The 72089-nt window shown below is 41.6% G+C and overlaps 1 protein-coding gene across 1 annotated transcript; it reads right to left on the bottom strand.

Moving 5' to 3' along the window:
• Positions 1-13502: 13502 nt before the first annotated feature.
• Positions 13503-21295, bottom strand: LOC139657890 (L-amino-acid oxidase-like). The gene is made up of 7 exons (XM_071535910.1): positions 20535-21295; positions 18977-19140; positions 18246-18358; positions 17218-17419; positions 16957-17028; positions 14440-14576; positions 13503-14265 (listed from the first exon to the last, which is right to left on the bottom strand). Exons 1-7 carry the CDS (start codon positions 20572-20574, stop codon positions 13503-13505), a joined length of 1491 nt encoding a protein of 496 aa, XP_071392011.1. The 5' UTR covers positions 20575-21295.
• Between the last annotated feature and the right edge of the window lie 50794 nt (positions 21296-72089).

Below are 72089 nucleotides of genomic sequence, written 5' to 3'. Positions count from 1 at the left end.
CTCTTTTCCTTTTCTCTTTATCAGCTTCTCTCTTTCTCCCTCTGTCTTCGTAAATCTCCCTCTCCCTTTTCTCTCTCTCTCTCTCTTTCTCTCTTTAACTCTCAGTCAATACCTCTCTCCCTCTCTATCTCCCTTTCATTCAGTTTCTTTCCAGTTCATCCCCCTCTCTTCCTTTTCCTCTTTTCCTTTTCTCTTTATCAGCTTCTCTCGCTTTCTCCCTCTGTCTTTGTAAATCTCCCTCTCCCTTTCTCCCTCTCTTTCTCTCTCTTTCTCTCTTTAACTCTCAGTCAATACCGCTCTCTCCCTCTCTATCTCCCTTTTTTCAGTTTCTTTCCAGTTTATCAGCTTATCAGCTTTTCAGCTTATCTCTCTTCCTTTTCCTCTTTTCCCTTTCTCTTTATCAGTTTCTTTCTCTTTCTCCCTCTGTCTTCGTAAATCTCCCTCTCCCCTCTCTCTCTCTCTCTCTCTCTTTCTCTCTTTAACTGTCAGTCAATACCTCTCAATGCCTCTCTCCCTCTCTATCTCCCTTTATTCACTTTCTTTCCAGTTTATCCCCCTCTTTTCCTTTCCCTCTTTTCCTTTTCTCTTTATCAGCTTCTCTCTCTTTCTCCCTCTGTCTTCGTAAATCTCCCTCTCCCTTTTCTCTCTCTCTCTCTCTCTCTCTCTCTCTCTCTCTCTCTCTCTCTTTAACTCTCAGTCAATACCTCTCTCTCCCTCTCTATCTCCCTTTATTCAGTTTCTTTCCAGTTTATCCCCCTCTCTTCCTTTCCCTCTTTTCCTTTTCTCTTTATCAGCTTCTCTCTCTTTCTCCCTCTGTCTTCGTAAATCTCCCTCTCCCTTTTCTCTCTCTCTCTCTTTCTCTCTCTCTCTCTCTCTCTGTCTTTCTCTCTTTAACTCTGTCAATACCTCTCTCTCCCTCTCTATCTCCCTTTATTCAGTTTCTTTCCAGTTTATCCCCCTCTCTTCCTTTTCTCTTTATCAGCATCTCTCTCTTTCTGCCTCTGTCTTCATAAATCTCCCTCTCCCTTTTCTCTCTCTCTCTCTCTCTCTCACTCTCTCCCTCTCTCTCTCTCACACACGCTCTGCCTATTTTCTCTCAGTGACAGCTGAGCTTTGACAGCTTTTTACATTTCATTTTTCTCCGCCACAGCGAGAGAACGGCCGGGCGTCGGGAGCTTGTTCAAACAAACAGGGGGCCGTGTGGTTCGCCGAGGGTGGCGACACGCCATAACAAACCCGCGGCTCCGGGCCGTCGCCAAACACACAGTATAGGGCCCCCGCTACGGCGAGCGAGGGCCAAAACGGGGACCCGCCGCGCCGGTTGCCGCGGCGACCAGACAGCAACATCGGCGCGGTGAGGTGCGGAGTGACGGCAGATGGGAAGCGACGGTACGGAACCACCTGGTCGGACGGTCTGACGTGTCGGAGATGGAATCACAACAGCCGAAAACGGGAAGGGGAATGTCTATTTTGGTCCGAGCTCGGCGAAAAATAACACGGAGGGGAGGAGGGAACGAAAGGAGGAAGGAGACAAAGGATGAAGAGATGGTGTCATGATAGGCTGCAGGGAGGAGGAGGGGGTGGAGGGGGTGGGGGGGTGGGGGGTTGTGCTCTTGAACGCCCTGCAGTGACGGTGTGAGTCAGGATGTGTCACGGCTGAGTCAAACACACCTATGAAGGGATTATAACATCCAGGTCGGTCACAAAGTGTTTTATAGGAAACAGCAGACACAAATCCAGATGAAAATGATACTAAAACAAGGAAAACATTACTCCAAGAGACTTTATGTGTGTGATTTTTAATATTACTGGCACCAGAGGTGGGGACTCAAGTCAGACTCGAGTCACAGTTTTAACTGCTTGAGACTTGACTTGATGCATGAAGAGAAGACTTGAGACTTGACTTGACTTGGGTTCTGGTGACTTGGGACTCGACTCTGACTTGTACTCTGATGACTTGAAAAGGTTTCTAAAGTCTTGACTTGAGATCTTGTGTTTGTGTAAATGACTCAGATTGAAAGTGATGAGATTTGTTCCAGCAGACGACTGAATTTAAATGCTGTTTTATGAATTTGTATGGAATGATTGAATTTATTGAAGTTGAAAGTGATTATAGAAATCAAACTCATGATGCTCTTACCAAGTTTTTATCCTATTAAAACCATATTGCATTGAAAAGTCCTAGATATTTAGTTTTCTTTAAGATATTAAATTGATACTGGACTCTTGATTTGTTCTGACTTGACTTGCTGTTCTACATGTAGACTTGAGACTTGACATTAATGACATGGACTTGACTTAGTAATCTATATTTAGACTTGAGACATGACTTGAGAATTGTGCCTCAAGACTTGAGACTGACTTGGGACTCGAGCAAAGTTGACTTGGTCACACCTCTGACTGGCACTGCCACCTTTCTCCAGACCAGATGAAATACTAATTTACTACCAGTACGAATTCTAATTTAATCAAAATGATTTAGCTGATTCAAGCACCAGTGCCCAGATGTCCCAATATGGAAGCTGAAATGTAGCTTCATATACTGTGATATTAACCGGAAATATATTCCTATGTTCATCTTGGTAGTCTGTATGTCAAGAGCTTCATGGAAAAAACAAACAGCAAGAGGGAGTTTTCCTTCTTTTAAGTCTTACCAGAAACTCAAGAAACTAGTCTGATTTTCTACAACTGGAGAATCTAGTCCACAGTGGTGCCATTTCCTTGTTTTCCACCGACAATTTGGCTGCAGTTGAAATTTCAGACGAATACATGCAATAATGCTTATGACCGAAACACCACTGGCTGTACAGTGAGAAATCAGTCAGTTCAAATCGGCCAGCGGACATTATGTAGCAAAGTAGTTGATGCGGTTTGGATGCACAGTAAAAGTGGTAATATGCAACATCCTTGCTTTTTTATTTTGTTTGCATCTTTGTTGCTTGTTTCTTGCTCAGCCTCATCACTGTGGTGTTTCTGCTCTGCACTTCCCACAGATCACCTGCCAATCAAACAGTGTGGGCGGAGCTTGGATTTTCTGTTGCTGCAGTTTGAGTTTCTCTCTTCTTTGTCTGTTCAGCCATGGTGTCTATCACTGCTCATGCTAACTACCCGGTTCTTCTTCTTCTGTTGATTCCAAACAAACCGGAAACATAAAGCGCATCACTTCCTGTGCGGCAGAGGATTTTTATCCCAGAAAAGAGCGACCAGACGCCAGCTGTTTAGAACAGACAGTGGGAAAGCTTCCATGAATTGGACACAGATTGAATCACTATTGTGTAATATCAATTGGTGATAAAGTGTGTCATACATCTTGCCTCTTGCATGTTGGACTTTGCAACAGCTCTGAAAGGTGTGACGCGTCTACAGAGTTCACCTTCTCTCTCTCTAACCCACTTGTCCTTTTCCTCGTTCACAAACTCTTTCTCTCTTCACATTTAGTTTGTTTCCACACTGATGAAACTTGAATAAAATCACAGTAATACGATACAACTATTAAAGAAAAGCATAGAAGAAAACACGTCTTCGTTTTTGAGCAATGGATCTTCCACCCTCCAAAGTGTTCGCTAATTCCCCCCAAAGCCAAACACTTGATGCAACTGTGTTTCTAAAAGACTGCAGAACCTCATAAATCCATGATCATTTCGCCAACCGCCCTCATTTTTCAGAATGAGAATGAAATAATAAAAAATAATTCACTCCTTCCACCAAAAGACTCACTCCGTTTCTGTTGGCCGCACGTTTGAGAGCCGTTATTTGACTAATTTAACCTTACCGGGAAGAAGGAGAGGAGGGATTCCTGACCTCTTCCGCTCACATTAATAACTCTGAATTATTTCTCCTCTCCAGCTCGAGTTTTTGGGTTTTTGTTTTTCTTCTCGGAGACATGAATGAAAATGTCTGCAGGGACTTCTTCTGGGAGCTGAGAGTGAGAGAGGGAGAGAGAGAGAGAGAGAGAGAGAGAGAGAGAGAGAGAGAGAAAGTAAAGATAGGAGAGAGAAAGTAAAGATAGGAGAAAGAGAGGGAGAAAGTAAAAATAGGAGAGAGAAAGTAAAGATAGAAGAGAGGCAAAGTAAAGATAGAAAAGAGAGAGACAAAGTAAAGATAGAAGAGAGCAAGAAAAAGAGGGGAGAGGTAAAGATAATCAGAAACAGGGGAAAGAATAGAAATTGAGAAAATCCAAGACAGTAAAAATAGAGTAGCTATTAATAATTATGTACTATTGTATAGTGCATGTTTTCAAGCTGAATAATCATCTCAGCGTGATTTGAATGTATAAATTTAGTTTTTGAAACTTTACACTGCATACTACTTTGGCAATATTGCATCTGCTAAACCAGTGATTCTCAACCTTTTTCATATCAAGGACCCCTAATTTAGTCCACATTAGAGCCTTAGAGCCATGGACCCCCATTTGATGAGATTTTGTCTCTTGGACCCAAATCTGAGAATATTTTTATTGTTAGATATGATTTTGTCTAGAATTCCATGACTGTCTGTATTGTAGATAGAGAGAACATAATCATTCTTATACATTGTCTAATTGTGTTAACTTGTAAATGAACTGTAAATGACTGTTTGACTGCTGGAACATTTTATCATTTGTTGTTGTTGTCAGGTCTTTCGATCTCAATTTCTCTACCAAATTATATAAAGGGTAAAGGAAAAAAATGAAATAAAAACAAAGGTGAGAGGCCAGCTTTCTCTCATTTGGAATGACGACTTAAGACAAGATTTCAGTAAAATAGAGTAAGTACAGTTTTTGAAGTGAATATTGTTGTCAGGGAATTTAATAGATTTTCTGGGAAAGTCATGGAATAGCTGTTTTTTTTTTTTGTTTGTTTTTTTTACAACTTCACATGGATATACCAGAATGCATTTCATAACTTGTTCCACACATTCATCGCAATAGATTGGAGGTTTAAAGCCCAACTAGAGCCAAACCCAGGCTGGTTAGTCCTTCAAACCTTTTCTGAGCTGAAACATTGACAAAGCAGGAAGAGAGAAACTTTTTGGTCATGGAAGCACTTTGATTTAGTTATGGAAAGTCATTGAATTGATGGGAACCCCGAGTGAGAGAAGAGAAAGAGAGACTGAGGGCTGCAGAGGGAGAGAGAGAGAGAGAGAGAGAGAGAGAGAGAGATTTCTAAACAGTCCAAACAGTTTATCCTTTGCATCTTGATAAGATCTCCCTGCCACAAATAAAAAACACATTAGCAGTTTGTTTCCACAAACCTCCCTCGAACCTGCTACTCCCAGCATGCACTTAGCATAGACTCTCCATACAAGTGGCCAGATCTGCACAAAGATTACTCTAATGAGCGAAGCCTTTCTCTCCGTCTGCTGAACCACCTCTACCCCCCGTCCCATGTGCATCCACCTCCGGACCGAACAGCACCTAATGACCTCCCAAGTGTTGTTTTCCTCCTCTCTCCTCCATTCTTCTTCTCATCCATTCAGATTGTTATGGCCTATATTTCTGTCAGCTACAGAAGTTCTCCCTCTCTATATATATATACCTCTACTTCTCTCTTTACTTGCACTTTTCTCTCTCTTTCTGCTCGTCTCTCTTTACTTCCTGTCTCTGAATCAGATTGGATTTATTAGCATGACAAAAGCACCCATGGATATTCATAAGAATCAATATAAAATATATGCAAGTTAATACATACTTGCAATATTTGCAGATATACTGCAACAGACCCCACAATAATTTTCAGTGATTGCAAGAAGTTAAGGATCTTTGTTTTAGCTTGACTGTCAATATTCATCTTTGTTACTCAAATTGGGGCATGAATATACAAAATTTGCCACGATATCAATTGTACGGTGCTCCTCACCAAATGCAACTTTTATTTTTCCTTTATCCGTTAATACCTTTCTCTCTCCCTCTCTCTTTTTACTTTTTTCCTCTATCTTTTTACATTCGGTCTGTGTGTCCTTTGGCCTCAATCTCAGTTGTAAACACAGCGTTAACCCTTACACCACAAACCCCGGACTTTAGGTTGCGCCCGCTCTTTCGTGTATAACCTGGTTTTGCCCGGGTGGAGCGGCGAGCGGTGGAACAGGAAGCCAGAGAGAACCAGGGCAGGCAGAGATGGAGAAGTCAGATTACGCACATCTCTAAATTGATTACTGAAATCGAATCAAACGGTCACTTGAGACCGCAACCCTCGAGCCTTTAAAATGGAACGAGCTGTACTTCTTACTGCTTCGTTAAATAGAACAGTTTATGTTTATTTACCTATTTATTTTGGCCAAAAGCTTTTGGAGATTCCTACTTGCTGCTTATGATTTTTTTTTTTTTTAGCTTTTATTTATCCAGGGAAAGTTGACTGAGCATGCGGGCTTGTTTTCAGCGACACTGTGCTATATATTCACACAGTTCCACACATTCACAGCAGAACCTGCCCAGTGCAGCCACAGCCTGCTGCTGCTGGCCACAGAGCAGCTGCAGTGGAACGACTGGGGGTGAAGTGCCTTGCTCAAAGGCAGCTTGACAGTAGCTGTTGAGGCAGCACTGCAAAAACTGACGGACTTGTTAAGTTATTTTATCTTGTATCCAGACTAAATACAGACTTATACAGACAAAAAAGCAAGCTTACAGAGACTTCAAGTAGCTTATAATGATGCCGTGAGAATATTCCTTAAAAGACCTAGATGGTGTAGTGCAAGTGAAATGTTTGTGGCTGCAGGAGTCAATACTTTCCAAGCTGTTTTAAGAAATCTCATGTATAAATTTATTTTCTGCCGGCTTAATGACTCTGTAAATGAAATCATCTTGTTTTATCAAACATAAGGTTTAGTACTATATGCTACCAATCCCAGCTGTGGAGACATTGGTACAGTTGTCTCTTTGTAAGACATTAATATATATTTTAAACCATGATCTTTTATTGATCCTTTGTATGTAATTCATTGTATGTTATGCCCTGTTTTTTTTATCTGGACCCTGAGTCTGAAATAAAGTTTGAATTGAATTGAATTATACAATTTATAGGATTTCTTTTGTGAAATCATCTTACTGCCCTGGCAGATAATTGTACCGGTTTCAACAAATTGTACTGTTTTTTTCAGGATGATGTAACTTGATGTGATGATTTCTTGAAAGAAGTCATATACTGTATGTATCAAGTTAAATTTATTGAAACCAGTAAGATTATGTGCCAGTGCAGTGAGATAATTTGACAAAAAATATAACAAAATAAGCTTGATAGGTCTGGAAACAAGTTGAAATCACTGCACAGCTTGTCATTTTTTGCAGTGAGGGGAAAGCGTTTCTCATCCACTTATCGGACTCAGTTTTTTCACATCCTTCTCCAGAGCGTGCCGATTCATCTTCTGCGGCAACTTTGGTGTTTGCCGCCGGCTTGTTTAGTTGAAGAAATCTGCAAGAGATCGTAGTAGCGTGTTTTGTTTTTTTAATTCCCACCCTTAGTGAGCGCTGCTCAGTCGGACACCACTGATTGCACCCCAAGGCCCAGTGAACATTGGCGGCGTTGTATGGCGAGGGAGACTCTAAGTCTGATAGATTAACATTAATATGGACTGGGGGAGAAGGCTGGGCGTATTAAAGGTCATTTCCCCTTCACGGCTATCGAGGGAAAATGCAACGGGCCATTGACTGTAGGGCCACACACGCATGAACGAATGCACTCGCTTGCATAGACACAAGCAGACAGAGACACACACACACACACACACACACACACACACACACAGATATAAAGACACACATGGAGGCATAAAGAAACACAAGAATAGACATAAAGGCAAACACACATGCATTAAAAAGACACACATGAGCACATAAGGACACACCAATACACACATAAAGACTCTCATACACAAAATGTGGGGCTCCACATGAGATGGCATTATATACATGTAGCGCGCTGGTAAACTGTGCTGTGCCGACAGCCTATTAAAAAGCCAGTGAATTTATAACTCCCTGTTTGGTGATTAGGGATTGTGAATTTGGTTGCTCCTAGCTTCAGGTTCTTGTCACACCGGGCCTGTTTTCTGTCTATAAATCTAACGGCCAAGATTTTTTTTTTTTCTCTCTCCCCCCTTTTTATGGAGGTGATTGCTCCAGCCAATATAGGATTAAGACCGTTTAATGTAGATTTTTCACTATACCTCTGGCTAATTATTTGAAAGCCGGGTCTCCCAGGTAACGGCTGTACATTTCCATTTCTCTTTGGTTTACTTGGAGAAATATCCCTTGAATTTGTTTTCCTTTCCTAAAACAACAGAACGACAATATAATCGGTCAAAAACTCCATTTACCCCTAAAGACATGGCAGTAGTAGATATCTGCTCCTACTTTATTTGAATCTAAGCACAACTCATGTCACTTTCTCTCTCTGTTTTGTTTTCTCTTTCGCTTTCATGGCTCCATGGTCTTCAAGAGCCAAAGTAAGCCAGGGAATCCAAAGGCAAGACACTCCTGTATACCTGGGCACAAGGAAACTTTGTCTTGATGTGGTAAAAAATCATCTGTTGTTTATTGAGCAGTATAATGAAGTAAAAGTTGATTGTTACAATTTAATTTTGGCTGTAAATCTTTACACCTTACCTCACTGGCGGGGGAGCGTATCTATGTTCCCAGGGTCCTATGTTCCCCAGTTCAATACTCTGTTAACACACATTAACCCTCCTATTGTGTTTGGGTCAAATTTGACCCGTTTCAAGTTAAAATATTTCATAAATATTTTTTTAATATTATTTTTTATTGGAACAAGGCTTCAAAACAGCTATATAAATACAACAAAACCAAAGGTTATCATTTTATTTGTTTTTTAAGTTCTCTAACCCTAACCCTAGAACTTTTTAAGTAAAATATCTGCTCTGTCTGTATTTGGATTGCTACAACCCCTGTCCAAGCCAAGTGGTATATTCCAACCGGCTCTAAAAACAGCCTGAACTACACACACCACAGACGATGGGACGATGCGATCATGAGTGGAGTGACAGCAGCATAATTGAACCATGAAACACCAGCTAACATTGTACAATTTATGGGCAAAGAAAAGGGGAAAAAAACAGCACAGGTGTGTTTCTCTGACAACCTTAACAAAAAGTTGTGTAAGCTAACGTTTAGCTAGCTAGCTAACAACTGTTGTTTAATTAAAGTAGGCCATAGAGATATAACAGTTATAAGTGTTAAAATGTATGTCAAATGTAAAACTGTAAAATACCCTTGATTTAAATTTTCAGCGTTGCATAGCCTTAAATCTATCAAAACACCCGTGGTAACTGGATAAACACATACATTTGAAATGTAAAGTTGCATTTTAACTTGCTATCAATTTATGCTAACTAACGTTGCTAGATATAATTGACCTAACATTAGCTGTAGCATGGGGAACAGCATTTTATGTGGGGCAAAGAAAATCTCGCGGGTGTCCATGTTTCTTTCCTGGTTTTCCCTGAGCTGGATCACTGAAGGCACAGAGGTAAATAAGACCTAACAGGAATGTCTGATTTCTGACTTTATGGAACGCAGCATTAGGCTAATTCTGGGTTCTTCGTTTATTAGTTTGCATGGACTAATGGGAAGTAGTCATATACAGTATATAGTGATAAACATGCCTACATCTTTCTATTATTGTAAGACAGAACATACTGTAGCACTTTACAGTAATAATAAGGCACATTGTTGTATAAGCAGTCTTTCTTTGTCTGTAATAGGCTATAAGCTATGTTTGCTAACAGTTCAGTTGCTAACATTAGCTAGCAAGCCAGTTAGCCAGATGTTACTGTGTTCTCTGTAGAAGAAATGAAGGCAGCTGATCAACTAGGGAGCCAGAGAGCTGAGATCACATTCAAATTGTTGACTGATAATTAATCAGGTCATTATGTCATTGCCACAGATATGTTGTGCGACTGTACAGAATCTGTCTTGTTGTGAGATGTCATGTTTCGAGCATCAAGTCAAAATCTGTCTGTATCACTCTGTCTGTTTTCCTCTCTCCTATATTCATGTTGAATTTGTGGTTTTTGGGAAATTGGACGCCGGCACCGAGAGGGTTTTGGTTTCCATGGAGACTGTTAAACTTCTTATCTGCCTCTCGAACTCGCGCTGGAAGGTAAACAAGCAGCTCATTCACCTCTGTTTAGCTTTCCACTCGCCGCTCACTTCAAGAGCAGAAGCAATAAATACAGGGACATATAAAATGTATAAGTTTAGAATAATGTCAATACATACAGTAACTGTAAATGCTCTATTACATACACATGTGTTCCTGGCGTGTGTTTTTCTGGACTTGTGGTTTTTGTCGTGTGATGTTTAGGGCGGACGAGTGGCACACAAAGCACATGTGGATTCACAAATCACACAACGCTCGGGAGGTGGTGGAGGGTAAACCCACCTAAAACTTAGTTTACCCACTTTTTTATTTGCGAAATAGAGTTTGCCCACCTTTTTAGGGCTGACATAAATCTTTATGTAAATTCATAGTATACGTCCTATTAAATATCATTAAACTGATGTAAGTTTCATGAAGATAGGGTATTTTAAGGAAAAAAAAGCTTAAATTAATGCTTTTCTGAAAACATAATTGATTTTTTGTTTATATTGGTGGTTGTTTGCCTTATGATGACAGTTTACCCACTTTTTTTATTTAACACTACATTACTGCAGAAGGCTATGGTGAACACATTACCACATTAAACCAGATGCAATGATTGCGCTTCATATTTAGATGCAAATATTGCAAACACACAGAAGCCACTGGCGTAATTGAGAACATTTTGTTTGAGCTGGACATCAGCATGGAGGGAAGTACCCAGCCCACTGGCCAGGTAACAACATAGCATCAAACACACACACACACACACACACACATACACACACAGAGCGGTTGTTTGTGTTTTGCATGTCTGCCCGGAGCGATCAGATTTAGCCAGCTTTCATTGCAGGATATTAAAAGCGCCAGTAGGACGCAGGTTCAGGTTCCATGCCTCCGTGCGGTACGGCCTGTTTGTGTACCTTGGACAGACGCTGGCCTCTCCCAGAGAGAGGAAAGAAAATCAACAAAACAAATGAGGAAGGGCTGAAGAGTTCTTATTGATTGGGATTAATTGCTAATGGCGTCACGGGCAGAAATAATAAACAGGTTAGTAAAGAGTTTATTATATGTTGAGATGGATTCGCGCTAATCAGCAGCGGGTTTGAGTTGTAGCTTTAGTCAGGAGTAGGGTGCATTTGCATTTGAGTGAGGGTGTGTACAGTGTAAGTGTCTTAAAGTGTGAGTGTGTGTGTGTGTGTGTGTATGCGTGCATGATGGCAGCAGGTCGTAGGTGAAGTGCAGATGAACGCCAATTGTTGTTTTTATAACCTAAACAACCACACCCATTGAAATTACCATCGTTAATGTAATAGGTGCAAATTAAGATGCATTGGCAACTTCTGTGGACTATGTGCCTGATCGCGACAACATAAGTAAATTGTTAAAATGTGTGTGTGTGTGCGTGTGTGTGTGTGTGTGAGTGAACAAAAATGTCCTACATACCTGTGTCCAGAATGGTCAAATATGTGCGTTTTGTGTTTTTTTGTTTTTTTTTTTTGTTTATGTGCATGTATTTATGTATATGTGTCATATTTGTGCATGTATGTGAGTGTGCGTGAGTGTATGTGAGTGTGTGTGTGTGTGTGTTTGTGTGTGTGTATCCTACATATGTTCAATCCTTAATCAAACCTGTACAAAACCTCACACACCACACATTTGCTTTATTCCTGGCTTGGCAGAAATTGTCAGGCTCAAAAGCTACAGACATTTTAAAAGTCCTTCATTTAGCATTTTTAAAAATCAAATAATAATGGCAATTTTGATAAATTTTTTTGTGTCCTCACTTCCCCCTTAAAAGCCATTTCTGACGATTACCACACGTCATGTTTTTTAGTTGACCCTCTTTTTCCTTCCTTTGCATTCTTTTCAATATTCAGGACAACTCTTGCTGTCCATTTTCTACTTCTTTAGTTCTGTGTACCTGGAGATCTACAATTTTGTCCAGTTCTCTCTCTCTTTCTCTCCACCACTGCATTAACCAATTCACAGTCTTGGCATTTAGATATATAGTGTTTTCTTTGGTTCCGCTCCCATCTAAGTCTAGCTTAGTTAAAAGCTGCACGGCCCCATACATTAACTACGAGGGGAAAGGTTGCACTGTGGGTCTTAACATTATATCACCCAGGGATCGGGGTTCTGCTCCTGCACTTAAAAGCCCCCTGATGACGGACAAAGACATAATCAAACGAACACAGAGGAAACAGACACGTACCTCACTCGGTGCACGTGCTGCTTAGTGCAAACATATACACACTACAGCGCACGGTAGACTATACATGGATATAAACACAGATGGAAACTGCAAGGCCTCAATTTTGAGCACGAGTTGTAAGTTGAGGCTGTTTTAGTTTCCAAATTTAAATCTTTGGTTTTTGCTCAGACATTCATCTTCCTCAGAGAGGGAAGGCAATGAGAATCTCTTCACCTCGGCCATGGAGGAGAGATTAATGACCCCATGAAATGGCATCTTTACTTTCTTGATTTGATGTATTTCATAACACAGTGAGGGGGTCATTCAAAAGTGTAAACCAATGGGACATCAGCGAGCAAGAGAAAGGCAGTTTTATTTGACGGGAAGGGTGGAGAGGCAGGATTGTTCAAAAATCTGTGAATTATATTGGTTGGAATTTATATTTACGTCTACTAGTGCAGCATTAGGTCACAATTAAAAATACTCTGTTTTCCAGGAAGCAAAAGAAATGGGAGTTCATTACATGGGGACTTTAAAGCTACAGAAAGCAACTTTGCATGTTGGCGGCCTCAAATGGCAGTGAGAGGTAACTGTGTGACGACAGTAAACTGTGACCTAAATGTCTTCTTCTTTGGTGGGGGTGGAGGGGGTGAGTCCAGCTTTCTCTAGACAAATCGCTCACTCTCTGCTGTTTTGGATTTTGCTTGATTCATCACCTTATGTGTGCTAAGAAGATTTCTTGCCAGTGACCAGAATTTTATTTAGGCAACTGAGTGAATCTACAGGACCTCAATAAGTGGGGATGAGATGGTCTTCTCTGTTGCAGCCCTGCTTTGTGATTTATGCTGATATAAGACAGGTGTATTTTTACATACAAATCTTGCCTAGTGCAGCTTTAAGAGAAGGAGGCGGAGAAGAAAAGGGAGGCCGTTGTAAAAGGTGGAGTCAAAAAAAACACATTGAGTTGTTTTATTTCTTGGTCCAGGTTTACAAAGTCAGAATAATTTCCTTCATTGTGCTGTTTCAGACAGTTATCCAGCTCTTACCTCTTTTAGTCAGGACCAGTTCAATATTTACTGCTTCCTTTTTCTATTATCAGAGCAAATAAACAATCTAATCTTTCACAAATTATCATCATCATATCATCTCTAACACAAAAACTCAAAAGTATTATATACAGATATCTGATTTTTATTGTGCTGTGTATGTTTTTTTTCTTCACTGATAAATTAAACCCACTTTTAATCTATATCATTGATATTTTTGGCCGCTCTGATGGCAGATTTCATGGCAGTCTCAATCCAGGCGTGTGGAGTGGCCGTGTGCTCCCCGGCAAAGTGCACCCTCCCCTCATGTTCAAACAGCTCATGGTTGTAGTCCAGCTGCTGATAAGGTGTGAAGACAGTGTATGGTGCAAGGGCGTACGGATCAGCCGTCCACTTCTTCACCACTCCCCCTGTGCAGAGAGCCTTTATCTCCTCGCCGTGGATCTTCGCCAGGTCCTTCAGAATCAGTGCCATCAGCTCCTCGTCGTCCACCGCTTGGAAAAATGAAGAGTCGTCCTCGGAGGTGTAGGAAGCCAGCAGGGCCCCTCTTTCTGTGTTATTGAATTTGTGGCTTGGGTAGTAGATGAACCTCGCAGGCTGGTCTGTGATGCTCCTCCCCCCCACGATCCCTTCCTTCTCCCAGAAACGTTCTCGGAAGCTGAGGATGACCTTGGTGGCGCTGCCGTAGTGGACAGAGCGCAAAGCCTCCAGCTTGAAGTTGGAGAGGGGGGGTTGGAAGTCGATGAGGAGGGTGGCTTTGGCTGTAGATGTCACCAGGACGTAGTCCGCGGTCAGGCTGGTCAGGGTGGCGGAGTTTCGCCAGCCCTGGTATGAAACAGTCACCTGGTCATCCGTTTGGCTGATGACTTTAACCCTTGAGTTGAGAAGGACCTGGGCTTTCAGAGAATTGTAAAAGGCCTGCGGGAGGTGGTCAAAGCCCCCCGTGATTTCATAGTACCTGAAAAGAAAAACAAGAAATCAATGAAATCAAGGATAAACTAATGCTGTTGCAGCTCTTTTCTGGTATTTAACAAAATAAAAGCAACTCCCATCTCATTCTGTCACAATAGTAAAGGCCTTGTATTCAGCTGATCCAGCTGTTTGCAACAAGTGTATTAAATTTCATGCTTACTTAGTAAGGTCATTTATGCTTCTTTGCGTGTACAGCGTTTCCACTAGTGATGTATAAAAGAGGCTGTTCACGTTAAGGATGTCACCAATCATAGCCACAGCACCACGACTCACGTTGGCCACCTTCACTAGATATTCCTGTTCAAACAGACAAACAGATGTAGGTCAAGAAGATTTTTCTACTGCTTGCTTGCTAAAATATTGTTACAGTCTTTGCTCCATCCCCCAAAATGGTTAAAACAAATAAAGTTTTGTTCATCAGAATGGTCTGGTAACTTAGTGGTTGAGAGACATTATTATTGTGTTACAATATACTAATTTGGCTCTACTGTATAACATTCAATAAAGAATTGTCGGCTACCACAATTGAACTTTTTACAAAATCTTATGGTGTTACATAACATCAACAAAGGCCGCAATGCTTTCCTCCCTGAGACCTAGCAATCACATCAGATGCATCAGATGTAGGCAATGAAAACAAAAGAACTTGAAGGCACGCAGAGAGCACAACGCTGAACAATTATCCAAATTATCCAACACTTAAAAGTTAAAGGAACAACCAGTAATATTTTACTGGCTTGTTGCACAAAATGACCATAATATATCAGCAGGGGTTCACAAGTGTTTTTGATCAATGACAGTCTCTCCACTGTTACCTCAATGGCTGCTGAGAATTCAAGCTTTCTGAACAAGCAATCTGCTTTGGTGGAAATTCTCCACCCCCCAGGCATTTCAATACATGCCCAAGCGCCGCCTCCTGAACTACCCCCCTTGCGCTCTGAACTTCTTTCAGTTTCATTTGTGCAAGCATGCAAGAACATACAGACACCAAATGATCAACTTTGCATGATAACTCTGCAACAAAGCCTAAAGAGCCTTGTTCTAAAGCCAAAAAGGCCAACAACAAAGCCTGCTAGAAAACCTGAGTGAACACTGACCAATGGAGCTTAGGACTTAGGAAGACTATAATGAGACATGTCAACCTATGATGTAGCTAAGGTTAGCCACACAAGCTAGCTAGCTAATGTTTCTTGCTAATGCAACATACCAAAAGTTAGCTTGCCACAGCTTTGTTGCACATAAATGAATATAGCAATATGCTCACAACCTGTTGCTAGTAACTGGCTAAAGGGTATTATAATTTTTCTGTGACTCTGTGGGCTCTAAACATTTATAACAGTTTGCAATGGGACATGTTACATTTTTGCTTGGCATTTCTGAACTGTAGTACTACATGACTAGGTGGTGCCAGAGCCTACACCGGTATTTTTGCTTACTGTGATGTCATTTTTCTGAGTATCTTCAAATGTTTCATATCCCTAAAATCTGCACAACCCAAGCTAAAAGGCTATGTAAATCAATAAACCATAGTAACTGGAAAAAAATATTGAAATTGTGTCATATATTAAAAAGTGGACAAAATTGGACGTTTTTTTTTACCAAAATTTGATAAATTCACTCACTAAACATATTTAGTTTTGGCCCTCCCACCCCGGCGAAGAGGGTAACCGATGTCTGGAAGACACCTGCCCGGTCTCTGTTGCCTCTCTGCCCGAGAGAGACACATTAGCATTTAGCTAGCCAATATTAGCTGTTGGCCAGCCAATATTAGCAGCTGGCTAGCCAATATTAGCAGTTGGCTAGTCAACTGCTAATGCTAGGCTTCCTCCTCGGTCAAACACCCGGAACATCAGCGCCCTAAACAGCCGGGTGTGCCGGACCTTTTCACCAGCAGACATGGGCGTGGTACAACGTGATGATGTCATCAATGACATATACGGAAATGGATGCAACATTAGATCTCTAGAACATACCTAATCCACAACTCAATAGCTTTTACCTCTGGTAACTTGACATACAACATGCATGGGCTTGCAGTGAAGACAGAAGTCTTCGATTTTAGAGCCATCTAAACAGCATGATGCAAATGAGGCCGTGGGCGGCCGATCAGAGTTTAAAGGGTTAAATTGATTTCTTAACTGTTGACTGATTCTCTGCAAACATGTCCTTAGGATTTGGAATCTTTGGAGTTTCTATCTCTCTATCTCTGTTAGTGTCATAGTTAAAGCAAAAAAAACAATAATTGTATAATGGCAGAAATCCCAGATCTGGATCCCCACCTAAATCTAATCAATTGTTCCTTAACCAAATGCCTATCAACCAAATATCTTTGAGATCTATTCATACCTTTTTGAGATATCCTGCTGACCGACAGACACACTAATGGGGGCAAAAACATAACCACTTTGGCAGAGGTAATAAAGGATGCATCCTATCTTATAGACTGAAATGTGCCCTTCCCTACGTGGTGATACAAAATCACTTAGCCTAATCAGAACGTGACTCATCCCCAGTTCCTAGCATAAGAATGTGCAGCAGACATAGGTGAATGTGAATTTGATATAAGAAAGTAATTCAGAACCAGGTAAACTGCACCAAGGCAGAGGTAATGACCCCATTCGCATCTCTGTTGTCCTGCTGTGAAAATGGCGCTGGGTGCTGCTTTTTATCTCCTTACCTTCACAGAATAAGAGTCGTACTTCTTCAACATGGCCCTTGTGCAGCCATGTTTCTTCAAATCCTCCCTCACCTGCAAATACATAATTTTTAAGCATGTTGAATTTGAAGAAATTTGCACGAATAATACATGTAATACAAGATGGATATGACCATATTAAGTAGGTATACTAAGGTGGCATAAGGGGATACCATTCCCCCCTTAGCATGAAGGAGAACTTCTAATATGACTTCCACTGTATGTGATTATTTGTTTGTTTACCGTGTCAAGGGCTTCATCAAAGAGCTCTCCAGCTGATTTTCCTTTCTCGTCTTCTCGTACAGGGTAGTCCAATATGTCAGGGTTATTATCTACAACTGAGGATTTTCTTAGTACCCCATTCAAGTAGTAGTAAGTGTTAGTGTTATTTTCAATGAATTCGTTCTTTTGGATGTCCATCTGGCACATGTAACACAGCAGGATTCTGTTGAAGGAACACCTTTCACATTAGTATGCTTGAAATGCCTTAAATGAGAATAACAATGTCATATACATTTATAGGATTTCACCCACGTCTGTGTGTTTGTCCGTCTGTCCGTCTGTTAACTTTTCATGTCATTGGCCAAAATAGACATGGCGGAAGTCTGTGCTCTACTGAGCACACAGTTTACTTCTGTCTTTGTCTAGTTTATATTTCCCACAGTCATTTTGTAATGGGTGCTATATGTTTTTGGATTTTTACGGCATCAAACCTAGCTTGAAATTAACTATTGTCAGATGCCCTAAATAAAACAAACATGGATGTGACAGTGAAGTTTGTAAGGCGGCATGTTTTTGAGGGATTATTTCCTGGAGGAGAAAATAAGGATTCACCTTCCAAATTAAGAATTCATGTTTACTCTGATGGATTATCTAGTTTGGCCAACTTTCAATTCTGTGGAAATTGTTTTTCATACAATGAATGGCAGCAAATGGCTTCTTCTGTAAGGAGGAAAACAAGCCCTGATATCTCCACTTATGCTGACTGTGCAGACAAACCGGGAAGAATGGAAAGGAACCTGGACCCTTGGCAGAAACTTAAAGAAACACCGGAATTATTTTATGTGGAAAATGCAGAGGAGAGTCAACAATCAGGTAGGGCAATTTATTTTATTTCTTTTGCTGATAGTTTGCTGATTCATCCTTAATGAGTACTTCACATCTCAAGAAAATCCCTGATTAGTTATTCCTATTGATTTTTCTCATAAAGCACATTACCTAGTCCTTGCAGAGCGACACAGGCCTCAGATCACTTAATCACTGATACTCACTTATTGAAGTCAGGAATTCTCATAGCCCCCAGTTCTGCAAACCAGCCCTCCCTCTTATTTCTGAACGTCTGAATCCGTCCTCCAACACGGTCACTTGCTTCTATTATGGTTACCTGTTTGGGGCAGAGTACACCAGCAGTTTAGTGACAGTGTTCTACATGACAAAGTTAAGTGAGTTGTTGTGAAGAACTGATGTTTAGAATTTTATTTAAGATACAGCAGACATTAGTAATGGCTCAGAACGTTAGTAGCAAAGGACCCCATCTCAAAACACAATATTGTGGTCCAAAAGCAACAACACAACAGACAGATAAATAAACTATAAAACTGCATCAGCAAGATATTTTTCTTGACCTTTATTAACCCAGGGATGTTCTGCTGAACATGAAGACTCATTTTCAGCAATTCCCTTCTTCCTACTCCACCAGTTACAGACACTCATACCTCTAAGTTGCTCAGTACTACACTTTTGCATAGTTTGCTAATGTTGAGAAGATCCACTGAAGCAGTTCAGGGGTTTTAAGTGCCTTGCTCAAGGACATCTATAGTTGAGGGAAAGCAGAACGTGCCCTGTTCACTTGCCCCACCCAAATACTTACCAACTGGGATTTTGGCGGATTGGCCTGTTGTTTAACTAGCTGGTAACTTGACCTACAGGCCAATCTTTCAAAAACGTTACGTATTCCTTAAAGGTTCCATATACAGTCTGCTAAAAAATCTATTCTACCTACCCTATGGCCAGCATCCTCCAGAAGCTTGGCTGCGGTCAGCCCAGATATGCCAGCTCCAACGATAGCCACATGGCGAGGTTTCTTAGCCAGACAAAGACCATGCCGCACTATGTGTAGGAGTTGTTCATAGTCTTCATCCTGCAGGCAATAAGACAGAGGGTCCTCTGTAAGGTTGGAAGAGATGTCGTCCCAGCAGTCAGGTGTACAATTGGCTCTGTGAACGGTTTGGGCCTAGAAAGAAAAATAAAAAACATTGTTAACAGAATTCAAATGCTGATCCTGCAGTACACTGTCTGAGATTATGTAGGAGTTCATTATAGTCTTCATCAGGTAGGCGTACACAGAGAGGGTCCTGTGTTGGGTGGGGGGGGGCGTCGTCAGAGGGGTCAGGCGTAGGGTCGGCACTGTGAACGGTTTGGTCCTAGAAAGACAAAGAAAGAACATTGCTAACAGAATGCAAACGCTGATCCTGCAGTACACTGTCTGGGAGGTTATAGGAGTTTGTTATAGTCTTCATCGTGCAGGCGTACAGAGAGAGGGTCCTCTGTAGGGTGGGGGAAGACGTCGTCAGAGGAGTCAGGCATAGGCATGTGAAAGGTTTGGGCCTGGAGAGACAAAGAGAGAAGACAGAGGTTTTGCAATGAGGGCCCCCAAGTTATGGAACAGCCTGCCTGAGAATATTAGATGGGCCCAGTCTGTCACTGCCTTTAAATCACAATTAAAAACTTTTTTAAACTCGCTTTTTCTAATTGTTTTATCCTCCTAGTGTATTTTAATGCTATTTCCTGTATTTAATTTATGTCATCGTTTTAATCTTTTGGTGTTCAGCACTTTGTAACTTTGTTAAGAAAAGTGCTATAAATAAAATTATTATTATTAGTATTATTATTATCCTGCATGCGTACAGAGAGAGCGTCCTCTGTAGGGTGGGGGGAGACGTCGTCAGAGGAGTCAGGTGTAGGGTCGACACTGTGAACGGTTTGGACCTGGAGAGACAAGGAGAGAATGCAATCTGATCCTGAAGTACGTTGTCTGGGGAAGTTTTCTTGCACTGCAGGTGCGTCAAAGCATCAAAGTTTATCTTAGAAATTATCTTTGTTTTCATTTCATTTCATTTCATTTCAAACCTTTATTTAAACTCGAATAACCATTGAGGTTGCCCTCATTTACAATGATGTCGAGTTACAAACAAGTTCAAAGTATTAAATAAATAGGACAAGACATAGATGACAATAAAGAAAATCAATTAAAACAGTTACACATTGAGGCAGGGAGGTTTGTGATCATGGTTTTAAATTGTCCATAGGTTAGTAGAGTATTGGTTTTTAGTGTATGTTGAAGATCATTCCAGGAATTAGGAGCACTAAAATAAAAGGCTGATTGTCCAAATTTAGACCGTGCTTGGGGGACCTTAAGCATAAGCAAGTCATTTGAGCGAGTTTGATAGGGTCCAAGGTTCCAGTCCAACAACATTGAAATGTAGGGTGGTAGCTTTCCAACGAGGGCTTTATATATAAACAAATACCAATGTTTATTACGCCTCTCTGCCAGAGAAGACCAACCCACCTTATTATAGAGAATACAATGGTGAGTACCATAGCTATCACCAGTAATAAATCTGAGGGCAGAATGATAAACCGTGTCTAGGGGTTTAAGGGTGGAAAGAGCAGCATTTCTGTAAATTACATCCCCATAATCCAACACTGATAGGAAGACTGCCTCAACAATCCTCTTTCTGCTATTCATAGGGAAGCCGGTTCTGTTTCTGTAAAAGAAGCCAATTTTTTGACGCAGTTTGCTGACAAGATTGTCTATATGGTATTTAAAAGTAAATTTCTCATCAAGCCAGATGCCAAGATATTTATATTCAGTAACTCTCGCAATGTTAGATCCATTCGCAGTGGATATATGCATACAATTGTGATCAATATTTCTGGCTCTAGTAAACAGCATGAATTTTGTTTTATTTGCATTAAGTACCAGTTTAAGATTGATAAGAGCATCTTGCAGAGCATTAAAGGAAAGCTGCAGGTTCTCAATGGCTAGTTGTACAGAATCAGCAATACAATATACAATGGTGTCATCAGCATAAAGATGGACCTGACAGCCACTCAATGAAGAGACAATATCATTTATATAAATGGTGAAGAGGACAGGACCCAAAATTGAACCTTGTGGAACACCTTTTGTTACTGGCAAGAACTCAGACTGGACACTTCCCGACTTTACACACTGAAGTCTCTCAAACAAATAACTCTGAAACCAATCACAAGCCTTTCCATCAAAGCCAATACTGCATAACCTTTGCAAGAGCAAAGGATGATCAACTGTATCAAATGCTTTTGACAGATCTATAAAAAGGGCAGCACAGTGTTTCTTATTGTCTAGAGCGGAAACTATATTATTTGTAACTAATGTAATAGCTGAAATAGTGCTGTGGTTAGCTCTAAATCCAGATTGGTGCGTACTTAATACAGAGTGACTTGAAAGAAATGCCTTGAGTTGGTTATTTACCAAAGATTCCAGGATTTTTGCTAGACAAGATAATTTGGAGATTGGTCTGTAATTATCTAGATCATTTCTATCACCTCCTTTATGTAATGGAGTTACACGGGCTGATTTCCAAACACTAGGAAATATTCCTGTTGTGATAGAAAGATTAAATATATGTGTTAATTGCTCAGTAATAAGTGGAGCGGACACTCTTAGAAAAAAAGGATCCAATTTATCTTCTCCTGTTGAACTCCTGGTATCAATGGCTTGTAATGCTTCAAATACATCACTAGCAGAGAACGGCTGAAAGTTAAACTGAGAGACATGGTTCATGCTACATGCACAATCGTTATTAATATTAATGAGAGGGGGCCCTGTGTAATCCTTCTCAAATAAATGCCCAGCATCTGCAAAGTGCCTATTTAGAGCTTGGCAGACCTCTTTCTGTTCTGAAATCACAGAGTCGCCACATTTAATATGTGCAGGTAGGGAAATAGTGGTTTTATTTCTGTTTGAGTTTACTGCTCTCCAAAATTTTGCAGGGTTTGAATAGGAGCTAGTAATTAAGTCTAAGTAATAATTAGATTTGGCATTTCTCACAGATGATGTGCATTTATTTCTAAGCTGTCTAAATGATGACCAATGGGATGGATCCCCAGAGTGTCTGGCAAGTGACCAGGCTCTGTTCCTTTCCTTAAATAAAGCTGATAATTCGGGTGAAAACCAAGGGGTTAATCTGTCTTTTATTCTAAGCTTTTTGAATGGTGCATGTTTGTTAATGACTGAAATAAGGGTTTTTGTGAAAAAATCCAGTGCCATTTCAACATCTGGGATTTCAGATGTATAATGTATGTCGCTATGGAAAACATCAGTTAAAAAGGCTTGGTCACTAAAATGTCTTAGATTTCTCTTTGTAACCGTGTGAGATTTTGTTTTCTTTAGCCGAGTATTTCTAATACATGCTATAGGGCAATGATCACTAATTCCTAGCTCAAAGACACCACAGGCAATAATTTTATCAATCCTATTGGAAAAGATGAGATCAATTAGGGTAGACCTAGAGTCATCTTTCAAATTTGGCCTAGTGGGTTCTGTAATTAGCTGGGATAGGTTGAGGTTACTACTAACCTCCTTGAGATAATCAGATGTATTATTCAGCCAGTTCAGATTAAAATCACCCACAACAATGAATTCGACACCGGAATACTGAGAGAGTAGATCTGCTATTTTGTCAATGGAGTTTGTATCAGCAGATACAAACTGAGCTCTAAATTCTGTAAAACATCCGTAAATATGCATTGCTGACCGTACTGGTTTCTTTAGATTTCCAAGAGGAACTGTTTGGAAAAAACTAGTTTTGCCCTATTTTGCCCCTAGTTTTTTGAAAAATATTAGAGTTTTGTGGTACAATATACTAATTTGTTTCATCATCAACATTCAAGAACAACAGCAGCATGGATTCGCTCTGATCTTGATAGTCATGATGCCAAATCGTGGCAGCCCTAAATCAGCCCTAAAAGTATTTGGAGATGGCAAAGACAGGACAGTTTGTCCACTCGTACAGCTGATATGGCACAGGGGCGGCTGTTCAAAACGATCAAAAGTGTTAAATTTACTCTCATGGGCGCAGGCTTAAATAAACACTGGTATAGTATGACATGTCTACCACTGTACATCCTTTCCTCAGTCTAGACACAACTGGTGAATGACATGGAGTAACGCAGCATTCTGGTGTATGTATAAAGAGTAGGCTACATTTGGCTTACCCATGGCAAGGTGAGGAGAACAAGACAGAGGTGAACAGCTGAGTGGAGGCCCATGTTGTTTCTCTCTCATTCTTTGATGTTCAGAGTGGGATGCTGCTTCTCCTCCCAAACGCCCCCCTTTATATAGACAGGCTTATTGTTCACAGCTGTATTTGCTCTACAGATGATGCAACGATGAATCAAAACAAACATACAGAGAAACAAAGTACACACACAGAGCATGTAGGTGCACCCACTCAAATTTCAAAGTTCAAAATGTAGGGGCGTGTAGGTATTCATTAACCACACAGAGGGGTTGAATAACAACTGTTTACAGTTGGTGGCACAAAAAACAAAGTGACAGAAAGATTTCATGAAATTAATTTAATTTAAAAAGAATGAAAATGGGTCTTAAATATCTTCAAAACTTTTTTATACAGTGTTTCAGTTCATACCATCATGTAGTTGGTAGTATGGAAGAGGAATATGCTTTTATATTACTTTTTTTTTTGTAACTCGTTTTTTTTTTATTTTCAGTTTTAAGTTCACACAATCGAGTATACATTGTCATGTCATGGAACATCGGTTTAACAGAAGCAGGAGTGAAACCATACAGATATTACTCCATCCCACCCCTCCTTGCCCCCCTGACCCCTAACACCCCCCGCCCCCACTGTCCCACTCACACAAATACACCCCCCCCCCCTCACGCTACCTCCCTCCCTCCCTCCCTCCAACCCCCGCACCTGCACACTCAAGCCCGCACATCCCCACTCCCACAACCTTGTGGCATTCAATTTAAGTAACCTACTTAATGAATCACCAAAATACAAACAAAACAGAACAAAAAAAATAAATAAAATAAGAATAATAATTAAAAAAAAAAGGTATGGCACAGATAGACAATATTTACCTGATTTCAGACATTAATATTCTCATTACAGGACTCCATTTTTTAACAAAATTGTGTTTCTGTAGACGTAGAGAGTGAGTAATCTCTTCCATTTCATACAACTCCCAGATTTTTTGTAGCCATATCCCATGTGTAGGGGCTTCTGGTTTTAACCACCGAATGGTGATACATTTGATGGCTGCAGCCAACAGTATCTGAAGAAGGTAAGTATGTGATCGCCCTACAACACCTCTAGGAGTCACTCGCTGCATGGGGTCCCTGGGTATTTTAATTCTAAAAACATCCTTCAGCGTTACATACACGTCATCCCAATAGGGCTTAAGCTTTGGACATATCCAGAAGGTATGGACATAATTGGCTGTCTCCCCACAGATCCTCCATCATGCACCTGAAGTAGATGCATTCATTTTTTGTGTTATGTGTGGTGTTCTGAAAAAGCGTACAACAAGTTTCCACCTAAACTCTCTCCATGTATTTGAACTAATGACCATGTGGGCCTCAGATTTCATTCCAGGTCTCTGTGGAAATTGGTTCGTGTAATTGTAATTCATTTTCCCATTTTGTTTTAATATAATGGGAATTGGTCTGTTCCATTATTAAATACATTCTGTACATACTGAATATGGGTTTGTCCATTGAGTTACTAATTTGGAGATTAATCAAAAACCTTTCAATTGCGCTAGGGGTTTTGATCTTATTAAAAGCTTAGTGTCTGTGTAAGAAGTGTCTTAGTTAAAAATCTATAGAAATCTGTCTGTGGGAGATTGAATTCTTCTTTTAATTGCTCACAAGACTTCAAATTTGGCCTCAATTGATCAAAGAGATGGTGTAGGTAAATTAGCCCATGTCCTGACCATATATTACTTTTTCATGCTGGCACCTACCTAAGCTTCATAGCAAGCTCAGTCACCTCAGTGACTGCTTGCTACAGTCATTGAGTTTGCTTTATTTGGTGGTATGTGGGGCCTTGTCCGTGGTGCTGAAGTTGCATTAGATGTCTGTAATAATTTTTCTTTTTTTTTTCCTTTGAATTTTATAATTTTTTAAGTCAGGCTCTGTAATGGTTTGACATTTAGTCTTCATTCAGGCCTTTGAAAATGTATGATTTTTTTTTATGAAACAATGACATCATGTTAAAACATGATGTCTTTGATGTGAGTTGCATTCAAATTTGATACAGTATAGCTCTGTGTGTAAAGCCTAAAATGGCATTTGTAGTCAATCTATGGTGTAAAGTTATTTGTTGGTTAGTACATTGTCTTATATTTGTCTGTAGTATGTGTGTTGAGCCTGTATAGTTTAAGTTAATGTAAATTTATGATCTTTATTGCCATAGTAAATTTAATTTTTTTGCATGTAAAGTGGAAGGAGGGGGGCACTTCAAGTGAGGTCACCCTAGGGCACCACACTGTGTTAATCCGGGCATGCTCGGAGGTGTAGGAAGCCAGCAGGGCCCCTTTTTCTTTGTTATTGAATTTGTGGCTTGGGTAGTAGATGAACCTCGCAGGCCGGTCTGTGATGCTCCTCCCCCCCACGATCCCTTCCTTCTCCCAGAAACGTTCTCGGAAGCTGAGGAAGACTTTGGTGGCGCTGCCGTAGTGGACAGAGCGCAAAGCCTCCAGCTTGAAGTTGGAGAGGGGGGGTTGGAAGTCGATGAGGAGGGTGGCTTTGGCTGAAGATGTCACCAGGACGTAGTCCACGGTCAGGTTGGTCAGGGTTGGTCCTGGTATGAAACAGTCACCTGGTCATCCGTTTGGCTGATGACTTTAACCCTTGAGTTGAGAAGGACCTGGGCTTTCAGAGAATTGTAAAAGGCCTGCGGGAGGTGGTCAAAACCCCCTGTGATTTCATAGTACCTGGAAAGAAAAACAAGAAATCAATTAAATCAAGGATAAACTAATGCTGTTGCAGCTCTTTTCTGATATTTAACTAAATAAAAGCAACTCCCATCCCATCCCCACGATAGTAAAGGCCTTGAATTCAGATGATGCAGTGTTTTGAAACAAGTGTATTCAGTTTCATGCTGACGTAGTATGGTCATTGATGCTTCTTTGTGCGTGCAGAGTTTCCACTAGTGATGTGTGAAAGAGGCTGTTCTCCTTTAGGATGTCACCAATCATAGGGATGCTGCTTCTCCTCCCAAACGCCCCCCTTTATATAGACAGGCTTATTGTTCACAGCGGTATTTGCTGTACAGATGATGCAACGATGACTCAAAACAAACCTGCAGAGAAACGTACACAAAAGCCCACACACAGAGCATGTAGGTGCACTCAAATTTCAAAGTTCAAAATGGATTCATTAACCACACAGAGGGGTTGAACCCGAATTAATGTTTACAGTTGGTGGCACAAAAAATAAAGTGACAGAAAGATTTCATGATTTAATTTAAAAAGAATGAAAATGGGTCTTAAATATCTTCAATACTTTTTTATACAGTCTTTCAGTTCATACCATCATGTAGTTGGTAGTATGGAAGAGGAATATGCTTTTATATTACTTTTTCACGCTGGCACCTACCTAAGCTTCATAGCAAGCTGCCCTACCTAGTTGATCCCACCACTTTCAGGAGCACTGACAATATATAAAGAAAACTAGTTATCCTGCTGACATGTTTTTAAATGAATCGCTTTCTTTATGTTATTAAACCAACAAGTGTAACCGAAAAAAGGTCGGAAGAATTTTGGTGTTACACTTGTACAAACTGAAAGGTTTAATATGATAAAGAGACTGACTCACTTAAAAACATTTTAGCAGAAGTACTAGTTTTTTTTATATATTGTTAGAACCTGCTTTGTTTGCACTCGTATATGTGCTAAAAGTGTGATTTTCAGACCAGTTTCACCATATAATGGCAGTGAACAAATCTTAAACTACTTTTAACTGGTGGAAGTTACAAGGAATGGCCTGGTAATTACTGGTGACCAGACCAGTCCTCAACTGATTGATAATATTCCAAGAAAAAGCTGTCTGCATTACTCTAGCAGGATTGATTCAGGATAAATGCATGAAAGGGACTTCTGTAATAGCTATACCATTGTACAAGTCTCTGGCAAAGTTAACAAGAATTTATCAAGTGACACTTGTTGGAGTGTTTGACTGTTTCATTGACGATGAATAAGATATCGTTCTCCTGCAGTGTGGGTACATGTTCTGATCCAGAAGGTCACCAATGCTGTTAAAAATTCAGCTCAAATTCAGGGTGGAAAAAACCTCAAATACTGAGTCTGCAGAGAGGGTGATCACTACTGCTCGGGCAACAACAACGAGAAGGAGGGCTCATTTAGAGCTTCAACACCCATAACTTTATACTCCCACTCTGTTACTCTGTTTTGCTCTTGTTTGACATGTGTCACTGGAGCCAAGGCCTTTTTATCTGATCATGCCAAAGTCACTGTTACCAACAGCAGCTGCACTCCTGCCAGGGTTGCTTGGCAGGAGGGCACACACACACACACACACACACACACACACACACACACACACACACACACACACACACATAGCACATGCACCTACACACACTCTGCATGTGCACCCCGAGCGCCTGTGCTGTAACAACAACCTCTCTCTGTCAGCGCAACATTAAGAAAACAAATTAGTCCAGTGATTTATGGATGGGAATTAGAGCCAGCAGATTATCCTGCTGTGAGGATGGGACACCCAATGTGGAACAGCATGTGGCATTCAATCACACACACACACACACACACACACACACACACACACACAAAACCTAAGCCCTAACAGATAATAGCCCCTTATAGAAGTGAGATCCGCCAAAATGTCACTTTGGAGGATTTTCCACATCTCATGAAATCTATCACACACAAAAATACATATTCATGCAAGTACAGGTATCTGCCTTAAAGAGCTGCTAACCCTAAAAAAAATGTCATCAGTCCGGGTTTCAGTGGAGAGTTTTAGTGTCCCATAGCTAGTCTGACCAATGAGTTTCAATCTAAATTCTGTTTCAGAAGCTTTTCCACCCTGAGAAGAAGAAAACTCTGGGGGAAAACACGGAATACTTGTAATTTATTTGGCAGGAATATGGAAAAAATTATAGATACTGAATATCAGCACAAAATATCAGCTATTGGCAGCTTCAGTACAAAAGTATCAGTGTCAGCCTTCAAAAACCCATATCAGTCGACCCTACTGTCATATCATTGCATCTGTAATTCCTTAGCCGCACAAGGCTCCATGGATTACAAAATGAGCTGAAATGTTTTCAGAGAGAATCAAATGTCAATTTCCCAATACCACAGATTAGCAAAACCTACGCGGGAAATGGGACGTGAGACAGATCGGATAGAACGGCTAATTAGATTAGAATTATTTATCATTAATGTCATTAGTATGGTGGATTAATAGGGAAAGTACACAGTGGTGGCTGGCAGAAGAGGTGAATAATGTTTTCAGTGTGGTCTCTGCTAGGAGCTGGCAGCGTTGGCTACCATGAGCAGTCAAAGCAAAGAGATATCCTTTTCAGAAAATTAGCCGCTGGAAGCGATCATCACCGGAGCAAATATTGACCACCATTTTGGATAAGTGACGGAGGTAAAAAAATAAACACATTGTGAACTTTTACACTATTCACCGATACTCTCCATCCTCTTTATGTGTTGGAGTAAGCCGGTCTGACCGGCCTCGGTTTCCCCTTCAACATTTATTCTGGAGCGATATGCCAATTATTTTTAATGGAGCTGAAAAAAGAATGGCGCGCGGAGCTAGTGAACAGCGGAAGGCATAAATCGCCCGCGGCTGGGAGGCGGCAGCGCGGTGATGACCTCATACAGGAAGCTGCGGCCTTCTTCTTCCCCCCCCTGAGTGTCTGGAAGTGATGGGTGATGGGACATGAGGCGGGCTGAAGGGGGCGGGGGGGGGGGGGGGGGGAGGCATCGGTACGTCTACCTGAGCACTTTGACTGACCCGCAGTGCCGCAGATTGACAGGCGCCCGGGCTGCCAAGGAGCCGCCTCACCAAACAGATGTCAAGAGGCGTATCGCTAACAGGCTGGACGGTGATGGATGGAAGAAGGGAGAGAGTGATGGATGGATGGATGGATGAATGAATGGAGTGAGGGAGGAAAAAAAAGGGCTACGAAGGAGAAGTTAAAAGAGGCTGGAGAGAAGGGATTTGAAGAGTAGCAGAGGCAAGAGGGGAACGGGGGAAACACGAGGAGATCTACGCGAGAAAACGACAAGGGAAAAGGAGAGAGAGGGAAGGAGAGTGAAGGATGTCGGGTGAGAGGCCTCGGTCCCTCTGGTAGCCAGTGTGGATGTAACCTAACCAGCAAGAGCAGTTAATGACATTTTATATAACTATTAAGCAATTATTGAATACACAAAGCCTTTTTATAACATCCGAGCACCGTGTGCATCGGGGACTTAAACAGCAGAGCGCAGCAGAGGGGATTAAAAAAAAAAAAAAAACGTAATAATAAAAATCATTCGAAGGCCCGGGCCAAAATCTACATTTTCATTTGGCAACGCCGTCAGGCTTGTGCATAATCCGCGGCGTGCCTCGGGTTTCATATGTGACTGGGGTTTGTCCGCAGAGGCCCCCGCCACTCTCTTTAACAGGTAGGCGGCTCGCTGAATGAGTCCGTATAGCAGACCACCGCTGTGGCCGCCCGCCCCCCCCCCCCCCAGGCTCCCAGCAGAGCCCAGACACTGCAGACGGTCTCAGGTACGCAGCTGATGGATTCAAGCTGCCAACAGGCTCCCGGGGTCTGAGGTGAGATACTGAAGCGTGGCGATCCCCAAAGTCCCTCTGCTGCACGAGTGAGCCCACATGTGCACTGCAAGAGACTGACCAGCTTAAGTTATTTCATCTTGTATCACAGACTCATCAAGCTTATTTTAGGATTTTTTTTTTTTTTTTGTGAAATCATCTCACTGGTTTCAACACATTTGGCTTTCTTTCAGGATGATGTAACTTGTCTCAGGACATTTAAACTGTCTTGGAGAAAGTTTTGTGTTTCAAGATTTTCTTAATTGTTACCTAGGAGGTTATGTTTTCGGTGCTGTTTGTTTGTTTGTTTGTTTGTTTGTCTATTTGTTTGTCTGTTAGCAGGATTACGGAGAAACTACTGGCCCGATTTTCATGAAACTTGGTGGAAGGGTGTAGCATGGGCCAAGGAAGAACCCATTACATTTTGGAGCGGATCCGGATCCGACTCACGAACAAGCAATAATAGCACGAACCTTGGCGGAGGTCTGCGCTCTCCGAGTGCCCTTCTAGTTTTATGATGATTTCTTGAAAGAAGTAATATTCATGTATCAAGTGAAATTTATTAAAAATCAGCTCAAGATTATCTGCCAGTGCAGTGAGATAATTTGACTAAAAATATAACAAAATAAGCTTGATAGGTCTGGAAACAAGATAAAATTACTTGACAGCTTGCTATTTTTTGCAGTGTGTCTTACACACACACACACACACACACACACACGCACACGCACACGCACACACACACACACACACACTGGAACTAGATGTCCCTCAGTAGAGCACGTACCTCCACCCACGCTATGCAATTGTCAGTAAATGCCAGTTCCAAGTGTCAGATTTTCACCAGAAGTTAATAATGTCTTCCATGCCACATTATCAGTTTGTTTCACATTTTCATGACTGGACCTGAAATGGGACATGAGATCTGCCTGTTCACATTCAAGCCACTTTTATTCATTTTAGCTTATTGTCTCAACACCACATGGCCAATCAGAAAGAAATGAAATTGTATTTAGTCTGCATGCACTGTAAGACCAAAGGTTGAAATCCCTGACTTTACTGGGACAGTCTTGGTTGGGGAAGTGAATGAATTAACACTTTCCCCTCCGTTAAGAACTGCCTGCCCTTGCCCTTGAGCAAGGCGCTGAACCAACAGCTGCTCCAGTGGAACTGAACAGCAGAACACTTCCTGATGTGAACTTGTGTAACTTTGTGAGTTTGAAGCAGGCTGTTGCTGAAAAAAAAAAGAGCGTACATGCTCAGTCAACCTTTCCTGGATGAATAAAGGTGAAAAAAAAAATTGGATCAAAACACAAAGGGGTGAAAGGTCAAACAACAAGGAGGGTAGGGGGTGAAGGGGAGAGAGAGGAGGTTAGCGAAGAGGAGGTGTGTGGGGGGGGGAGCATCTGAGTAAAGGAGAAGAAAAGGGGAGAGGGGTCAAGTGAGAGAGAGAAAAGGGGAAGAGAAGGTGAAAAAAAGGGAAGGGGCGAGAGAGCTTGGTAGTGTTGGTAACTATTGTAAAGCCATAATAGTTTTGTGGATGTTATTTACTGCGATTATGGGAACTTGTGCCTTGGGTTGTGGACATGATATAACCCTGAAATCGAGGAAGCTTAAGCTTATGGAATGAAAAAAATAGTACGTCTATCAATAATTGTAAATAGGCCAAAAAAAACTGAGAGACTATTTTTTTATATGTTGGCAGAATCTGCTTTGTCAAAGCCCTGTCTCTCACCTTTTTTCGCCTATTTAGTTATTGGTAAACGTTTTATTTTCTTCGTTCCATCGGTATAAGTTTCCTTCGACCGGATTTCAGTGTTCCACTTGTTCAGACTGAAAGGTTTAATAAACATAAAGAAAGAGATTCACTTAAACACAGTTCAGCAGCATGACTAGTTTTTTTTATATATATTTATATTGTCAGAATCTTCTTTGCTTGTGTTTGTTTATGTGCTAGAAGTGATTTTCAGACTGTTCCTCAATACAATGGCAGTGAATGGAGAGAGAGAAAGAAAACACAATTCTCTAGTCTCCTCTACCGGAGCAACAGATCACAGAATCACTGATTTTGGGGTTTGATCATGGAGGAAGAGACACAACCCAAGAGACTAGCAAAGTTCAACATCACTTAAGGTGCTGCCACATCAGAGTTGTACCCATTGTACCCACAGTAAGAAACTCCCTCTTGGGTGTTATCGCTGTGTTAAACAACACTTTCAGATCTCTAAGTCTAATTCTAGCTCTAACTCTCACTGCAGCTCTAAATCATTTTATTTAGATAAATACGGCGTATTTGCTCTTGGACCATTTCCGAATGTTTACGTGTTCCTGAATTAGTAAGCGAGCATTGCGATGGTATTAATCATCAGCTCTCCTTGCCAACGGAGCGAAGTTGTCAGTAAAAAAAAAGCTGGGAGCCCAGCCAGCACTCTGCAGATCTCAGTTATATTTACTCTCTCTACAGTAGCACCCTGGGACCGGCTGTGAAAGCAACCTCTGTCTAATCAGGAGAGAATATTCTGGATGAGTTAGCTTTAATATTTCATGTGCCAGCAGGCCGGTGAGAGGGGATGTTTTGGTCCGACCTGCTGTCTCAGAGGAATCCCCTCATGACTCATGATGTTTCCTTGCAGATATTAAAGCCTGGGTCATTAATTAGGAAATTCAGATTTCAATAATTGCTGCAGTTTGTTTAGGAGTCAAGTATGGAATTTCAGATTAAAGTTCATTGATCATGTCAATGTTCTTTTAACGAGTTCACAATATATTGGCCCAATAGTTCGACCTGTTAATAACAATAAGAAACACAGTGGGATATAAGTGGGTGTAAAACACCAGATGATCATCATTCTTCTAAGCTAAACTTTATATAATGTCAGTTCTGTATATTGTTACTGACTAAATGACTGTATATTTTATGCTTTCAGCGCAGGTTTTACAACTTATTCCTGATTGTGGCTTTTCAAATGTTCCCCATGTGCATGAATGTGTGCTTTCTGCGTGTTTAAACATTTTGCAAAATGATTTGGGTACAAAACTTAATTGCCTCCTAAGTCCAGGTCATGTACTGTATATTGTCCTGACTGCCTCGTGTGTTCCATTTAAAAAAGGCCACATTCATCAGAGCAAAATAACATTTAATTCAAGTCACTTTTTCAGTATTTACATATAAGAAATCAGAGTTATTCTGTGGAACAAGGTGCACCATACATGTCAAAAAAACAAACCAGGAAAAGGCAACTAAAAATAACTGCAAAACCATATGATAATATTTTCACAGGGCACTGTACTTGCACGTAAGCGTGACTGGCTGACAGAAGGAAAATAGACGAAGAAGATTTTTAGAAGTATTTTCTTTAGACCTCACTCCATTTCCCGTGAAAATATTGTATCGAGTCGATGGAGGCAAGTTACATGAGGCGGGAAGGAGGGAGCGGGGGGGGGGTGGAGAAGAGGAGAAGAGAGGAGAAAATACCCAATAAGATGTTGGAGATAATATGTGGGAGAAGAGATGCAGTGGAGTGTTCAAGACAGAAGAAAACATGGTCAAGAAGAAGTGTGGATTCATTAAAGCATTGTTATAAGACTACAAGCATATACTTACTGACACTGACACTTCCACAAACTACTGATAATGCTCTTACTAACTACTGATGATTGTTGATGTATTTACACTAACTATTTTAGTTGAACTGATCTTTTTTTATCTATTACTTGTCTATTGTTATACAGTTTATGTAACTTTATTCTATTAACTAATGTATGTCAATCTAATGTCTAATGTCCAATGCCTGTTCTTTATACTACCTGCCCAGGGACTATGGATGAAAACTAGCCTTCTTGGCTAATTCTGCCATATTTTTTAATGTGCACTGTCCTTGTCAAATAAACTAATAATGAATTGAAAAATGGATTTTACAAGTCAGTAAATAACCATTTTTTATGGCTAAATGAGTCCAAATGAGCAAAGTTTGAAAGGGGCAATAAGTAATCTATCATCTTTATCGATCTCTATGGTGGCCTGTAGATGACGCAAGTCACATTTTCACAACAGAGAGGCGTAAGCTAGTCTCGTCTAGTAATGAGGTAAAATATCACCATGCTAAATACTGGAATAATAAAACTGCTTATAAGCAAATAAATTAGCTTTTTGGCTTCAGAACGAGGTTTTTTTTTTTGTCTTTGTTGCTAAAATGTCTTGAAACTCCGGTTGGACGCTCCTAGCGGCGTCCTTCATTGCGCAGTTGAAAATCTCAGCATCTGGCAAAGAAATCGAGTCATAAGTATTGATCAACAACCCTATCAACCCCCCCAGTGATATATTATGATCATTTAGCGCTACGGGGCAGTACAAACTTTACCTTTAAGTCTTTAAGTCTTTGCGAGGGCCCACACACCAGACCCAATCTATCAGCCGTGTTTATGAAACAGCACGTACCTGGGCATGTACCTTTCCCCTGACAGCTCGGCCCCGACCAGACTGATGGAGTGCCGACAGCGGGGATGGATGGACGGGCGGGGGGGGGAGGAAGGAAGGAAAGAAAGACGAAAGGTGCACAGACTGGCAGAGAGAGGAGAGAGAGAGAGAGAGAGACGGGTGGAGGACAGGAGAGGAGAAAGGTGTGTAAACTGGCAGCGGGCGGACAGATGGAAAGAGCGAGGTGGGGTTTGGGTAAGGTGTGCGGGGTCGGGAGGAGGAGAGCATAATGGGGTGCGGGGTGACGGGGATGGTCGACTCGCGCGCCGCCGGGCCTCCCCCGCTCCAATGATAACTTGCGGTTGTCGAAGTGTTCGTCAGAGCCACAAAGAGGCCTAAGAAACAGGCCGACGGACCGTTCCATCACAAACAGGGACCGGGACCCTCACTCTCGAAGAAGGAAATGTCTCTAAACCATATACCACCCGGTTTACTCTGGCACCGCTCCGGAAACCAAGACTTTTATATGCACGGCTTTTACATCGGCTTTTGGAAACGGAGCGGATGATGGACGAGGGCGGAAAGCTACCTGCTAGTAAAAGGAACACCGGGCTTGTAAAGGGCGTGCATTAGCATTCGTTTGTGACTTGTTACACCAATTAAAGGATTTGGGAATCGAAAATTGGGGGGGGGGGAGCTGAGTTGTGTGTTAGTTCTCTTTTAGCCGCTCTCCGGTTCTGTTTTGATCCCGGCGAGGCTTTAACTCGGGTCTCTGGTTTGCACTTAAAACAGTCCAGAACACGACCTGCAAACCACAGATCACAAATACCAGTGTGTGAGGAGACAAAATGGGCCTGTGTGGGTCCAGTTTCAGCCGGTCAAAACCGAGGTGGAAGGTAATATAGAGCTCCGGCCCGGTAATTCTTCTGGGTCCTGTTTACAATGCCGTTCACCACATGATGCCATTTTTGGACTCTGCTGTTAAGTTCTGCTGTAAGTTCACCCAGAGTGCTTTTTTGTTTGCAGGAGCTGTATCTCTGACATTCAACGTCTGGCACGCAATTATGAAGCGTTTTAGTCTGTGATACCCATCAGGTTTGTGGTTGTGACCCGTCATTATGTGCTTAAAAGTTTTCAAGCCCACTCTGTTTGACTTTTGGCAGCTTCAAAAATCTTTCCTTTTTCTCTGTGTCACTTCCTCTAAGACAGTGATTCTCAACCTTTTTCATATCAAGGAGCCCTAATTTAATACACATTAGGGCCACAGACCCCCATTTGATGAGATTTTCTCTCTCGGACCCAAATCTGAGGATATTTTTATTGTTAGATATGATTTTGTCCAGAATTCCATGACTATCTGTGTTGTAGGTAGAGAGATAACAGAGCAGTCATTCTTCTACATTCTCTACCTGTGTTAACTTCTTGTAAATGAAATAATGCTGAAATCTTACAATTCATCAATTTGCTGGGGACCCCTTGGAACCCCCTCAAGGACCCCTGGTGGTCCCCGGACCCCATGTTGAGAACCACTGCTCTAAGACAGTGGTTCTCTCTCTTTTTGGCTTGTGACCCCTTAAAACGAAGTGATGCCTCTTCGCGCCCTCCATCAAAGACAGTCCAACCAGAGAATGATTTTCCCTTTTCAGGTTGTTTCATCTGAGCTCAGAGAAAGCCTAGAGGCTGAAAACTATTCAGTATTTCACCAGAACAAAAGCAAAAATTAGCGGAAAATAACCCCCATAAAAAATAAACATGATCATGAAATTGTACGATAGAAATATGTTTATTTCTAAATCATCTCATGACCCCCCAAAATTATCTCGCGACCCCCGGGGGGGGGGGTCCCAACCCTCAGGTTGAGAACCACTGCTTTAAGACATACACACATTTTTTTTGATTTGTAACTGTGGTGATTGTTCAGAACAGAAGACAAAAGGATTGTTTTGCAACTGTTTGCTGATTGATCTTCATAAAAGATACACATCTCTTCTGACATAAGGGAACATTTACAAACTAAAATTTATAATCTTTGACTTGGTATGTATGTTCCCTCTTTCCTGAAATTGTTTATGACCTCACTGACATAGAGATATTTTGCAATAGCTCAGATAATTTCAAGCAACCAAAGAACCAAAGAGCTGTGGGAAAAAAAGGTGTTAAACATCTAAACATCAACTCTATCCTCTTCATCTAACACCTTCACCTTCCTCACTCTGTTATCACACTCCTCATCCCCCCTGTCGTTCAGTATCTCCACCATCTCCTCCTCCGTTTCCTCCCTCCCTCCCTCCTCCCTTCCCCTCCTCCTCCACCTCCTGCATGTTCGGACCTAATCCGTCCTAAGTGTTTACAGACCGCTCCGTTCCTCCAAGGCAGTCAGCTGGTCTTTCTCAAACAAACCCAGCTGCCATCCCCCGACATGTGGCAGTATAAACTCTTTGTTTGTTGCATGCTTAGCGTCACTGTAGGCCACTTTCTGTTCTTCCTGCTTTCCTCCATTGTTGTTGTTGCGGTGACTCTTGTTGCTCTGTGGCCACTAGCCTCACCTTGACAGCCACAACCAGCTCACCAGGGAATGGTGATGTTGTTAATACTGTGAATAACTTGCTGAGTGTATTGTATTATTGTTTTGATTAATGTTTTGTGTCATTCTTTTCATGTCAGATCTGTCGTCGTCCCCAAAGGGACCACAGTGGAAATAAGCCTCTGGGGCTTTATTGTGTTATCCTGACTTTTTCCTTTTATGCACTCAATGCCTTGGCAGAGCCGGTGTTTTTAAAATGAAACTGTCAAATAAAATCAATCAATCAATCAATAAACGCTCCAAAACATCCCGAACATCACTGAAAAGCCAATTTAGGGCAGGCAAACGATATTGGATGACATACATATATGATCACAGACAGACACAGACTGATAATATACAATACTAGGGATGGGACGATATACTTATCTCACGATGCAATTTGATACAAGATACGGGGTTCACGATTCGATAAAACTAAGATACGATGTAATAAATGAAAGTTCAATTCAAGTTCAATGTCAACAAAGCATGACTGTGCAGAATTCTGTTTATTTCTGAGCCACAGATCTTTCTAGCGATGGCATTGGCTCGCTAGAATGTAAACAACAATTTAAAAATGTCTTTACAAAGTACAAATAATATAATTTGGATGGAGAGCGTGTGAAACTGTGATGGTCAAGAATCTCATTTGTGATTACAGCAGAATAAAATCGAGCTAATATCACGTTAAATTTTTCTGCCCCACAATACATATTGTCACATTTTTGTATTGCAATATATTGAACTTTTATATATCATCCCATCCCTATACAATACATCCTATTTATAATTAAATTGTGGAAAAAATTGCATATTGCAGATTTAACAACTTTGTGAGTTTGAAGCATGCAATTGCTGCAACAAAAGAGTGTAAATTCTCACTCAACCTTGCTTGGAGAAACAATAATAAAGGTAAAAAACATTTGGGACACAACACAAGGGGGTCAAAGGTCAAACTACAGGGAGGGGAAAGGGTTAAAGGGAGGGGAAAAAAGCAGAGAGGGGTCAAATGAGGGAGAGAGAGGGAAGAGGGAAGAGAAGGTCAGAGAGAGGAGAGAGGAGCGGGTGAGAAAAAGGGAAGGGGAGGTTGTGTGTGTGTGTGTGTGTGTGTGTGTGTGTGTGTGTGTGGCTTGTGGATCAGCGCTGTATGTTTTTCTGTCTGAGCTGTGGATCAGCGGCAGGACAGCAGGCAGGGAGGAAGCAGGATTGTCAGCGGGATGAGACGGGATTAAAGGGACAAGAGTGGAATCTGGAGGTCCGGGCTCAGATTTGGGTCTTTACCCCTTGAACGTAGATCATAGGAATAGCTTTCGATCTGTGGGGGCTGTGTGTGTGTGTGTGTGTGTGTGTGTGTGTGTGTGTGTGTGTGTGAGAGTGTGTGTGTGAGCGAGAGATATGGGAAGTGTTGTGGGAAGCAAAGTCCAGCACTACCCAGATGCTTCATGCCTTGCCTAGGTACACAAACTTTGCTTGATTGCCTCTCATTTGAACCGAAACCTCTGACACGCACATGCACACACACACACACACACACACACATACACACACATGACCACAGATACATATGAACTCATAAAACACACACACACACTTTCTCTTTCTCAAAAATTCTTCTTATACAGACAAAAGCTCCCACACATGAACTCTAGACTCTCTCTTTCCACTCTCTCTTTTACTCCTCAAATTCTTCTCATTAAGACGAAAGTTGACACATATGAACACATGAAACATGCGCACACACACACACACACACACACACACACACACACGCACACACACACTTTCAAATTCTTACAAAGCCCAGAGCTCCATCTCTGTCACAGTGTTTGTTTTGAGAGCATGAGAATTACTTTGGGAAGCCCTACATTCAATCTTTCTGGATCTGAGGAAAACGTCTCCTCCTCCTCCTGTCTCTCCTTATCTTGTCTCTCTCTCTCTCTCTCTCTCTCTCAGTAATGTGTCAGATAAGACTCTCACCCTGTCTCTCACTCTTCCTCTTCACCTCTCCATCCCTTTCCTCCTCCATCCTTTGATCTCTGCGTTGAGGTTGTTTTTTTTTTTAGTCCTGACGCTCTGCTTAGCTGCTGTAAATCAAAGTGTCTTCCTCAGTCTGGCTCACAGGCCTGCATGCACCTATGTATGGATGTTTAGACCTGCACACACACACACACACACACACACACACCAGCAGCAGGTTAACTCTTGCCTGCCGGCCTCAGCAGTGTAATTTATGAGTTGTAATTACAGAGGTGTCAAAGGAACAGAAACAGTCCTGCTGCATAAATGAGCGACATGCTGCCGTAGGTTACTTCCTGTTTTTTGCCCTGTTCACCTCATTGGCTGAACTCTTTCTCTTCATTACAGGCCACAATGTATGGGAATGTCACCAAATATCAACAATGATATCTACCATTTGAAAAATGATACACCTACTCCTCGCCTAATCCTTGGTAGAGTAAGACAAAATTTAAACAAATCTGGTGTTTTTTGTTTTTTTTTAAAGGATGGTGTGTAACTTAAGTCCTTTGTTGACAAAATGATAACACTTTTACAGACTGGAGCCTATTTTTTTTTAGAAATATTGAATGATTGACTTCAGGTAATCATTTTCTGTCTCACACACTGTCTACACTTGCATGAGAATTTAATACAACGCAAACAAAGGTTTTCTTAACCGAAGCGTTGCATTAAAGTATCATACAAGTGTAGACAGTGTGCGGGACTATAGTTCTTTCTCAGTATTTACCTTCTTGGTTTTTGTCCCATGCACCTGTCACTCAAATACCTTTAGGTGTGCAAAAATGTATTTTTCTTTAATTATTTTCTGTCCAAAATGAATATATAGTGACTTGGAAATGGACTCTTTGTATATGAAACCGTGAGGAAATGCCAAAGGTTGAACATATCTGACAGAAATGAAATGAAATGAAATGGTATGAAAGAAATGGATTTCATGGCAGTAAATGACATTGTATTGCAAGAATCTAAAGTAATTCTCATATCATCAACAGAGTTATGCGTTTCCGTCTGTCTTGGTGTTAATGCTGACAGAGTTAGGGCCTCGTTTGCCTCCCACTGGGGTCATGTATCCCGAAAATGTGCACTCTTGGTTCTGTGAGGCACTTTGGATGAAAAGGTCCACTAAGCCAGTGATTCTCAACCCTTTTCCTATCAAGGGCCCCCATTTGTCTCTTGGACCCAAATCTGAGAATATATTTATTGTTAGATATGATTTTGTCCAGAATTCTATGACTATCTGCTTTGGACGCAAAGATAACAGTGAAACTTCTTGTAAATGAAATAATGCTGAAGTTTAACAATTCATCAATTTGCTGGGGACCCCCTGGAACCCCCTCAAGGACCCCTGGTGGTCCCCGGACCCCACGTTGAGAACCACTGCACTAAGCGACACACGTGATGTTTTGATCTTCAGGCATCCTGTCGGTGTCTCTGATGTTGAAAATGACTTCAAAACCAAAACCTCTCCACTGTCCATCTCACCATTCGTCCATCTCACTTCTATCACTCTTCTTTCTTGCTTCCTCTTTCCCCATGTTTCTCTCTCTCTCTCTCTCTCTCTCTCTCTCTCTCTCTCTCTCTCTCTCCCTCTCTCTTTTTGTTCTCTGTCTGAACTGTGTTTCTCAGTTCTGCTTTCTGAACGCAGCCCAATGAGACGGAACACAGTGAACCCTCCCGGGGTCGTCGTCATGGAGATCGGGGAACACCGACTCGACTGGAGGCCTCCCATTGGAGCGTCGGCCACTGACACAGCCAATTAGAAACCAGACCATTGTAACTATCATACCATACATGCTGATTTGATAATTTATGCCAAAAAAATTACCCCAAAATGTTTTTTCTTGTATTTTTGTGTCAAAATCTCTCAGAAAATCTTTAGTGGTGACATCATCGTGTACCAGGAGACGTAAATAAAAATTCCAACCAATAAAAACATCACAGATTTTTCCCATCAAATAAAACTGCCTTTGCTCTCTCTCTAACTGATCTCCCATTGGTTTACACGTTAACACTTTAACACTGTTTACACGTTAACACTGCACTTGTTCACACTCAGGAGAAATTACTTGGAAAAATCTAGTTTTCTCAGCTGTTGGAAGTTACAAGGAATGGTCTAGTAACTGGTTGGTAGAGTTTTGGTTTACAATATACTAATTTAGCTGTGCTGTATAAAAAATAATAGATGCATGAAGTGTTTACCCCTGTGTTGTCTACCTGTCAAGACCTAAAGAATGGTTTTCTGGTCCAAACCTTCACATGGATCATCATCTGCCATTTCATTGTTTTTCCTCCTGTCTGTGCGGAGGCCACATGTTGCGTTGGGGAGGAGAGAGCCTCATCACTGTTTACCTTCTCCATGCTTGGACCACAGTAACGCTGTGTGTGTGTGTGTGTGTGTGTGTGTGTGTGTGTGTGTGTGTGTGGGCCAGACCCCCGTCGAGCAGCATCGCCTCCCGCTGTGTGGACAGGTTATGCATGCCTGGAAGACTGGCTCACCAAAATAGCTTGTGTGTGAGCCGTGAAACACCACAATGTTTTTCCGTTTGGTAGATACCTTTCTTCCTTTCTCAATTCTTTACTGGTTGGTATTTATGTATGCCTCCTGGTACAAGATGAAGTCTCCACTAAAGATTTTGTGTTTTCCAGGAAGAAAAAGTGATGAGATTTTGATATAAACCGACCACTGTACACGATGTTGTCCTCTCTATGAGCACAGACTGATAATTATACCGATAATACTAATGTGAAGTTTGTTAAACTCATGAATGCTGTTTTAAATGCTGCCCACTGCTTCATTTTCCTCATTTTCAAAGATATCTTATAGTGTATAATATAGGATGCATCCTTTCTTCTTTGAGCTTTCATTGGCTAACAGAGCCAAGCTTGCTCCTTTCTGATCAACAATAAGGATAAGAATAAGGATAAGGATAAGGATAAGGATAAGGATGTTTGATTGTCATTCCAGAACATGTAATACATGAAAGGGAACGAAATGAGCTACTCAGGTCCCGGTTCAGGTAATAGGAATAATAAAATCAAGAAGAAAGCACACAGTAAAAACACCATTATAAAAATAAGTAAATAGATATATAAATATAAGTATAAATATAAAGTGAGCAAAGTGTGAGGATAGGAATAAGACTGTAAAAATCTGAAAAATAAACAAGGTGCCAAGTGGGCCCAAACTGCAAATTGCAACATGCCCTGATATGAAACAATAGTAGTGAGAAGCAGCAATTGTTCAGTGTGATTTGCAAGATTTTCAGTCTTAAAGTGCAGAATTTCTCAGTCTCAAATTGCAGCAATGCCCTGATATAGAGTAATAGTAACAATAGCCGCAATTATTCAGTGTGATGCAGAATTTATCAATCTCACAGCATCCGGGAAGAAACTGTTGGACGGTGAGCGTTTCTTCTTCACTGGTTGTTTTCACCCTCTCAGGTGAAGTGAAGCTGTACAAACAGCATGTGTCACTCACTACAGTCTAGAGGTTTTCCAGACTAAGCAACCGGCCTGATCACTCATAATGAACACAAACACTGACCAGTCATTATGAGCTGGCACCGGGTTTGTCAAAGTCTGCAGACGGCTCGAAAATAACTGAGAGGAAGGAAGAGAGAGAGAGAGAGAGAGAGGGAGAGAGAGAGAGAGGGGGAGAGGGGGAGAGAGAGAGAGAGAGAGGGAGAGAGGGCGTGTCATTTCCTACCATCAAGTCCATTTCATTCATACTATTTGGCTGCCTCAGTTATTGTGGATGGTATAGATACAAATCATCTGCATATATAGTCCATTTCCAAGTCACTATCTATTCATTTTGGAGAACGAAATTATTACCAAGTTCATCATTCAAGTTCATCATTCAATATTTCTAACAGATGATTCAGTCTATAAGTGTTTTATCAATCATTTTGACAACCAAGGACTTAAGTTATCTACCATCCTTTAAAAAAAACGCCATAATTTGGTTTAATTTTGTGTTATCAAGCACTTTGTAAGAGTAGGCGTGTGCTTCACTTAACCACAACTGAGCAGCATGACTCGTTTTTTTTTTATATATTCTTTCTTTTATTTTATTTAGTGTACAGTTCAAACATAAATGTCACCATTTGATGCACCATACCAGATTATAGCTGCAAGCTAATTCACATCTGGAGTCCCTTGGCAGGTCAAAGCAAAGAAACAGTACAGTACATACAAAGTTATACAAAAAAGAACACACAAGACACGAAATACAAAACTACACAAAAAAGTACATCACAAATGTATGCTTGTCAAGTCATGAAGACCATAAGGTAGAATATTAAAGTCAGTGAGTACAGAGCTGAGCAGCTTTTAACAGACTTTTTGAGTTGGTTTTGAAAGTGCTGATAGAGCTTATTGTCAGAATCTGCTTTGTCGGCGTTCCTTTATGTGCTAGAAGTGTGATTTTCAGACTGTTCCTCCATACAATGACAGTGAATGGAGAGAGAAAAAAAAACCCCACAGTTGTCCAGTCTCCTCTACCGGAGCAACAGATCACAGAATCACTGATTTTGGAGGAAGATACACAACCCAAGATACTACCACACTTCATCATCACTTTAACCGGAAGGTGACTAGGGCAAAATTACAGGAACTGTGGCAGATTTAGCAGCGAGGCCTCACTCACTGCATCGGGTTTAGTTTAGGAAACAAGTCTGTGGCGCTCTTGTTTACCTCGCCGGCCAGAGCATGATGCAGAAATACAGCCAGAGGTTCAAAGAGCAGCAGTGTTAGTCAGAGTGTTAGTTGAAATCCTCCTGCATCAGCTTTACTTTGACTTTACTATTCAGCTTCACTCCATATCTCCACTGCACTGTATCTAACTCTCTGCATTCATCCCATCAACACTCACCCTTTAAACAGTATAACGAGTACAGCAATCACTTTATGCTGCAGTCACACACATGTAAGGACACACACACACACACACAAACACACAGACACACAGACACACACATACACACACACACACATTTCAGTTAATACCTCTCTGACCACAGTTTGTCCACTTCAGCTCCTGCCAACCAGCACAGCTAAAGGGAAAAGGTATTGGGGAAGACATGGTGGTTTACCCTCATCGTGGGAGGTATGGAGGGGCCACACACACACACACACACACACACACACACACACACACATCATTCCCTGCAGATATATTTAGATGTAAAGCAAATCAGCAACTCATTGCTTCTGGTTTTAGAGCGTTACCTGAATTGAGACATACTGTAGTTTCCCAATCCAAAATAAAACCTAAACCAAATCAAGAGGTGATGACTGGTAGTTGTGGATGTTGATTAGACTGATCAATACTGATCAAAACTGATCAAACTGACCCACAACAGGTGTTTATATAGTTGACATTTCCAACCAAATTCAGACAATAAATATTCAATAATTGCTATATACACTTGATACACCTGGTTGATGTGTCGCTCTGTTCTGATCAATCTTGTATTTTTGCAGCTTTGGTATCGCCTGTCATAACGTAATGTCATTTAAATTAACATAGCTAGCTTGCGAGCTCTAATTAGGTAGCAATAATCAAAAATAAACAGAAAAAAACTTAACATCGACCTCGATGGATGCAGCCTTTCTCCATCGTTTGTTAGACGTTTATATTCCTGTAGTCTTTCCAATAAAAGGTAAGAAAACTGAGGAGCTTTGAATAGCTGTAAGTAGTGCTGAAATGACTATTGTACTTGATTCATTGATTAGCTGATAGATGGAAAATTAATCAATTATCATTTTGGTAATCAACTAATCGTTTTGGTCGTTTATCAAATAAAAATACCAATCATTGGCTGGTTACAGCTTCACAAATGCTAAGATGTGCTGCTTTTCTCTGTTTCATATGGTTATGAAATGAATGCTTTGGGTTTTTGTCTGCTGGTCAGACTGAGGAAGACATTTTAAGAATCACTTTGGACTCCGGTAACTTGTGATGGGCATTTGTTATTATTTCTGACATTTTAAAGTGAATGAGTAAATGTTTAATCGAAAAAAGATAGATTAATATCAATATCAATCAATAATAATTATCCTCTAGAGGAAATTAGCGGACTTGTGGTGACTTGTTGATCATGTTGCTCGCAGTGTAAAAGCACAATAACATTCAGCATTTTCTGACATTTTGACACTTTTCGCCCTCCTCCTGACCCCCTGACACATTGAAGACACTGAGACTGAACTCATTAAACGTGTCCTGGATGAACTCACTTCATTTGTACTTACAATAAATTTAACGCGGCAACAAAAACCTGCAGACGCTGTAACACACTCAGACGGTGGTCTCCCTCCTGGACTCAGCATGTTCGCTAATGACCCCGGATCTGCTCTGCCGTCATAAAACACAGATAAATGTTTACAGTCTAGAGATGACATCATGAGAGTTACGGTCTGGACAAATACACAGGTGCCGCTCGCCCGCCCGCCGCTCCGCTCTCTCTCTCTCTCTCGCTCTCTCTCCGCTTCCTCCGGCGAGAAAAACTCGACTCTGAGCGCCGGGATCCTGCGTCCACGTTTTAGCTCTCTTTCATTTATTTTGTCGGCCGCTGAAAACATAAACTTTTACTTAGCTGTGTGTTGTTAGAGTGTAGAAGCCTTTTTCCATAGAGGAGGCCGGGGATGGAGGCAGAGTGTGTGTGTGTGTGTGGGCGTGTCTGTGTTTCTTGAGTTGGGGGTTTTCCTCGTCTATCCTGTCACTGACAAAGGAGTAAGAGCTTGTGTGTAACATTTTATCATCAATAACTCATTACCATATACATTTTGAGACATTAGTATAAACCAGAGCATCAGTGGGCAGCCTGTCAGCCTCTATCAGCCTCTACTCTGCATCCTCCATTGTTTCTCCACCTGGTGGATCTGGAGGGAAATCTGCTGGATCGCTTTACGGCACAAAACAGGAAGAGGTTCTGTTCTTCTGGCAAACAGTTTCAACGTTAGCTTACCTCATCGAAATGCATATTTACTGTTATCATTGGTTCCTATTCTTCTTCTTGCCTCTTTCGAAACAAATGCCAGGGAGGGGGGGCAAGTAGAAACATCCTCGAGTGACATGAAGCAAAGGGGGTGTTGGAGCCATTATGCCTTTCTTTGGAGTATTCTCTTTATTCTTTATTCTACTATTGAGATTTGTTTGCTATTTTGGATTGTTTACATATACTAATGTTACATGTGGATCCTTTAGTCCAGAGTACCCCACCTTGCTTTAGTCCTGAGAATTGCATGGGGAGGGGAGGGGCTATGTTCAGGCAGGTGTGTCAGGTAAGATAGACAGGAAGTAGGGAATGGTTTGGGGGGAAAAAATGTTTGGTGAGGGACTAGGAAGGGCAGACATTTTCTTTGAACCACATTAGTTTTGAATCCTGATTTATCTTCTTGATCCTTTTTTATTTTTTCCTGAAAATGACAAAGCAAAAAAGACTGATTTGCATTTTTTGAACTACCCTGATCATTTTTGGAAGTATTTAATAAATACTTGTTATTTTTTCAACATAACTTGGACTCATTGGATTCTTCTTGGATGTGCGTATCAAAGTGTACCTAGTCCCACCAATAATGGAAAACAAAATGGAATGGAAAACAAAAAAAGCTGATACAGGGGGTTAAGGGAAATGTGGTCTTAATTTGGAGAAACACTGGCACTAACAATACCACTGGAGTGAGATAGAGGTGACCAACCACAGTCTAGTCTTGTTTGTTTACAGTAATTATACAAATATATTAAAATAATTTCTAGTACTTTGCCGGTGCAATAAAACATTTATTCTTGGGTCCTTGTCAAAAACTCACAATAACATGAAGAAGATTCTCAATCAGTGAGGACAGCAACTCCCAAAGCTGGACTGCAACATTGTTTCTCTTAAAGAAGCTCTCTCTATTGTTAAAAAAAAAAACTTGTTTCGACATATTGGCTTTGTCAAAGTATCAAAGTTATTATCATATTGATGTGTAAAAATGCTACATGCAGAACCTTTAAACTGGCAGTGCTTAACAGAAGTTTGTGCTGGCTGCTGAAAACTTATTTGAAGCACGGTGCCCTTTCTGCTAAAAGTTTTTAACTTGTGGTGTTCAGCGCTCTGAGTGTTATGAAATGTCAAGTACCCCTCCCCTCCCCTCCTCCTCCTCCTCCTCCTCCTCCTCACCCTCCCAACTCTCCCAGTAACATACAGATGTGACCACTGCAGCAGTCCCAGTTCTTTCTGCCTGCTTGCTGAACTCATGCTGCAAGTTTTCCGCTCTTTTCACTCGTCGGAAGTTACAAGGAACGGTTAAATTGTTAGTTGAGAGTTTTGTCTTACAGTATACCAATTTGGCTCTACTGTATAACATTAAAAAAGACCTGACAGCAGTGGTACTGCAGGCTGGATGCAGGGTAAACTTTAGCATGACTTCTAAAATGGCTACCGCTGTGTAAATAATCTTTTCTGCTGAGGTTTCATTTTCCTCTGAATCTCATTGCTGTCACACCCGCTTCTCAAACAAGACTGACGTCCTCCCTCGTTAGACATTCAGCAGCCGCGCGGTAACCTGAACCCTGCGCACACACACACACAGACACACACACACACACACACACACACTTAAACTCACACAAGGGCGACCCACTGCCACCACACTCCTATCACAACCCCTCTACATCCCGTGCTACATTTCGGCGTGCACGTGCGTACGCTTGTGGACGAAACCCCCGTGCACACATGTCGCCTACACTCAGTACCAGGCCCGGGATCTAATATCCCCTCCCATTGGAAACACATGTGGAAGTCTGACAAAGCCAGGCATGTTCCCTGTGCCATGTATGTCAGCAGTCAGTCAGTTTCCATGCTGTCTGTCTGTTTTTTGGGCCCGCTCCTCTACAAGGCAGCGGGGTTTACAATCTGTCCCGGAGACGCCTGTCTGCTGCCCCGCTCTGCTCAGACATCATGTAGCCGCTCAGTAAATGACAGTTATTGCTGTTCAGTTACCGCGTCATTGGTATGCAATTGGGTGATTGTGTGAATTATTGGATTATTAATGGCTGTTATGTTTTTATGCTCGTAGCAATTACAGATCTAGCCACAGCAGAAGGCCCAGGTCTGACTGCATCTGCATCTGCTCTGGTGATCTGGCTCCATCCCCAACAGGAACCGGCTGCAAAAATCGAGCTTTCAGACCCTAAAGCCCGGTCTACACCAGAAGAGACTCAGCCGCATTTCATAGTCAAACGTAACATAAACGAAATTTATACCATGGTCTGGGTGAATACTCGATTCTGATTGGCTGCAGGGTGTCCATTAATTCCTGATAATGGACACCTACTAAGTAGTTCCAGTGAAACTGTCTGTTCACCGTACAATTTGTATGTTCGTGAAAATCTTGATATTGATTTGGGAACAATGACATGGCTGGATAGCTAGCTAGTCTTGTTGTTAAACATACTGTCAAATTATATTTACTGTTTGTCAACCGTACGCAATGTTATTGACTTTGAATGTTGCTAGCATAACGTTAGCTTTCTGGCTCATAGCTGAGCCAAAGGGTTCTATGAGCTTAGCGGACTAGAAATATCTCCTGCTGCCAAGTCGTATCTAAGGTTCGTCCTATTTACTGGAGTAGTGAACAACGTTTCCATTGCATAAGAACCTTATGGGACGGTAATGATTGTTCCAGGTTGTTCCTTGACGCAAAGTAGAGATTTTTGGGCAGGCATTCAACACCTACATGGAGACACATTTTGACCCCAAATAGGTGTCAAATAGCGTCAGTTTACATGCAGAGACGCTACCTTCATCAAAGTATAAAATAAGCTTCACCTGCATTTTCTAATCGTCCGTCTCTTGGAACAAAAATGTATTTTAATCAACGCTGCTGTCTAGACCGGCTCTGTATGCAACAGTTCCAGTTCTCATAATATTTTCACCTGTAGTGGCGGAGAGCAGGGTAAACTACAGAAAAGTAAATGTGTATTTATTTGAAACAATAATTGCTATGTGTACTGAAGGCTGTTGGGCATCCATGGAAATTAAAACATTTTCTGTTGTTAATACAGTTTTAAAAGTACGACCCATCGAGAAAAAGTTTGTATTTTGGCACAACTTGCCCCAGGGTAAGGGGTAAGTTGTGCCAATACGCTGACTTTTTAATGGATTTTAATAAATATGTGCCATTACAATAACATGTTATATTTGAATAAAATTGACATAATTTGTTAGTTTTAAACCAACTGATGCCCAAAATCATTTTGCTGAGTGCCCAGTGCTGACAAGGCTCCTGCAGGGAAAGCAGAGCTCAGCGGCTGGAGCAGCTTTCACCTTCAAACCTTCAAACCTTCAAACCCTGAAACCTTGAAACCTTGCACCTTCCCAAAGTGCCAAATTTCCGCCTCGGTTGGAACAGGCTGGCACTCCGGTTGTTGGCCTTTGAGAGATTGTGGTTGAGCTTTACTCGACTCTATTGACTACTTGTCTTCAGCCACATAGAGGCTTAAGTACACCGACCAACTGAAGCTGCCTCCGCTCTCTGTTCGCCCACTGACTGACTGTTTACTGATTTGAATGACTGAATCATTCGCAAACCGCTCCTGACACTCGGTTTTCTCAAGCGGCTGCTAATCAGTAGTCGTTCGCTCTGAGGAAGCGATCCGGTCGGGCGAGGAGGTTTTTGAAAACCGGCGCGTTGTGACAACATGTTTTGGCGCTTTGTCAAAACCCGTCTTCGGTCAGCGCCGCCGGTTTGAGAGCTAATAAGTGGTGAAAAGCCTGGTCGGAGGCCCGGATGAAGCGGATTATTTTATGAAGAGGGAAGGAGAGGCAGGAGAGCCATCCGAGCATTAGCATGCGCGCTAGCCAGCGTCGGCCCCAGGAGGGAAACCCAAGTCTGGCCGCGGCGTCCCGACGGACAGCCTCCGCCGGGGCGAGCAGATCCCTGTTTCGGTTGAGCTGCTGAAAGTTGTGTGTGTGTGTGTGTATCTGTGTGTGTGTGTGTGTGTGTGGGGTTATATGGTGTGTGTGTGTGTGTGTGTGTGTAGCCGCTGAAAGATCTGTTATTCGGAGCGGTGAATTTTAATGACGTTTGTCAACTCTAATACGCAGAGCTGCCCGGCTGTGGACATGACTGGAGTTTTCTCAGCTTGCTTTGAGTTTATTTAAAGGAAGGGCTGGTTGGTTTTCAAGAGGACTGATGCAACATAGCTGGGTTATTAAGGCGTTATTTATAGATAGACAGAGAGATTGAAGCACACACACACACACACACACACACACACACTCGTCCTTATACTCACCATGGAGATCATGTGTATTGGAGGTGTTGCAGGAGAAGACCAGTAAGCTGTCATCACTCGTCATCTGATGAACAGCGGTGGAAAACTCCTTTCATCATGCTTTGTTGTCAGTCAGTCATGTTCCTGCTCACTGTTTAATAACCTGGATGGGAAGAGGAGGGGGGGGGGGGGCATTTTGACTTTATCAGCTCCTGTTTCAAAGTCAGTCTTGCACAGTCCAGTCACAGCAACAGTGTTATTATCCCTCTCTTTGCTATCAATTAAGTAACGCTTTACAATGGCCTTATTCCAGCCTATTAATCTAGGTATTTACCTATAGAAAAGTATTCTAAGAAATAAGAACAGAAAAGTATTTAGAATCAGAATCAGTTTTATAACTTGGTGGTTTGCTCCTGTAGGTCACAGTAAATATAAAACACAAAATTAAAAAAGTAGTATATAAAAAATATGCAAGTATAGGTAGTTTATTTAATGAATAATGAAATCATTAATCATAGTCATAAAATGTGATAAAATTGGAATACAGTGTTGGGCAATAGGCAGCTAGTTGTATTAACACAGTATTAACATAGTAGGCCTATTATTGTGCTTTTATAATACTTTTGCATATGTTAATACATAGGAATGAGTCCTTTGTATTTATTGATTTATTTATTTCACTATTTATTTTACTATTTTACTATGCATTGATTTTTAGGAAAACATTTTTAACATGGATTTGCTCCCAGTCCTGCCTGGATTGATCCTGTTACTTAATACTGTAGTTTTGACCTGCAAAGGAGGCTAGAATGTTTGTTTTTTTTTAAACACTTTGTTAGTGGGGATCAGGAGTGGGATCAGCATAATGAAAGGGGTCAAAGAGGTCACAAAGGTCAAAGTAAGGTTAGGAGGCCATTGCAAAAGTTGTACAAGTCCCCCTTCATGCTTATATGCAGAAGAGGATTAGAGCCACATGTGAAAAATTTATTTGAGTTCTGATTTTACTCTCAGAATTCTGACTTTATACTGCAGGAGATTCTTCAACGTTATTCATAGGAACCTAAAAGAAGGACCTGCAGCCTCCTGTCTCTGTTCCAGAGGGAACATGGAGGCACACATGTGGCACAGATTACCCTCTGCTGCGTAACACCGACTGCATTCCTCTGAAACCCGACAGGCTGTGAAACACTGCCCTGTCAAACTCCGAATCCCATAATTCAGCAGGAGGGACTGACAGCATCACCTTCTCCTCTTCCTCCTCCTCGTCCGTCCTGAAGCGAGGCAGGCCCGGTGTGTCTGTCCACAGCTCATCATCATCATCATCATCATTGTCAAGAGTAATGACACGCTCAAGTGGCTTCTTTGCGGTCCGTGTGTGTGTGTGTGTGTGTACTGTATGTTTCTCTCTCTGATCAGATGTAATGTATTTGTAATCTGTTCCAGTGTGCCAGCCTGGTTTACACACATAATTACTCCCTAATTCTCCTGTCAGTGGCTGAGTAATATCTGATTGACAGCTAATGAGCCACATCCCATTCTGCAAAGCCCCGCCCCTTGCCTCTGTTTCACTCTCCCCACAGAACTTCAATGGATAGAACGGTCATTCCCATTCAAATCAACATTCTTGGACAGTCTGAGCGGCGGCCATCTTGCTGTGACCCGTTGGACTAGCTTCTGTATAAAGCGACTCACAGCAAGTCACTGAGCTGAGAGGTTTTACAGCAAGAACCAAAGCAGCTTCTCTGTCTTCTTGCTGCCATGGATTGCTAACATGCTAATGTTGACTAGAATAGCTAGAGAGAGAAGTACAGTCTGTGATAAAGCTAACGTTAGCCTTGTCGCTAACGTTAGCTTTCAATTGAGTTTTGACAGTTTGCTGACAGACTCATCTGCTCAGTTTTTTTTTCTTTTATTTAGCACAAAAGAGTAATTCAAACAAAATATACATATAATGTATACCAACATCATAAAGAGCATGTGCAAGGAAGACCAAAGAAACCCCGAGGGGCTTATGGAGTGTCTCCCTTAATAACAATCATACATAATTACAATATAGTGAAATGAAACCCCAAAAAAGATTAGAAAGAACAAAACAATATAAACAAATCAATAGTTAAAGTAATACTGTTAAATAAATAGGGGAAAAAGTAGAAAATAAGTAAAAGAATACTAAAAGAAACCAAAAAGAAAAGGAAAAGCAGAGTAAAGGAATAAAGAGAGAAAACAAGAAAAAAAAAAAAGGAAAAGATTAGTTAACATGAAGTAATTAATTATACCAAAAAAGAGACAGCAGTATGATCACCTCAATAAACTTGATGAAATAAATACTGTTTGACAGCTTTTTTTAAACAGATTGGGTGTGAGATCAAAGAAATGAGGGGGGAGTTGATTGAAAACTTTGGGTCCTCTGAAATGAAGACTAAACTGAGACATGGATGTTCGAGTAAGTGTGACAGTGTGACAGACTTTACGGCCTCGATGTCCAGACTTGTTGTTGTTGTCACCATAGCAACTGACACTTAAAATTCCATAATCCCCATGCTGTACTAGCCAAATTACCATAGCAAAGAGTGGAAGTACTATTCTATCCATTTTATGTTCTGTGGTTACTCCTCTCTATTATGAAAATGTGACTTTATTGTTTACGTCAATTACAGGCCACCGTAGCTCAAAGGGACGGGAGGGATGAGGCAAGTGAAGTTGGTGCAATTTTGTCAATGGAGGTCGTAAATTACTTAATGCCCCTTTAATGCTGTGTGGCACTGAAATCGGGAGCGTATCTATGTTCCCAGGGTCCTATGTTCCCCAGATTTATATGGCACATAATGGGAACATGACAAAGGGTCCTATGTTCCCAGGGTCCTATGTTCCCCAGTTCTACATATTTGCCCTCCCAGGGTCCTATGTTCACAGGGTCCTATGTTTAACCCTAACCCTAACCCTAACTAACCATATTAAGCGAATACAGAGCTGGGGAACATCTTTTTCAGGTTCCCATTATGTGCTATATACTGTAGAGCTGGGGAACATAGGACCCTGGGAACATAGGACCTTGGGAACATAGGACCCTGGGAACATAGGACCCTGGGAACATAGGACCTTGGGAACATAGGACCCTGGGATCATAGGACCCTGGGAGAGCACATATGTAGAACTGGGGAACATAGGACCCTGGGAACATAGGAATGACTCCCTGAAGACATGTTGGTGAACTTCAATGACCAACATTACTTTGGATAGTGTTGGTTGAACAGTTCATCCGCTCTTTCAAGTAGAAACGTAGCCAAACGATATGTTGAGGAGGCAACTTATTCATAATTACCTGTATGTTGAACTCGGTTCAGTGAAGTAGCAATAAGATTAATAGCAATACGCATTGGCTTATATTATAGTGAGAGACTTTACTGCCTGAAAAATACGAGACACTGAGCTCGCAAAATGAAACGTCAACAGCAGTCCTCCTCCTCTGTTCTTTGTTACTGCCAACAGGTGAAAAGAAACTTGACTTTTGCAGTAAAGTTCAGCAAGCACACAGTAAAATGTGGGACTTCTGCAGTGATTACATCTGAGCTGTTCGAGATGGATTCTCATACAGTTTTTGCAGTAAATGTTGGGGAAAATGAGAAGCAAAGAGGGCAAAACGTACCGTCTCTCAGATTGCTTAATACCCCGTCTGATAGGTTCATAAGCTTCAACGACAGACCAAACAGCAATTTTTGCCGCCGTAATTGCTCAATTTATGACCCGATGCTTAGATATGAGAAGTTGTGCTCCATATTTATGCCAAAATAAGTAAAGTAATCAGACTTAGCGGCCACTGCAACTGGAAAAACAATGGGTTTATATATTTAAAAAGAAATCTGGTGATATTTTGTGATGGTTGAAAAAAGTTTGTACATGTTTTGAGAGGATCCCTTGCAATGACTGAAATCCCATTCCAAAGAAAAGAGTACAACTGTGTGCTGCCTTATTGGTTTTTATTTTTCGTGTAGACATATACAGTATGTGCATGTCTTTATGTGTGGTGTGCATGCATTTGTGCTTAAAGGCATGTTTGCATTTCTATGTGCATGCATTGAAAAATATACAGCTGGATGTGAAGTGTGCCCTTGTGCCAGGTTAACAGTACCAACCCTTGTGCCATATTCAGGGCGAGAGACAACAGTATCATGGTAACTTGGGGTTCAGGACCTCTGGAATTAGTCTTGGAAGAGTCCTCTAAACTTATTAAAGTCACTGGCACAATAAAACAGGGCACTGGCATGATTGTAAAAGTCCAGTTGAGCATTGAGTTGATCTTGGCTGTTGCCGTCTGTTGTGGGCAAACAGGGAGGATGTGTAACGAGGGGGAGATCCACTGAGGTCACGCACACCGGCGAGGCTGCAGGGTGAGAGAGTGCCTGTGTGCACGGCTTTAGTTTGCATGAACCCAAAAAACAGCCAAAAAACATCCATCTTAACAAGTCATTTAGTCTCATATTCAGCCTTCAGATCTTATTTTTCTCAAACCAAGAGAAACTTTCTGCCAGTGAGGAGGAACCATAATTGAATTGTGTGTGAGTAAACTAGGAAAAAAATGGTGTAGTAAATAAAATGTATAGAATGAGAAATGAGAAAGTAGAGAATGAGAACACACACACACAACAGACAAACCCATTCATACTCTCACCACTGTGTTTATTTTAATACCCTATTTTCTTGGAATTACATGTGTGAAAGCGCAGGATGGATAAATACATAATTTAAGAAGGTCATTCAGACAAGGATTTACAAGTTTGCTATTAATTCTTGAGGAATTGTGATTGATTTATAATTTTTGTGTTTGGCTTAATGTCTGTTGAAAGGATGACAATATAGTTTCTCTTCCATATGTACTTGATTGTTAATTCAATGAGATGAGCTGTTTTGTTTGTTGTGTTTATGTGGTTATAGTGTGTATAAGTGTGTATGACTGTATGTGTGGTGGACCCCAGGAAGAATAGTCAATGCTTATGCTGGTGCTAATGGGGATCCTAATAAAGAAAGAAAGAAAGAAAAGGAGAGATAGCTCCACTTGTTTCCAATGCAGCTTCACATGTTTCAGGAGTTTTCTAGAAATGAGTGTTCAGCCTGTTGAAACCAGTCAGAATAAGGCAGATCACTGCACTGACACTCAAAACAAGTTGATTTGCATTGGAAACAAGTGAAACTATCTAAGCCCACTAGCAGATTTTTTCACTTATTTTAAGAAAAGTACGATTTTAGGACTCAATAATAGACTAAATGACTTGTTAAGATGGAGATTTTTTGCAGTGCAGGGAAAGAAAATGCAATCATGTCACAATATAGAGGAGCTGACAGATGAATTGGTGCATTTAAAGCTGCACTAGGCAAGATTTGTATGTAAAAATACAGCTATATTATCAGCCTAAATCACAGAACTGGAGCTGTAATAGAAAAGAGCATCCCATCCTCACTTATTGAGACGCTGTAGATTCTGGTGTCAGGTAAGTTCACTTCTCCGCTTCCAGAAAGTGACGAATCCAAACTTCAGAGTGAAAGTCCAATCTGTCAGCAGAGAAAGCTGGACTCAGCGTTAGATCTTTTCCTCTCTCGTCTCTTTGGTTTCCTTCGGTGTAAAGCATCACAGACCGGCCGCTTGGTAAACATGAGCGTCCTGAGTGCAGTTTACTGACATTACGTAACATGATTTCTGGGTATTGAAGTTGCCTGTTGCTGCTTTTTAGAGCCGTAAACGTGCAAAGTTGCCTCGTGAAGCTTTAACCTGTCATATGAGTTGAGTTTGAGTTTAAAATCAAGAAAAGCCCAATCATCAAAACATTAAAAAGTCATTAAAAAATGATCTTTTGTCTTTTTATGCTGCACACCATGACAGGACGTCTGGCTCTTGTCATCTGCATGAGCTCAGAGCCTTTTTTTTTTTTTTTTTTTTTTTTATCCTTTTCACAAACCAGCGACCTGCTCTCTTCTCCAGCATTAGTGCTGTAAAAAGTGAGCAGCCCTTCACCCAGGATGAGAGAAAGATAATATATTTTATTTTATGTATTTTGGGAAGAGAAACTATATGGAACTATGACTGTATATGAAACATAAACCCATTTAAAGCTAATTGAATACAAACCTGAGGGTCGGGGTAAAAAAAAATATATATATATATGAGAAAGTGGGGAAAGGGCAAAAAAAAGGACATATCATGTATTAATGTTAACTGTTATATTTTTCCTACTATGAGGTGAGATATTCTATGTCAGGAGTATTATAAGAACCGAGGCCCCCTAACTTATTTTACTTGGATAGGGCCTTCACACACTACATACACACTCCATACACTACACACACACTGCATACACACTGCACACACTGCACACACACACAGACACACGCAGACACACGTCCTCCATCGCGGCGAGGCGCGCTCGGCGTCGGGAGGCGGGCGTTTTCGGGGGGACGGAGCTACATTATACTATAGTAGCGGCTTTTATGAGACAGACAACACGCCCGGCTCCAGCGGGAAAACCTCGTGATGGACAGGCACTTCACCTGAGCCAAGAGCCGGGCGGGTGAGGAGGGAGGGAAAATGAAATAAAATCAATACTCGAACATAACTTTTTAAATAAACATTTGCACTCCACGGACATTGTTGGCAGCGGGAGCCGGTAACCTGTCCCCATTGGTGGAACTCAACACCAGAACATTCGCGGAGCGCTGGCTCCCGTCGAGGTGATGGCTACTGGCAAGATGTGACGTGAATAGTATGTTCTGTTTATCCAAGGTAAAAGAAGAGAGAGAGAGAGAGGAGAGAGAGAGAGAGAGAGGGAGAGAGGGGGGAAAAAGATGGGGCTCGGATCCTGCAGTATAAAGCTAAAGCCGCTCTTTTTCCTGAGCGAGGGGTTTTCACGGCTTGTTGCTCATGCTAAAAGCCGCCTTAACCTCTGCAGGAGTGACGCCGTTTAGCTTCAAGTCACATTTCTCCTCTGACAGAGAAGACATGAGATTTAACTGCAGCCTGCGTTTCAGTGGCAGCAGGCTGTAGCTCTCCTGAACCAAGGTGTGGTTCAATTACAGCTTTTATTTCTGCTATAGGACATAGAAGACTAGGGACACGTTTAACACCAGAAAGGCCGAGGGATTTTGGGGGTCTAAGAGAAGGCCAACAAGCCATCAGTTGAAGGGGGTGAATATAACTACTATTTCCTGGTTTGTAAGTAAGTAAGTGAGTAAGTAAGTAAGAAAGATTTTATTTATATAGCACCTTTTTAAAACAAAGTGCTTCACAGGATACAGAAATACAAAAACACAATACAGAAAAATAAGCAACATACATATACAGCAATATACAAAAAGATAAATTACAGCCCCTTTACAGGGAAGGCAAATGGGTAAAAATGGGGGTTTTTTTAAGTGTAGAGAAAGTGGGTCTAAGGAAAGTCATGGAAAGCCATTTTGAAAGCAGATATTTCAATCAAAAAGTCAAAATCACCATCAATTGGCCCTGGATTGGCCCTTCTAATGTTGCAGGAATAGTTGAAGGGTCATATTCCAAAATGCTGTGTGTCCATTTTGGGTAGAAAATCAGCCAAATGTCATAAATGAGGGGAAGATATGGAAGAAAAAATCTTGCTCTCTTGCCCTTTCTATAGTAGTGCTATCACTCTCTCCACCTGCACATAAAACACACAGCTGAATGCAAGAAGTTCAGGTCCTGTTGTCCAAAAGGCATTCTGGGAAATGTAGGAAATCACTAACTGGAGTAGAAGAAGACGAGGCAGGTTGAGGGAAAGTCGGTACATCAGAAAAGCAAATTAGAACACTTCATCACAAAAAAAATAACTGCTGGAATACATTGAACATCTCAGATTGATGATATAAAACAGTGGAAGAGTATTTGAGGGGATTTTTCCTTTAAAACAACAGCAGACAGTCTGGGACTAACAGGCCCCAGTATGAGCTGGGTGGCCTGGCTGGCTGCTGGTCCGGCCTTCAGCTGGCCCAGGTGCTGCTGACTACTGTGGAAAACACCTCTCACTCTGCTCACAGCTGGCTGGACACACACACGCACACACACACACACACACACACACACACACACACACACACACACACGCACAGCTGGTTCCAGCAGTCACCCAGCTGCAGCAGCTGGGTGGACTGGGTCACAGTGAAACACCTGGAGCAGAGGATCAGACCGACCCGGTGAAGAACGTCATGGAGCTGGATTGGATTTAAAATATTTGAGCTGCTACTTGAGGTGCGTTTGATTTGTCTCGTCAGCCTCAAAGATGAGCATGTCACCCAGGAGATAAGAGAGAAGACAAACATCTCACTTTACCTTCAATTAGATTTTATATTAGTCCTGTGTGACTAAACAGAATCAAAGAAACTTAACCTATAAAAACATCTCAACCCAAGAGAGAAAGAGAGAAAAAACACAAACTTATTCAGTCTATTTGCTTATTAAAAGTGTATTTGATCACTAATTTCACGATGTGGAGCAGTATCAGATCAATTGAAACACCCAGCCCATGAAAAAAACAATAATTGAATAATCAATATCACAAACTGCTCAGTCAAAAAAAAAAAAAAAAAAAACGTGTTTATTTAGGATCTGCCACCATGTGACACTGATGATTTACAGGACGGAGAGAGAAAACACGCTGAAGGTATCCATTCACAATGTGTTGCTTTTAATAGAACAGGGTATGGGAGACCTCAGGGAGCCTGAAATGTCAAAAACACAGCACACACACACAGACATATTCCAACAGTATGCGCACACACACACACACACACACACACACACACACACACACACACACAGACAACACACACACACACAAAGGGAGACTAGGTTTCCCCACATTTCCATTTAACGGGCCGATATTGGCCTTTAATGAAATATCAGATAATCAGTAATGGGATTTATGTCAGATATGATGGAGGTTCCAGATACATTAAAACAGTTTGGAAAATCTGCTATGAAATTATAAGTATAATTTTCTATACACATTTAATTGTGTTTAATTGCTCAATAATTATCTATCTAGCAACCACCTAGTAACACCCTAACAACCACTAGTAATCGCATAGCAACCACCTAGTAACATGTAACAACCACTACTAATCGCATAGCAACCACCTAGTAACACCCTAACAACCACTAGTAATTGCATAGCAACCACCTAATAACACCCTAACAACCACTAGTAATCACATGGCAACCACCTAGTAACACGTAACAACCACTAGTAATCGCATAGCAACCACCTAGTAACACCCTAACAACCACTAGTAATTGCATAGCAACCACCTAGCAACACCCTAACAACCACTAGTAATCACATAGCAACCACCTAACACCCTAACGACCACTAGTAATCGCATAGCAACCACCTAGGGACACCCTAACAACCACTAGTAATCACATATCAACCACCTAACATCCTAACAACCACTAGTAATCACATAGCAACCACCTAGTAACACCTTAGGAGAGTCTTAGTGTTCCATGATGGTCTGCATCATGTTTCAGAGGCTTTTCCACTCTGACAAGAAGAAAATTATGGGGGAAACACTGAATACTTGTAATTTTTGGCATCAAAATGGAAAAAAAATATTGAATATCAGGACAAAATATCAGCTTTCGTCTGTTGAACTCCAATACACCCCATCCCACAGTTGCCACAAGCATACCATACACACACACACACTACACCATCACCACCGCTACCATTACCACCCCCCGCCCCCACCACCACCCCCCCGCCCCCCCTCCAGCCTCTGTGCTGTTACTGGAAGTGAGGGCAGGGTGTTTTAACAGCCTGACACGGGGCCAGACCCGCTGTGATTCAGACACGGTGTTGTGGAGATAGATGACACCGGTGTGGATGCTCTCCATCTGCGGTCGGCGCACCGACTTTCGCGCACGTACGCGTCCGCTGGCGTGCACGTGTGCCAGCAGACACACAGCATACACTCCAAAAAATGCAAACATACAGACAAATGCATGCCAGGCATCTCTCTCTCTCTCTCTCTCTCTTACTATTTATCTCACCCAGTCTTTCTTTCTTTCTTTCGCTCTCACACCAACATGCACCTGTTTTACTCGGGATTGACGCAGTTTGCATTAAGACAAAACCGACTCCCAAGTACACGCCGCTCTCCATGTGTCGCGTTTATAGGAAAATATCCATAAATCTCTATAAACGTCATGTTCCGCTGAGCTGCGTCTTCCCTCATTAGTTCCCTCGGAGAGCCTGCGTGTAAACACACCTGTCATGCGGCAACGGGACGGTCACCATGGAGAACATGACAGTGGATATACAGCTCTTCCTGGAAAACTAGAGAGAGCGAGAAAAAAAAAAAACGAGGTTTAGCTGGGATGTGAATGTGATTAATAGAAATGTCAGAGTTTGAAGCGCGGAGGCTGAGACGCCAAGAACAGCTGGGAAAAAAACGTTGGGTGGCGTGAGTGTGTGTGTGTGTGTGTGTGTGGTCGGGGGAGGGGGGTTGCTGCTGCCCTTGAGCAAGGCACTCAACCCACATTTGCCGCCCGGTGTCCAACAGCAGAAGACTGTGGTTGTGCTGGGCAGCTCCCAGGTGTGAATGTGCGTAACTGTGTGAGTGTGAAGCAAAGTGAAATGAAGCGTATTGTTTTTGAAGGGAGAATGGGAGGTCCGCTACTCCGAGGACTTTTTATTTTCTTTGCTTGTGACAGAAGCTGAGAGGAACGCACAGTAGCCGAGCCGCCGGCCCGAATGGCCCCAAGATGTCGCTCTCAAAAGCCTGATTTTGTCCTGCTAACTCTACTAGTAAGTTTCAGCCATGGACTATCGAAGTTGTAGATGTAAAAAGGTCCAAAATGCAACATTTCCATATTGAAAATACGATACACCCGCCTTAAAAGTCTAAATCACAAAGTGGGGCTGAAACAGGTGAGAGCGCCCTGTTCCTAATTGCGACGCCGTGAATTCAGAGCTCGTTAGTTATTTGCATTTTAAGACATGATGCTCGTTTCAAGAAATTTTCTTGTGAGCAGGCTGGATCGTTCTCTGTACCTTCCAACAGCTGAGTACAGAGAAAGCAATTCATTCAAACATTTCATTCATCGTTCAACCGTTCATCTTGGCGTTGGTGCACCAGTTGCACAGTCACCCAAATTGCTAAAAGATATTGACAAAAATCGAATAAACTGCGATTCATATCATCACAAGTTTTTCTTGTCATACATTTTTTTAGAACTTTAAAATTGTTTAAAGAAAAGGTACGGAGCCCCTAAAGTCCCGAAAGGTGATATTTTATTATCTTGTGCACACAAGATAAAAAAATATCACCTTTCGGGACTTCAGGGGCTCCGTAGAAAAGTGATTTTGTTAAAAAATCATTAAAAAAAATAGATATCAGTGTGCAGGATTTACTGAGTTTGAGACTGATGAAAGGTTTTGATTCATAGACCAAAGATTACCTGCAGCTCTAAAACTCCTTGTTCACTAATTGTATGAACCAAACTTGTTGAAGTTGCAGAAGTTCAAATTACTAAATTCAAATTTTTGATTTTGTTTTTTTCCCGATGAATTGTGTTCAGCTCTATTCAGGAGCTCAGCAAGCTTGCAGCAGAAAGTGCGACTTCTTCAATGGCTTCATCTGTAGTTTTGAGACTCGCTGGATCCAGGTCCCGGAGTCCTACCTCCAGCCGGGCCAATCGGCATGCGAGCTGCGGACGAGGACGCGTGGCTGGCAGCGCGGCGGCGGAGACCGCAGCCACCTCACGGCTCATGAAGGCCTCCATTCACCTCCGCTCACCCGGTAATCACGGGGCATGCGAGAGAAACTTCCCCAGCGAAAACAAGCAGCGTTTAAAGAGAAAACAATCGGCCCTCCCCAACAAATTCCTGCTAATTTGCCAGAGCCGGGCAGGAGAGGAGCGACGCAACTGATGGACGCCTGCCCGTCTAGCTGTGTGTGTGTGTGTGTGTGTGTGTGTGTGTGTGCTCGTGGCCAATGTGTGTGCACTGTTGGTATGTGTGTTTCTGCACAGTGTGTGTGTCTATTTGCACATGCGTGTGTGTGTGTGTGTGTGTGCCACTATATGCCTAAAGGGTGCCAGCTATCCCATCAGGCTTAGCTTTGACACTTCCCTGATGCATCCTGTTCTGGCGTTTCATTGGTCAAACTTCCAACATCCCCTTCCTCCAAACACACAGCCCCTCTCATCTGGATCCACATACCTCCCAGTCAAAAATAAATGTTTTTCTTTTTTTTTTTTTTTTATTGTGTCTCAATTTGAAATTTGATACGAAACCCTAAATTAAATTAAATTAAATATTTTCATCCCCGTTCATTAATCATAACTGTGGGTAGCCTAGGTGAATGACTTGTTATTGTGTGTCAATTTAACATGCAATGCAATATGACTCACAGTATAATTTTGACTTTCCATATTTATTTTTCTAGCTTATTAGAAATAGTACTGCTTGTTCAGCAAAGGACTGTAAGAGTGCACTGTGCTTTAGGAACATGTTCCATCCCATGGGGGAGGAAATGTGGGGGAAACCTTGTCTCGCTTTGTGTGTGTGTGTGTGTGTGTGTGTGTGTGTGTGTGTGTGTGTGTGTGTGTGTGTGTGTGTGTGTGTGTGTGTGTGTAAGCGTGCACGTGTAACCCCCTTTGGTTACAGTAGCCAGACTGTCTGAGAGATCAGCAGGTGGGTCTCGTCTTTAACACTTTGGACGTGTGTGTTTGTTTGTGTGTGAGGTTCAGGTGTTATGTGATGTGAGACAGAGGAGTGGAAGATTGGCATGGCGTGTGTGTGTGTGTGTGTGTGTGTGTGTGGTACTGAGGTCAGAGACTGAAGCTGGTGTTATGAGTATTTCATGGCAGCATCTTGGATGTGCTACTGGACACTGAATCTGCGGTGGAACAATTATTTTTCTAGACAAAATCTAGCAAAATGATTGGGATTATCATTTTATCCATAATCATGGATCCCTACTATTGATTGCATGTAAAGTTGATGATCCCTACAGTGGAGTCCAGTTTAATTTCACTATGATTTAAAGGTGCTACATGTTCCATTTTGTCTCTCAAAATGAAGACTTTTGCCATATACACCATTGCTTTCTCCCTGGTGTTGCTCTGTTTCTTTTAAAGAGCCAGAAGAAGAAGAAGAAGAGCAAATTACAGCCCTGGATAACAGCCAATATGAACTGTGACCAGGCAAGTGACCGTGAAGTTAAAACAATGCAGTTAGAATAGTGGAGCTGGAATAAAGTACTTCTAAAGTAAAAACAGTTCCTGTTTTGCGTCTTAAAGCAGTCTCTCTTTGTGCCATAAAGCAGTTCACCAGATTTTACCCCCCCCGCCCGGCCTTCTTTGCTTCGTTGGTCATAGTTTTTTTCTTTTGCTTTACTCTGTCACTCTACCACCTGTCATTGTGAGAAACTCCGAAAGCTTTAGCTCCGTTTGCTCTGGAAGAACAGAACCTCTTCCTGTTTTGTGCCGTAAAGCGATCCAGCAGATTTCCCTCCAGATCCACCAGGTGGAGAAACTATGGAGGATGCAGAGTAGAGGCTGATAGAGGCTGCCAATCTTCTCAGGGATGGTCTGGTTTGTTTACAGTAATGATACTAATGTCTCAAATTGAATGTGGTGAAGATTTATTGATGTCAAAATGCCACATGTAGCACCTTTAACTCACTATAAATAATCCCAATCAACAGGAACAGCCAGAACCTGGAGAAGGGACTATTGATGCTCAGAATTGAAGTCTATAACACTTTCGACTTAATCGACTCCGCCCCTCCCTCCCCAAACTCCTCTCTTCCTCCCTTCACCCCCCCACCCCCCACCTCTCTGCTCTCCCCTGGCCAGGCCACTCTACTCTTCCCTGCTCTCCTCTCTTTCCTCTTGCAGTCAGCTGGCGTGGAGAAGAAGGGCTCTTTGACTCGTGCCGAGGGAGGAGTGATGGGGGGGGGGGGGGGGGGGGGTCGGCCCGGTGCTCCTGGAGTCTGATAGTCTGGCTGGGCTTTTCCTCCAGGGTGTTAGGCAGTCAGAGAGGGAGATTTCTGGAGGAGAGAGCAGATTTCTGACTGCACACCTCCACCATGTGGACTGCAGACAGGGACGCCGCTGACAGACAGAGAATCACTGCAGATACTGTTATAATAACCTCTGTACGGTCAAAACTAGGCTGTGATCAACTAGGATGTTTTTTCCTTTCAAGGGAGTTGCAAGTCTAGCACAACACACCTGATGCCATGGCTCTTTGAGAACTAGAAAAGCTGCATTCCCTCGAGAAAAATGTGTGGTTAATTGTAAGCAAATAGTAACAGTAGTAGTAGGAGGAGGAGTTGTGGTACAAGTAGTAGCACAAGAACTAGTAGCACTAGCAGTATTACAGTAGTAGTTGCAGTATTAGTTGTAGCAGTGGTAGCAGTAGTACTAGTAGTAATAGTAAATGCAGTAACAGTAGTGGTAGCACTATTAGTAGCAGCAGCAGTAATAACTATTACAGTAGTAGTAGTAGCAGTAATAATAGTAGCAGTTTTATAGTAGTAGTAGCAGCAACAGCAGCAGTAGTAGTAATAATAGTAATAGTAGCAGCAGCAGTAGTAGTAGTAGCAGTAATACAGTATTATAGTAGTAGTAGTAGCAGTAATAATAGTAGCAGTTTTATAGTAGTAGTAGTAGCAGCAGCAGCAGTAGTAGTAGTAGTAGTAGTATTAGTAGCAGCAGCAATAGTTGTAGAAATAGTAAATGTACTCAGTAAAATCAATAATCAAATCAATATTACAAGTAGACTATAATGTATTCTGGAACTATGAGATAATGATATGATTGTAGCGGTAAAATGCAACTAGAAAAGCTACATTTAGCTATTAGCATGTTAGAAGCTGCTAACTCGTTCTAGTTTGACTGTTAAAGCAACAGCAACACCAGAATCTAAATCACTTTATTCAGCAAGTACAATAAATGTACAGAAATTGATCTTGGTCACATTAGCGCTGCAACATATTGATTAGTCACACTGTCACATATACAGTACAGCAGCACATACAGAGACAACAGGACCTCACATTTAGTGCAAAGGGACATTGCGGGATATAGCTTACAGACAATAGGCTATACATATCACTCCAAATTCACTCAGTGCATTCATTCCCAGTCCTCAGTCCCCCCCCACACACACACTCACACACACACTCACACACACCCCCGGTGGCAGTAGACCTGTATGCTGACACCTAATCCAGAGCCACGCTACCATAACATTTTCACAAGGGTCGCAGGCCATGCAATAACAGCTCCACATGAATTGGTGAACTGCTTCTTTATAAGAGGAACGACACACACAATTAGTGTTCACTGCTGGTAGGCGGCTGCCACTTTTTTCTGTGTATTTTTACAAGCCTTGAAAATAATCCTTAGATAGCGTGTGTGTGTGTGTGTGTGTGTGTGTGTGTGTGTGTGTTAAGTGTGAGAGATGTGCGAGTGTGTGTGTGTGTGCAATTTTGTTCTTCTATCATGAGGAAGACCAAATGTCCTCACAAGGATAGAAAGATGAAGGTGAAGTATAGGTATGGTAATACAAAAGTGTGTGTGTGTGTGTGTGTGTGTGTGTGTGTGTGTGTGTGTGTGTGTGTGGAGGTAGGCCAAAACTGCACAGCACTGGGGTTGTAGGTGTAGGAGTATTAGAGATAAGTCTGTTGATCTTTGTGGTCGGTCAGTGTCTGTTTACATTACAATCATGTGACTCTTGCCAACAGTCTGAGTAGCAACATGGTGCAGCTGTTTACATATGAGGGACAGTATACAGTCATTATGTAAGAGATAATGTACAGAGAGCGGGTCATTATCCCGCTTATTACACAGCTACTTACTAAAGAAATCAATAATTTGGCACAAAATATTGATTTAAAAATGATTTTATTGCTTCCACTACAAAAAATAGTCCATTAGATTCTACGGTTGTAACTGCGTCCATAGCAACATAAACTCTGTAGCCTTCTTAAGATTAGCCTACTTAGCGTTATAATTCATGTTATACCATGGTCTGGGTGAATACTTGGTTCTGATTGGCTGCAGGGTGTCCATTAATTCCTGATAATGTACACCTACTAAGTAGTTCCAGTGAAACTGTCTGTTCACCGTTCTAAATTAATGCGCTGGCTACATAGCGTCAGCCTGTATCTAAAATGAGTAACCATAGCAACAGTGCCTCATCCTCTGAACACCACAGGATGGCGACTGTAACACACAAGCTGCAAGAAGTACACTGCCCCTCTGAACTGACTGATACTTTGCATCACATACGGTAAGCGATCATCTCACATCCCATTCGCTATTCAACTCGCTACTTCAGGCTGCGGCCGACAGACACATGGCCCATCTCATTTGTTCGTGAAAATCTTGATATTGATTTGGGGACAATGACACGGCTGGATAGCTAGCTAGTCTTGTTGTTAAACATACTGTCAAATAATATTTACTGTTTGTCAACCGTACGCAATGTTATTGACTTTGACTCTTGCTAGCATAACGTTAGCTTTCTGGCTCATAGCTGAGCCAAAGGGTTCTATGAGCTGAGCGGACTAGAAATATCTCCCGCTGCCAAGTCATATCTAAGGTTCGTCCTATTTACTGGAGTAGTGAACAACGTTTCCATTGCAAAAGAACCTTATGGGATGGTAATGATTGTTCCAGGTATTAGCCTAACCCTCAGGTGTTACCAGGGAAACTGAGTTATGGCTTGTGGAAAAACTTTAGATTTTGATTACAAAACGCATGAAAATATAAATAAAGTCTTAATTTTTTTTTCTTTGGCAAGTGACCATGGTATGAGCAGGATAATGCCCTTCCTGGTGTCCATTATCAGGAATTAATGAACTCCACGGAAGCAACCAGAATACTCCGCTGCGTGTTGGATGGTTCTGGCCTCCCCGTCATCCATTAATTTCTGATAATGGACACCTCGTCGGGCATCATCCCTTACTTAAACTGAACATTTCCATTGATGGTGAAGTGAGACAAGGTGAATGGGACTTCTTCTGATGGAGTAAACGGAAAGCTAACTTAACCCTAACCCACAGGGTGTTGCGAATGAGCTGACGTCGTTAAATTTAAATTAACGGTTAAATTTACCGGACTTCTTTCTGCGGATTGATATGATTGGACGTGGTCCTCCAGAGTCTATGATCAGAACTGCATCCATAGCAATGGTCTGTTATTCATAGCAACGGTCTGTTATTCAGAAATAACAGACCGTAGAATGCCATAACTGACCAATTAGAATTGGTTATTCAACAAAGCTGTGTAATAATGCAGAATAAGTCCCGACGAAGCATTGTGGTTTTGATTCCGGTCAAGGCTTAATTTGCAATACTGACCTGCTTATTTCACAGCTACTTACATCATTCTCAAACATCACACAAAATATTCATTTAAAATGACTTTATTACAAACTAAATCAATTTTTTTTGTGTGTGAATGTAAATGTGGCCACTTTCTGTCTTCTTTCTTTCTCTCTTTGTCTCACTGTCTGCCTTTCCATCTTTCTATCTTACATCTTTCTCTCTGTTTTACATCTGTTACTGTCACTCCCAAAAGGACAGGAGTTCCATGCATGGCTAAATATTCTGCTGCATACGACAAATGATTATAATATTAGATATTCAAATGTAAACTACTCATAACAGGTACTAACTGGAAGGACAACATGACAGATTTCTGTAGTTTGTAAAGGAACAAAATGGATTGTTTAATTCCAGAATGAGACATCTGAAAACATTTATCCCCTTTGAAAATGCCTTTGAAATATTGACTGATGAGTTTCAGTTAACAGTTTTTTTTTTGTTGTTGTTCAAAATGGATATATATCTTTTTGGAACAAAACCCTTCAAATCTCTCAACCTCTCTCTGGCCAGCAGTAAAACTAATGACAAAATTGGAACAATCTGCTTTTTGAATGGCTACTTTTATTCCTCAAATGTAGCGATCTGTGGCCTAATTTGTCCTGTGGGACGCCACACACTCCCATAAAGCAGCATTAGTGCTGCAGTAGCAGGATAATGAACATGATTCAGACGAGGTGCCGGCCGCGGCTCCGCCTCCCAGGACCGGAGCCTGCAGGAGAGAGACAAAGAGCCGAGGGCAAACACACACACGTTTGGCTCGTTTTAAGGTCAACCTCAGTGTAATGTGATACGGATTTCCATCTGAATATTCAGCCAGTACTGGTTTCGGTGCACTAAATCAGTGATTCTCAACCTTTTTCATATCAAGGACCCAAATTCAGTCCACATTAGAGCCACGGACCCCCATTTGATGAGATTTTGTCTCTCAGACCCAAATCTGAAAATATGTTTTATTGCTAGATATGATTTTGTCCAGAATCCCATGACTATGTACTGTAGGTAGAGAGACAACAGTCAAACTATGATCAAAACAGTCATTCTTCTACATTCTCTAATTGTGTTAACCTCTTGTAAATGAAATAATGCTGAAGTTTAAATATTCACCAATTTGCTGGGGACCCCCTGGAACCCCCTTTAAGGACCCCTGGTGGTTCCTGGACCCCACGTTGAGAACCACTGCACTAAATATCTAATCAATTCATTATTCTCCTGTAAGGGAAACATGGTTTACATATATATTGATACATTCAGAACTTTTAAAAAGTATCTAAAAACAGATTTGTTTAGTATTGCTTTTAATTAGCCATTGTTTTTACTGTTTTTCATGTTCTAATCTGCTAATTTTCTGTTTCTGTCTCACTGTGTTTTAACTCTTGTGTGATTTCTAAACCGTCTAATGTTTTAAATTGACTTGTTTTTCTCTCGCGCTGCATTTTACCTTAATTAGTCTTTTCCTCTATTTATTGTAAAGTTTATTATATAGGGTTTAAAGCTGTACTGGGCACGATTTTATGTAAAAACACATCTGTCTTATCCACCTAAATCAGCTGGAAAAGCTGGACTCGCCAACCTTAGATCTTTTCCTCTCTCATCTCTTTGGTTTCCTTTGGTGTAAAGCAGTTTTCTGAGGTGATGTTACAGGATTTCTGGGTAATGAAGTCCTCAAAATTCAGCCAACGTTAAAATTGCATAGTGCCGCTTTAAAATAAACTCAGAAAATCTTTATACCACACAGGTAAACATGAGTCAATATGACCTGAGAACCTGATAGCAGCACTCTGGTGTTGTTGTGTTTTTATAATACATGCTTTAGGGAATTTATTGAAATTGGGAGCGTGTGCATGAACAAGCTGCTAAGACCTTTCACTTCAACACACCCCTCGTCCCTCAACACCTCCGGACTGTACATTAAGGCATCAGTCAGCGTCACAAGCAGTCCTGAACAGCCCAATAATACTGTCAGCATCCACACACACACACACACACACACACACACACACACAAATACCATTTACATGTTCTTGAATGTGGACAGGCTTTTGCGGGCAGACACACACTTTTATATGTTCCTGATTATGGACGAGCTTTTGCATGTAGAAACACACACTCAGACACACACACACTCACACACACACACACACACACACACACACACACACACACACAATCTGTGCACCAACTGAGTGAACATCCATCCACACCGCAGCATGTGCCAGGGAGTTGTGTAGGAGAGATTTATATGACAAGGTGGCAGACAGACAGTGGCAGCGCTGGGATCTCCCTGCACATGCTGACAGTGTTATTGCTGTGTGTGTGTGTGTGTGTGTGTGTGTGTGTGTGTGTGTGTGTGTGTAAGCCTTGTCCATATTCAAGCAAATGTAAATGGATTGCAGAAACATGTCCATGACTGGTATGTTGGCATGAGCTAGCTAAAAGGTTTTCAGTGCCAATCCTGACCCAGATAAACAGAAAGTTACTGTCAGCGTTGTACTGACAGGCCAGAGCTGATCACACAGTACATGACCACTAATTCTCTCTCTCTCTCTCTTTCTTTTTCTTTCTTTCTTTCTTTCTTTCTTTCTGACATTCTCTCACAGGCTTTATCTGCACTGTGCAAACTAATACTGTTTACACACTTGATACCCTTGATCTCTCTCTATCTATCTGTACACACAACTCATGCTCTTATCTTACTCTTTCTCACATATGCACACATATACACACACACACACACACACACATACGGAAATGACCCCCCTCCTCCCCCTATGTGTGTTTGAGGCTGTTAGCATTGGCCCAGCTCTGGACATACACAGTAGAAACACATTAGAGGATGGAGAGCTGTGATATCTGGTCTGCAGGCAGCACAGCTCCTTCCATCTCTCTGTGTGTATAACTATAATCACATAGCAACCACTTAGCAACATCCTAACAATCACTAGTAATTGCATAGCAACCACCTATGAACATCCTAACAATCACTTGTAATCGCATAGCAACCACCCAGGAACATACTAACAATCACTAGTAATCACATAGCAACCACTTAGTAACACCCTAGCAACCACCTAGGAACATACTAACAACCACCTAGTAATCACATAGTAACCACTAGGAACATACTAACAACCACCTAATAATCACATAGCAACCACTTAGTGACATACTAACAACCACCTAATAATCACATAGCAACCACTTAGTAACACCGTAGCAACCACCTAGTAACCTGCTAACAACCACTAGTAATCACATAGCAACCACCTAGTAACAAGGTGCTTGCTATGTAACCACTGCAACCAATAGTAATCAGCCTGACAAGAATCACATTCTGGGGTAAAACATTGAAAAGTGACATTTTTGGCATGAAATTGTCAAATTTAAAGAAGTTGAATATCAGCACAAAATATCAGCAATCAGCAGTTTCAGTATCAGTATCGGCCTTCAGAATCCTATATCGGTCTAACCCTAATGCTTTTCAGTGTGCATGTCATTTGTGCACGCGTGTGTTTACAGTGTGTGAAAGCCTGGCGAATTTGACTTGGCACAGCGCTCACAGGTTCATGGAAACCTCACCGTGTCACAAACCGTTCAGCTGCTCATGAAGTGATAGAGCTGAAGGGAAAATAGGGGGGGGGGGGGCGATACACAGCACAGGACATCCCAACGTTATCCACTAACTGATCATAAAAATCATACATACACACACACACACACACACACACACACCATGTAATGAATGCTAATGTCTTTCTGTCAAGTAGGAGCTAAGCCTGTGAATGGAACATGAAAGGCTCCGGCTCGCTCTGCAGTCCGGTGCCAGGATCCAGCCGCAGGCCGGGTCCGCCTGGCAGAGGCCTGGAGGTCTGCAGACTGTCTATCTGAGTCCACCAAACCACACACTGAAAAACAAACCGGCCGCCCGCTTCTTACAGGCTTACTCCTCATGTGATTTTACATATGTACGTATTTTATATATACATAAGAGGCGTTTCCTTCCAAAATGAGATATTCGCCATTTGGAAAAAGTAACACCTACACTGACAAAATGATTGATGGCACAAACTTTAAATAAATTATCTACTTTGGAAAAGATACAAGGTAACCTGGGTTCTTAGTGGACAAAATCATAACACTTTACAGACTGGAACTTCTATATTTTAGACATATTGAATGCAGAACTTCATATAATGATTTTATTTTTTTCCCCACTATATGGATACGTAGCATTTAGGAATGAAAGCCTTCGACTGTTCCTGCAAATCTGCATGTTAAATACGTCTTTAGTCTTATGTGCTAACAAAAGGAAAAGTTGTATTTGAATAACACATTGGAGAAGTGAGAATGTTTAAGTCACTACTGAATATTATTGATAAGTGATTAGATTATTTACAAAATTTTAGAGGATGGAATCATAAAAATCAGCTGACATTAATTGATTGACAGTAACACATTTTTGGCATAAAGTGTCGCCAGTTAATTGGATCAGAAATATATATTTTTTTAAATGGATCAGACTTCTTGACTTATTCCTAAATGACAGACCTCAGAATGT

Source organism: Centroberyx affinis, unplaced genomic scaffold, assembly GCF_046629955.1.
Source record: "Centroberyx affinis isolate AG114_WGS23_722 - 3 ecotype Tasmania unplaced genomic scaffold, CSIRO-AGI_Caff_v1 ptg000013l_1, whole genome shotgun sequence".
Taxonomy (NCBI): domain Eukaryota; kingdom Metazoa; phylum Chordata; class Actinopteri; order Beryciformes; family Berycidae; genus Centroberyx; species Centroberyx affinis.
This window is presented reverse-complemented; position numbering and strand designations above follow the sequence as displayed.

Excerpts from the sequence above, each read along its gene's own strand:
- LOC139657890 (XM_071535910.1), bottom strand. The coding sequence starts at position 20,574 with ATGGTACTCACCATTGTATTCTCTATAATAAGGTGGGTTG. Across the intron at positions 18,359-18,976 it reads TGGAGGATGCTGGCCATAGG|GTAACCATAATAGAAGCAAG; the intron begins GTAGGTAGAATA and ends TGCCCCAAACAG. Across the intron at positions 17,420-18,245 it reads AGAATTCCTGACTTCAATAA|AATCCTGCTGTGTTACATGT; the intron begins GTGAGTATCAGT and ends TTCCTTCAACAG.